Here is a 72,089-nt window from a genome sequence, read left to right on the forward strand (position 1 = left end):
ACAGTGTCACTCAGACCGCTGTGATGACTCTGCGTGCTTCTTTTGATAACTCTCAGTTGAATTTGTCCGGCTCTCGAGCTGGATTGATTCAATAACACGGTACCAAATAGTGTTTGAGCAGGTACTAAAGCTACATTTCATTCTGAGAGTGACCTTACCAGATTTGAGCCCAGCAGCTGCAGCCTGTCTGGCTTTTTTTCTCTCTCCTGCTCTGTACCACAGCAGCAGCTGAGGAGCCATTTTGGGGCCTTGATGCATTCAACAGCTGGTGGTGCCAAGCCCGGGGTGGGCGTAGAAGAGAGAAGGAGGAGGAGAGAGAAGAAGAGAGGGAGAGCGAGGTCACCTGCCCACCGAGCCGTGGAAGCACGGGCCTTGGAGCATGTCGGTCGGCAGGCGAGCCGCCAAATGGCAAAACAAGGTTTGCAGGAGGAACAGCGACACCACTTTACCCGCGTCGCTCCTCCTCGGATCCAGCGCCGACCTAAAATCACATTTGTAAGCGTCCCATCACTCAAACGTCTGTGTAATGCATTCCAGGAGAACACTGTGTAACTCGCCCATATGCCGCATGTTTTAGGAACCAAACCCCAGAGCTGGTCTCGGTTCATCGCTCTGTTCCTGGGCCAGGTGTGTGTGTGTGTGTGTGTGTGTGTGTGTGTGTGTGTGTGTGTGTGGACACAGTGAGACAATGCACTGCTTGTGGATTTTTTTTCTCTTTTTTTCCAGACTTGAGCTTCACTTAAGAGCAGTGTAAAGAAATCCAAAGTGGATGGTATCCCCCTCTTCCTACAGTCCCAGGATGTGCTTCCATAAATCAGCCCTGGTGGTGTCAAGTACTGGAAAAATCTCCACTGGGCTGAATGTTTACATGCACTGAGGAGAGATACTAGAGAGGTACGACCTCTGTTTTGAAATATCTCAAACCTCTTCACTAGACTGACAGTGTTTCTCCTTCTTCTTATTTCCTTCAACTATTTCGAGTGTGGTGGCGTGCAGAGAGCGCTGGTGCGGTTAGAATGAAGCAGACAGGATGCCGCGTGAAGGTCGAGTCTTACTGTTAAGTTGTTTTTTCCTCAAATAAAGATCATTCCTGTGTCCCTGCTGACACCCGAGCAAGATTTTCACTCTTTTTATGTTTTGTTCAATCACACGACCTGCTGTGTATCTTAGAGATTCTCTCCGTCCTCAGAAACAATGAGGCCTCCGCGTGTGTGTGTGTGTGTGTGTGTGTGTGTGTGTGTGTGGTGAAGCGACTGTGGAGATGAGAGGACAGCTGAACAAATGAAGGAAGAGATAAACATTTGGACAGGACACACCAGGTGGATGATGAGCAGAGTCCAGACGGCACTGTGACAAATCACGGTGCTACAGTTTGATGCATTTCTCAGCATTCAAATTCAGAAAAGCGCTCCAGAGTTTCTCGCATTTCATCGCAAACTCCAAAACGTCCTGTGTGATTGCTCGGATTCAGGCCTCCCAATCAAAACCTGCGATACGATTACTCGAGCTCACCCCATAAACAGGCGCACGCTCAGCCGTCGCTCATCATTTCTATCTGGTGGAATAACCGTGAAGATCAGGGCAACACTGTGACGAGTACCACGAGCTGTCGGGTGGACGGGTTTAAACAAGCTAGCAGTGTAATCATATATTCGATACCACTTTATAAGGGTCGTAAAATTAAAATGAGCACACCCACAAAGATGGAAATGAAAGGCTTGTTTTTTTGTTGTAGGACAAACACAGGTGCAGTGTTATTTATGGTTCTGTTCAAGCTGTGACTCCATAGTTTTTATTATGGTTGTTGTCATTTTCTTTTCTTTTGTTCTACGAGTTCGTCTTTAATCTGGTTTGGTTTCCACAGTGACTTTCACTCTAATTTTCACTAACTCCAAACGTTCAGTTTGAGCCTAGTTGTTATTATTATAATGATTCATGTGAGGTTTAACAACTTCAAGACAGCACAATAATATAATAGGAACACATTCACACGGGTGCTCCACTTTCATTAAAGCAGATGTGCCAGTGTTTCCTTGAGCTGTGGAAAACTGGACCAAACATTCATTCTTCCTCTCCTTCACCCCCCAGATGAGACCCCCTCCCTGAGCCTGGTTCTTTCTTCCTGTTAAAAGGGAGTTTTTCCTCCCCACTGTTGCCAAGCTCACAGGGTTTATTCTGTGTTGTTTGAGGGTCTTTACTTTACTATGTAAAATAAACTGAACTGAAAAAGACTGAAAGTAGAATAATGTGTTATTTATATTTAATATAATCTGTTTGTTTGCTTTACTAAAACATCCTTTGAAACGTTGTATCGTTTTATTTAAACAATAATCTTGTGTGACACTCGAAGGTGTTTTTGACCTTTAACTTCTGCCGGCAGAGGTGGAAACACTGGCGTGTGTGCAGAGCCAGACTATTTTTATAAGAGTTGTTACGATACATAAGTGACTTCATGGTGGCCTTTCTTTCTTATTCTTTTTTATTTTTGCAATGCAAATTGCTACAGTCGAAATATTACATTTTTATAGGTCACTTACTTTATTTCTGCATTTTTAGGAATGACTGCAGAAATACACCAAGAAGACACATGTGGTATATACTATATATACGTTTTTCAGATGAATCTTCTGTAATAGTAGCTAACAGATTATTATTTAATTGTTGATAAAGATATCTCTGTATGGGAAATGTAACCGTGATCTCCTAGAAAATCAGTTGTCAGAAAATGTAACTGTACTTCTGTGTGCTAAGCACACAATCGGGCTTCACCATCAGGTATGCCACAATTTAGTATCTGGCTCCACCCCTTTATTTATAAGTAAATATAAATTAAATCTAACAAAGTGCAGTCGAGACATGAATGCTGCTTCAACATCCACAAAAGCTTCTGCCTCACTGCTGGGATGAAGAATTTTGGCACACACGGAGATGTGGAGATGTGTGGAGCGATGAGAGGAGCACAACTTTCCTCAGATGAAACAAATCGAAATATTTTCGTCATTTTTTTTTCTCCATCCTTTGAGGTCTAGCTTTTTTTTTTATTGTGTCATCTAATTACGTCTTCTTCTCCTGCTGTGGTTTAATGGCACCAAACTGAAGCATTAGCACTGTTGTTTATCAGTCCAGTCTATTTGCATAGCAGTGAATGAAAAGGTAGATTCTCTGTAGATTGCATTTCAGTTTGCAGTACAGAGTTGGACGGAAACTTACCCTTTGCAATATGACTGGAGGACCTTTGGTCCGGTGTAACCCCGGTGTACGACCCCTTGACTTCTTCAGACTTTCTTCTTCTTTTAGTTCTCTGCCCTTGGGCAGCAATTAATTTGGTGAATATAGAGAAGAAGGATTGCAAACAATGCAAATCAGAGATTTTCCTTCAAACGATTCTCAGGTGATTAACTCATGGTTGGTACTTGAAAGCTAATATTAGCTACTTTAGTGAGTAAGGGTAAAATCCACTCTGGCTCTGTTGTACATCAGGCAGCCAAAAGATTAAAACCACTGCTATTAATCATTTTGTTACCTTGAAAAGCACTTTGGCTCCTGGCATGTGAAAGCTACACAGATACCTAAACACTGATGCAGACCTAATACAGCCACAATAGGATAAGACCCCTCGGACGCTAAGTCTCACCCCCAACCAGCCACTGCAGATGGCAGGAAGTTTCTTCCTGTTAAAAGGGAGTTTTTCCTTCCCACTGTCACCAAGTGCTTCGTGCCCTTTTCTCTGTATTATTGTAGGGTCTGACTGCTGCTGTGAGTTGGTGCTATATAATTTAAATCGGTTTGAATCTTTCCTGGCATCGATGTAATATTTGACAGGTGGTCTTAATGTTGTGGCTGATTGCTGTCTACTACTGTGACTAGTTTTTGTCACAGCTGCTTTTACATGGAGGAAAAAAGCCACTAAGTCAGAGTAAATAGTGGCTGTTGGCTTCTAGAAAATACATACCTGTTTCAGTTCCTGCCATAATGTATCCTGTATGAACCCTTTAAATTGCTCCTGAAAGCGGTGACTAAAAACATAAATGTGAAAGGTATTTTTCACAATATGCGTCAAACAGATTTCCCTCCATCCTGCTATCACATTCAAAGTCCAATTTTATGATGATTCACCGTGATTAGCCTGCATTTCCACAGGGTTAGATGAACACTGCTGCCATATCCTTATTTGACACACTATACACCTCCTCCGGTACACCCGAGGTGTGCCAATGAATATTTCAGCAAGTCAAAATGGATATTACTCCTGAGTCAGACCTGCTGGCACAGACTGCAGCGCTACAGGTGGGGCATTATGGTGCCAGGCACGCTCAGAGTGCAGGGCTAATGTATCAAGACATTATGGGCCTGGGTCACTGCAGTTTCTCTTTTATTCACCACACTTGGAGACTTGAGAAAGATTAGGAATTGCTGTCAGAAGCATATTCAGTTCTAATGGATGCAGCAACATACGTTTGGACTTCCATCACTTGGAACGCAAACATCCTGCTAATCTTCGCCTAACATAAGCACATGCTGCTCTGCATTTCCAAGCATGTGCGTGTCCCTCTCGATGACTTTACAAATCGTAGTTGCTTTGCTCAATGTTTATTTAATTGTGTTGTTTTACTCGTTCGACAAAACACTGAAAAGCACATCCATGCATCCACCTGCTTATGTGTGATTAAAATGCGATACAACGGGCATGTTAATGCTAGATTTCAGGTTACTCGGATTCTGGCTTTCAGCTTCATTTATGTGTCATCCAGATGGTTTTGGGCAATAGAGTTCTCACATGGCTCATCAAAAGATAAGCTCCTCTTACAATTGTTGCATTTCAGCTGAGAGCGCGCTTCCCACTGCACAGGAATTGCCTTAAACCAGTCACTGTACAAATACTTTGACGTAAACCATCCATGAAAGAGCCTCATTCGCCCAGCAGCGTTTAAAGAAAGAGAATGCACGAGGAGGAAACATGACACTTTGCTTTTATATAAAACCATATGAAATGTATGCAGGTTTAACAGGCGATAACATTGGACTTGGTGAAACGTGTAGTCAGATTCTTATAAGGAAAGCAAAGCACGGCAGCCATTATTTGGACACGAGAAGCACATTATCATCGGCTCTGAATTTGCAAGAGGCACTTTGACTGCAGCTACAAAGGGGCTACGAGCCCTATTCAGGGTTTTGCTCTCATTCATGACAATACATCTTATCGTCGAGTATCCATCTCCTTTCATGTCTCTCCTCGGGGACCAAACCGGCACCATAAGCGCTGTGCCATGATTCAAGTGTGCTTCTGCCAATTTATTTTTCCATAAGACTATGTCAGTCAGGCTCAAAAGTAATAAACCAGCGCCTCTGGTAAAGACATTTGCAAAGTAAATAGGGCCTCCTTTCTGACAGCAAATGTGTGCCTATAACTGCCGTCGCCATGGTACCGACTGTCAGCATCACTGTCGTCGTGGCGCTATGGGCTGATGTTAATCTTTTCTGCGGGTGTGACACTTTGCGTGGTCAGAGAGGGAGCTCCAGAAGCAGGGATGTGGTAAATGTGTCAGCTACTGTCCAGGCAAAGGACCAAGACAAAGCTGAGGGGGAAGCATGTTTACAAAAAACACTTTTAATGATGCTAAAATGTCAACAACACTGTACTCATGCTCCACAGAGGGTAAATCTTCCTTTAGCACCAGCCAGAGCTGATCCACACGTTCAGAAAGCCGTTCATGGTTGCCTGAGGATACGTCCAGACTCTTCCTGTATTGATTATGTCAACGCACAGAGTGTGCGCTCAACCCACCAATCAGCCAAAGCGTCAAAAGGTAACAAAAGCGGAGACGAACAGGTTCCCCTCACAGCCCAGCTGGCTGAGGCTGCTTCAGATTTCTTCCTGTTAAAAGGGAGTTTTTCCTTCCCACTATCACCAAGTGCTTGCTCATAAGGGCCATCTGATTGGTTGGATTTTTGCTCTATAGTTGTAGGGTCTTTACAAAATAAAGAGGCTGTGCTGTTGTTGTGATTTATTTAAAAATATATGTAATATATATATATAAAACCTGAACTAAACTCATTGTTACAGTCACACTGCTGTCACCGCAGCTTTTGTGCTTTATGGTCTTTCAGTTTTGTGGTAATACACTGTGTGTACAAAGGTACTGGGCCATCTACACCTTACACCTATGGGAGCTGCTGCCATGGAAACTCACGCCAAAAAGCATGAGACTGCAAACACCTGCATTCAAAGTTTAAGTTTGGCCCTGAGGTTTTGTCCATACGATGTACTTTAGCAGGCTATAAATAAACGCTCTTGTAAGTGTGCTTTTTAGAAAAGGGTGCAGACACAACGAGTTTATTGCTCTATTTTTACCCGGCAATCACACAGGCCATGATGGCATGTAACACAAAAGTAAAGAGTAGTGTATTACTTTGTTCAGGGAGTAGATAAAACTAACAACTCTAAAAATGGTGCCGAGCAGCCAAAGTTAGCATGCTCCAATGTTCACAGTAAGAGTATGTCAGACAGCTTGTAGCTGCAAACCACAGCAAACGCCCAAAGCCCCGAGCACGGTGTGGTTGTGGACTGCAGATAAAAGCATGGCTTGTGTAACGATGAAAGAGCCTTGAAATAATTCTGTTCATCTAAAGAGGTGACAAGGTTTATAAGACAAGAGTCCCTTGTAAAGCACCGAGTGTGGTCTGTTCTGGTCTGGAGGAGCGGCGGTGGAATATGAAAGACATTTTTCTTTTCTCCACCTCTCTGTTTGTTCAGTTTCGCTCTCGTGGGGGAAACAGATCAGAGCATGAAACACATCTGGGACTGGCCTGGTGCAGACTGTGTGTGTGTTGGATGGAGGTACCTACTGTAGACTGGGTGCTGGAGAGAATCACCACTGTTTTCTTTCTCAGTAGCGTGCCCCACGCAGATTTACACTGTAGCCCTGCCATACGCTCTACCCAGGAAATGGGCTTTATTAATACATTTAAAAGCACGTCAGGCTTTGGTGACTTATGGTCTATATAAGCCAATGTGAAGGTGCATTGTCGGCACCTTTTCACCAATAACGACAGCGTGAGAGACGGAAAGAAAAACATTCTCTGGGGGCCCGACCGGTTTGGGCCTTGCATGGGGGGAGGAGGCTGTTTTAGCTGAGTGTTCCAGGTGTTGCTTTTTAATTGGCAATTCCACAAGCAATAAAGCATTTCACTTACTTTCGCTTGTAAAGTGCTTTCATTCCATCTCCAAATGATGTAATTACCCAGCCGTCCCAGGCGAGAGGGAGGAAGGAGAGGAGAGGAAGGTCTGCTGGCCTCTGTGCCGCTCGCTCTCTCAGCGAGAACCCTGGCGAAGAGTTTCTGGGAGAATGTTTTCATTTAGGAATCCAAATACCGTAGAGCGAGGTAGTCATTTGCACAATAAACATACGGCGCTTTAATTTCATTTCAAGCTCAGTGTGGGTCTTCTATTAAAGAAAACACATCAAAACAAAAGCAAAAAAAGCCTGAGTATAGGTTTGCAGTTGTGTTTGATGTATGAAGGTCAGCGGGGGATGCTTGTTCTTTGTTCCTGGACACAGATGGCGAGTGATTTTTCTGTGTAGCCAACACTGATTTCTTTTTATTGCTGTTCATAAACCTACAGAAGCGTTTTTTCCCATCACAGTTACAGTTTGACTTCTTAAGTCGGTACGTGGGCACCGCCACGCTCGCCAAATTCAGTGCTGAGATGCAAATGAGTTTTAAACCTGTCCACTTCTTCACCCTTTTTCTTCTGCTTCTTCCTGAAAAGGCTTCAGATTACAAATATGCTAATGAAGTCAGCTAACCCATGCGGCGATGTTATCGTTTGAAATTTTATGTGATTTTAAAAAAAAACCCAAAACACATTTTCCTGTTCAGCTTGTGTGGAATTCCCTCCGAGACACAGAAAGGTCAGAAGCGAAGCCAAGTGTCTGTCGGCCAAGCGTGCAGAGACGTGTAACACTAACCTGAAGTCATTTGACTAAAACCGATCTCGCATCCACCTTGAGGGGGGGATTGTGAACCCTCAACAACAAGTTCAGTCTGTCAGCTTGTGGCGTGGAGCGAGCTCTGAAACACAAGCGCCGTTTGATCAACGATAGGTGGAAGGAAAAAAAACAAGGAAAAAAGTGGAATTCCACCGAAGCCGTGTGACCGAATAGCTCAGCGTGGCTTTAGAAACACAGAGGAGAAAGTCAAAGAGAAAACATTCTTTTCACATAAAGCCTACCTGGCAGAGATTTTGCATATCAGACCTCCCCAGCGCCTGTCAGTATTCCAGCAGTGGCAACACTGCCAAAAACCACAAAAACAAGCTGTTCGCTATCACTGCTGTTCCCATGGGAACAGGCCCGCAGAGGGTGTGCCCGCTCCGACACTCATCTGCACAAACAGTATATGAGCTCAGTCCTCAGCATGTTACACAGACCGGGAGGGGTGTGTGTGTGTCCCGTCAGCCTGTTTCTCTGAGACGCGGGGCCTCACACACAAACTTGCTATCAGTATAAGCGATTAGCTGGACCCCGCTTGTGAAAAGTGCCACAAGGGGGAAAAGGATCAAGACTCCTGAGATTTTGGGCCCGCGGTGCTCATTCGCACACTTCCTCTCCTTAATAAAGACCACACATTCCCGGCGACTGGAGCGGCTTCCAGGGCTGCAGTTCAAAGTTAGCAGGGCCGGCAGAAGAGGGGGGAAAGAGTAAACAGCAGGAAAAACACGCCAGGCTGCATCTGTGATTCACCGTCATTATGATTGTTTTTGTTTTACACAGGAATATAGTTTGATCCTCTCTGAGAGAATTACTTTGCTCTCTCTCTCTCTTTTTTTTTCTGGTGTGTTGTCCATTTAGCTATCAGTGCAACCCCTGCTCACACCTCTGCAGCATCACCGCAGGTGCAGCAAACTGCATGTAATTAGCACAAAGTGTAACGTGCCACCAAACAGGTGCCGGTGATCGTCAGCAGCTCTGCATTTGCATATGAAACTGCACCAATATGGCCAAAGCTTTCACCCTCAAGTTGGCCACAAGCTAAAAGTGGCCTTTTTGTTTTTTATGGCAGCCGAAGAATATGAAATCCTGACAACAGAAAAATCTATTCATTGGCATATTATTGGCATTTACTTACAATATGAGAGAGTTTAAACAGAACATTTCAATTCAGTTCTATTTATATAGCAGCAAATCACAACAACAGTTACCTCAAAGTGCTTTACAATATGATATCAGGGGGTCCTTTGTTTGTTAAGAAAGAATAAAAAAAGGTTAAAAATAGAGTTTTTATGATCATTATGCGAGAGGTGAAAATCAATTCAGGCTCTGTAATTACAAGACAGATTTTATCCACTTGCTAAATATTTCTCACTTTGATTACAGCTTTAATAATTTATTCCCCATTAATTTATTAATGTACCCGGGCACAATATCAGGGACCTCACAGGATGTCAGCTCAGAGGCTTTCACAGAGACGTACACGACTGCATGGCAGCAGCACAGCCAAGAAATCAGGATTATACGTGTGCTTCCTGTAGGAATGGGCAGGGCAGTGGTCCACCTCAGCTGCCTTGTGGATCACCTTAATGTGGCGAGATTCATACCTGCAGCCACGACAGTTCTATCAAAGCTGCAGGTGGATCGATACTCTGGACACATGTGGGTAAGATTTCTCAAACACACGACCGAGTGCACTCTGAACGTGTCAAGGGGGAATTTCAGCCTCCAGGGGTTTGTAAATTAGTTCCATTATGGAGTTTGAAAATAGGGTTTGACCTGATTTCTTACCACGCTCTTAAGTACTCATTCAAGACCCAGTGGTTGCATATTTTCAGAAACAAAGTGAATTACTGAGTCTGTAACAATCCCACACCTGACTGTTGTAAAGCCATGTGTGAAAAACAGCATTAACGGGGTTTAGTTCACATCTGGTTAAGAAAATCCAGGGCAGGGACAGAACTGCTTTCTATTTAACCGCACAACATCATTGTGAATTATGGTGGAGTCTTTACAAGCACTGATATGCATTTTGGGCTTATTGGCTAAGCCACGGTGATATTTTACCTGTTCTTCTTAATCTTCGGTGTAGCTGCCTGATCTAGGGGGCACTAGGCGCCATTAAACAAATCCCTGCTCCTCATAATCCTTGCTAAAGTTGCACTATGCAAATGACCGTATTATTCTCCTGATTGTGGTCACACTCGTGCCTCTGACCCAAATCAAAATATGAAAACAGCAGAAGAAACAAAGTGTTTGTCCCGGAGGAAAACACCCGACCCCCTAAGTGAGCAATAAATCTGGCACTTAGACATGAATATGTGTGTATGTGAGCGTGTAAATGTACTCGGTGTTCCTGAAGTCTGTAGCCTCCAGAGATGTCAAATGTTTCAACATCCGTAACCCGTGACCCCTGAGACTCCTGTTTTGTTCTCGGCTCTCCGGGGCCCCCCTCTCGAGATATCCATCCGCTGGAACTCCCCGGGATGACGGACTCCCCTGTCATCCCCATTCCTCCGCACTGCAGCCCGGTAGCCTTTGACCTCCCCGCCACCTCTCGCCTCTTCCAGACTGCCCTCGCATTCCAGCAAAAGGCGCTGAAACCTGAGCCCGCGGTGAGCTCATCGAAAATCAAGAGTTAAATGATACCAAAAAACCCTGAGAAATGTGAGAGGGAGAAAAGGGGAGAGGCACGCCGCCGGAGCAGGACAGGTCTGGAACTGGTTGTGTGTGTCTGCTCGCCGGAGCTCCTCGGGGGGGTTAAGTTACAGCAGAGAAAGCGAGGAAGAAGAAACTGCTGGCGTCTTTGAATTCTCTCCGCTTTGTGTCTGCCTCGTTTGCCTGCTCCTCGCCGGCCTGACTGACTTGTGCCTGCAGTTTCCTCTTGACACACTTCAGCGAGCTCTCAAGTTAACGAGCCCGTCGGTGTCTGTGAGCCGGGCTGACATGAGAGCGTAACGCCGTGAGGGCTCCTCGCCTCTGTTCTCCTTTGACCCCGCTACGACCACCGAGTGCTTAGAGACGGTAAGTGTGTGTGTGTGTGTGTGTGTGTGTGTGTGTGTGTGTGTGTGTGTGTGTGTGTGTGTGTGTTTTAAATTGCCCGCTGTGTTCGGATGTGTTTTAGTGTCTGTAAACAAAAAAGAAAAGAAGAAAAATAGCAGATTTCTTCGCAAAGCTTTATCGCAAATGTCACAGCTCTAAATCATTGTAAGTCATGTCTCATATTGGGATGAGTACCATTAAGATGCCTAATCACGGCACACATAATTAAACTAATCAGTGTCTATCTCAAGCTGAGCTCGGAGTACGACTGCATAGAAGTTGGCAAAAAGGCGCTTTTTTCCTTTCATGTGAGAGCATCTTCAGCTGAAAGCAAAATGAACTTTCAGAAGTTGTTGTTGTTTTTTCCACGCATGCATTATTCACGGCTGCCTGTTTCTCACTGGCCGTTGTTCACTGTGCTTCTTCCTGACCTGCTGCACTTGTCTTGTCAACCTTTGGGATGACGAATGGTTTCTGAAGCAAAGTTTTAAACAGGGCTGATGAATGTAATGGGTGGCCTACAGGAGACGCTAAATAAAAGGTTGAGTACACGTTATTGTTATTACTGTCTTTAAAGAGCGTGATGAAAAGAGTGCACCCACAGCCTCTGCAGGGGTGGCTGAAAAAGAAGAAAGCATTCAGAACAGGGTAAGGGCCGGTTTACGTTGTGTAACCTCACCAGCTCTTCTTCCTTTTCCAGCAGAAAGCGATTGAAAATAATTGTGAGCATACCAGCAATAACTTTTAAAATGTCTGAGGTGAAATAGAAACAATTATCTCTAACATCTTTCGCGATGGTCTCATTATTTAAATGGGTGTGAAGTCCTCCTCTGCCTCTCACAGGTAAACACTCCACGCTTCTTTGGAAATAATGACATCTCTATGATCAAAAGCTTTTCTCCTCTTCTTTACTGGGGAAAGCTGCCCTGATTACACTCCATTTACAAAGCTGTTTTATTCACCGGCTTTTACTTAACAAACCTCCAGAACGCCAAGTCCCAGACCACACCTGCCAATGAACGTGATTAATGAGGAAACATAAGGCTACAGCATACAGAGAGTAGTGACACACACCTCTCCAGCATCCACATATGACCTCTAATATTTCATTTTCCTAACATGTTCACAGTTGTTCCATATTGTGTAGCAGTAGCCTGGATATGTCTGCTGTTTTTGTCCCTGTAGATTTTATTTTCAGAATCATATTGTTCATACAGAGTCATCAAACAGCTCGCAGGAAACACTCCACATATATGCATTTTAACTCACTGCAAAGTAATGCTTTAAAGACAGTCACTGGGTCAAGTTTGCTGCTGAGAGGCTGCGTCTGATTTGGAGCTTTTATTCATCACGCTACTTTTTGCTGTTTTAACTTTTTATCTGTTGGGTTTAAGTGACTATTTTAGAAAGTGTCTGTTTAAAATGCAAATCCTCTCTTAACTGTTTGAACTTGGAGTCTTTACCGGCTCTGATCTGTTATTTTGGGTTAACCATTTAAAACGTCATGTATTACACCAAGTGTTTGAAACGTGAATGCTTTCTTAGCTTACCATTTCAATTATTGTATTTAGCCTATTTTTAGCTAATTATTTGAACTAAATGTGAGCTTTAGTGCTCTGTTTATTTTTACAGTTCTATTTAAATTTTTAACTACTTTTACATAAACAATTAAAATTCTTTGCTAATTATTTCAGCAGTTTTTATATATTACCTCTTGTTGTTACATTTAGCTAACGTTTTGTTTCTGGTTTACTAACAATCTTTGAGCCAAACAAAGACGGCACATCTGAAAATACATTTCAGAGAAATCTTATTTCTTTATGATTTATGACGTTTTAACAGTACATGGAGAAAAAAAATCCCTCGAAAAACAAAAATCAAGTAAATAGAATCAAACTTCAAGAAGACAGTTGAGTGTTATTGAGTATTTTATACAGAGAATCAGCTATAACAGAATTGTCTGTCCTTCTGTAGTTTATACAGATTATTATTGAGTTATTACAGATGGCTTCACATGTAACCATGAGTTTCATATTTTAGTGGTCAAGGTGGTGTTAGTTCAACATTTTTTCCTTTTTTTTTTTTTTTTTTTTACAAAACATCATTTTTGAGGCTCCATCATTTTTCCATATCATCTTTACACTGTAAAATAACTTGTAGGTGATGTCTTTGTTAAATGCAATGAAGCGCAAGTGTAAAGTGTCCGTCTAAAGCAGGGGTGTCAAACTCAAATACACAGTGGGCCAAAATTCAAAACTGGAACAAAGTCGCGGGCTAACGTTAATATTTATTGAAATATATTTATTCCTCCAGATATAAGAATGAATCTTTTCTTATGGACTCAAACACGTTTTGCTGAAAAACTGAATATGGAACAAGCAAAGCTTAATACTAAACAATATATATATTAGCTGTATAATACCAGTAGGCCAGCTCTAATAATAATTTGGCATGGCTTCGCGGGCCAAATGTAATTAGGCTGCGGGCCAAATTTGGCCCACGGGCCAGAGTTTGACACCTATGGTCTAAAGGCTCATTTCTGCATCAGTTCTTTAAAGTATGCATTGTGTAATGTGTCAGTTGACAGCTCAGCAGGCACCTTTCTGGAGCTCAGGTTAAAGTGAGAGCTTTCACCTCCACCTATCATTGCTTTGGGGCACAGGCAGAAGGGTTTTACACACCAGTATAGAAATGAACACATTCGACAGCTGCAGTGTGTTTTCTACAACATGGGGGATAAAAGACGCATAGATTCAACCTTTTTTATTTTATTTCTTTAAACATTTTGATACAATTAGTTGCAAAAACAATAATTTCACATGACTTTGGCATTAGGAATGTCTCACCGTGTCTGAGACTGTTAGAAATGACAGTGAAGAAAAACAGTTTGATCTTTTTTTTGTCTTGAATTACTTTATTTAGACTCTCGTTTATTAACATCCTGACAGAAGACTGAATCCTATACAAGCCCAAACCTGTAGCACTGAAGAGTCAGCTGACGGCAGCGGCCGACTGCTGGACGCAGCCTGAGGGCAGAGCTCAGATATGCAGTGATGGAGGAGCAGGAAAGGACGAAGACGAGAGCGAGAAAGAGAGGGAGGGAGAAGGAAGACCGTAGGCTGCTTCTATGGCCGACTGGGAGATCGGACACAAGGAGAAGCTTGTTCTCGCTCCGTCTCACTGTTCTGGGCATGTAGCAGGAGGACATGGCCTCTCCTGAACGAAAGGAAAATAGAGTCAAATACCAGAGGATAATGTGATTATAGGCAAATAGGAGAACGAAGGTTAATTAGAGTTAAGTGTCTATAAAAAACGTCTCTGTGTATACATCTGCATTTCAGCCTCCGTCCCATCGACGGGCTCGAATTCTTTCTGCCTCCATTAAAACAAACATAACTCGGTAGTTCAGAAAGAATGTTGTGAATGTATATTTTTGGAAGATAATACCTGCGCGCAGTCATTAGGTTATAGTCGACGGCTTAGACATTAACATACCATAAAGACCGATGTACCTGAAAAAAGCCCCAAAAACACAAAGCTGCAACAGTGACCTCACGCGCACGTCTGGAGGTCGAACTGAGTCAACATCAGCCATGATGAATCCCACCAATAGCTGTTTTCATCAAACACTCATAATCTCCCACTTGTGACCGCTGGCGCCCCATTAATGTGGGACCTGTCGTTCAGAGAGAGACGCGCTGCAGCCGTGACCTCTGAAAGATTCGACCAGAACTGAACCAATCAGGGAACAGCAGCTGATTTTCTTTTCTTTCTTTGGTGGTGGGGGGCGCTAACATTCGCCATGTTGCATCAAATGTATCTGACGATTAGAGGTGACCAACGCGGGTTGTTTTCTTCACAAAGTGAGCGACTCAACATTTAGCTGCACCTTTGATTGTTCTTTACGGAGCAGTTTAAAGGGAAAATCACAGCTTTGCTTGCTGCAGTAACGATGTCCTGAAAAACAACTCAAACCACTTACGGACAAAGAAACCCCGTAAACACCCAGAAGAGTCAGTTCAGTCTGGCCCTTCTTCCTTCTCTCTCTGTGGCTGAGACCCAGGAGCCGCCACGCTGTAAAAGGCATTTTGAATATTAGTTGTGGAAAATGTGACCATGGATTCTGGATTAAAGCTGATTGGTCACACGCTGTAGTTAGCAAGGAAAAGAAAGACTTGTTTTTGTAAGTCCTTCGTTCTATAACCGGCTTTGTTAGTTTTCTTCAAGAGCTGCGATTTTTGGTTGTTGGCTCGTTACCGCCCCTGATGTCTTAATGTGTCTGAGGATACATGTGCCATGCTTAGCGTAGCCCTGAGGGACTGTGGGCTTCCTCGTGCCTTCTTCTTGGACCTAAATCCATCCACCAGCTGACTGTTATTACTGCATAAATCTAATTCTGATGAGTCAGTTTTGGTGGTTTGAACTGAAAAATGTAATTACCATTATACATCCTCACAATGACTTTTTGCGTACATCGTGTAATGCATAACTAGAGTTCAGCCAGAATATGAAAACCTCCCGAGGACTCAGCAAATGCTGCTTTGTCTAAAGCTGGAACCTTCGAGCGTATAGACCAAAGCAGCTCGGACACATCAGGACATCAGGACGGGCCCTTTGGGGGTATCGTGTGGTGGCAATGATACACTGGCAGCAGATCCTGTGGGGCTACAGACCTCTGAGGTGAGACCTCCATTTATTCTGTGTTTTGTGCATCGTGCTGCCAATAGAAACCCAGCAATCTTTAAATGAACGGAGTAACAGAGTGAATGACAAGGCACGCATGTTGCAGCTGACGGCTGTAAGAAAAGCACAACATCTAACTGCAGTCATGGCGACCTTAAGCAAGATAAGCTAATGCTCCGTCTTTCTGAGTACAAACTAGTCTCATAGTTGTTGGAGCGACTCGTATATTTTGAGAGTGAAGTTGTTCACCACAAAATAAGTTTTGATCGGAAAAATTGGACGTTACATCAGTTTTTTCTTGTTCCTTTGCTTCCTTTGTAAAACACTTAACGATGGTTCTAAACTGCAGTATGAGTACAGAGAGTTGGCAGGAAGTCTTCAGACACTTGAAGCTATTATTTCAGCAAGTGATGGGACAACATGTGTGCCAGTGCATTCGGTACTTTTGTGGTGCTTACTGCTATATTGGCTTCTGAACAGGCAGTATAGCTATTATGGTATTATGCCACAGACATAAACAGCACAGATCGTATCCCCTGTCTTAACAACAATCTAGTATATTTGGTGCTACCATACCTGATGAATTTATTTTTAAATCACAGATAATGTATAATAATAATAATAATAATGATAATAATAATATATACAGCATTCGGAGTATTGCCTAAACCAGCATCATGATACCTCGTTATGGGCCAAAACAGATACTCCACATTTAAATGTAACTGATAGATTTTCAGCGTATTTGGAAGTTACTGAAGTACTTTGAACATTTTCTTACCCTGTGAGTACAGCGCTGCCTATAATTGAGGACAGGTTTTATGGCGCGTAAGCAGAGCCGTTCCTGTTTGCTTTGGAAACCTCTGAAAGTGGCCAAAAAAGCGCCGGCGAATGCCAGCCAGAAGGGCTGCCAGCAGGCGTACATAACGCAACTCGGAGCTGCACTCCTTGATTTTCTGCTCCAGTCACACTGAACTTTTAACAGGCTTCGTGCTGCTGGCGCATTCAGGACTCAGCCGCCCCCCCTCCACCCTCATGTCCCCCCCTTATCTTAGATTTTATGTTCACACCTCATAAAAACTCAATTTATTCCTCAAAGTTGAGCTTTAGTTGTGAAATCCTTGTTGTCATTTACAAGCGATGTTGCATTTGGTGTTCAGGCATCGCAGAGCTATCAGCATTATTTTTGTGGCAGCAGTGCTGCTACACACACACACACACACACACACACACACACACACACTGAACAAGTGTGAGAGTGACTGGTAGGGTATTTCTCTCAAATGTAACCAAAACAGAAGGCTGCAGATTAGATGAATACGGGCGATGAATCGTCTCACACCACAGTAGTCGTGGTGATGCGGGTCGTATCAGACACCAGGAATGTTTGTCTCCGTTTCTGCTTCTTTCAACGCCGAGTTCATTTCATTCCATGAAATCTTTTTCTTCAGCTTCATGCAATGGCGTTGGTTCTTTTTCACATTTACTGGGTTGTTTCAGCAGACCTCTTCCCAGAAGGCTTTAAAAATAACTGTTTACATTAGACTCCAAAAATGGACTCACATTTATGCGGCAAAACTTCCTTTTTTGATGACAAAAAATAAAAAATGTTTATATTTCCAAAGAATGTGGTTAAAATCGTCATTCTCCTTCATTCAAACCTCTCTCCTCTGATCTAACAGCAGTGATTCTGCTACAGCTCAAGGCTTTATATTTAAAGTTGTAATAACAAGTTTCAACTGAAACTCGCAAAATGTAGGTTCGTGCTTTGTGGAGAAACTGTTGTTGGCAAGTACAGCAGCAAGATGTTTCTTGTACCTGGTCGACAGTTTTGCACACATATTATGAAGGTTTGGTTCACTAATCTTTACAAACTCTCTAAAGTCTCCAGCTTAAACTCTCTACACAGGTTTTCTACAGCAGCGGTCTCCAACCTTTTTTGCACCTCGGACCGGTTTATGCCCGACAATATTTTCACGGATCGGCCTTTAAGGTATCATGGATAAATACAACAAAATAAAACTAGTACCGGTACTGAAAAAAAGAAGATTTATTCATAACACACGTGAAAAGACCCAGGAAAACAGAGTTAACGATAAAAACGATAACAAAATAATGCTGAAAACCGATAAAAACCCTGAAAACTATACATTTCACACCTGAGCCTCAACTCTCGCGGCCCGGTACCAAACGACTCACGGACCGGTACCGGTCCGAGGCCCGGGGGTTGGGGACCGCTGTTCTATAGGATTAAGGTCTGGAGACTTGTTGGGCCGCTCTATGAGCTCAATGTTCTTCTTCTTTAGCCACTTCATTTTTGCCTGGGCCTCATGATTCGGGTCTTGATGGAAGATCCATCCATGACCCATCTTCATTGCTCTGTCCAAGATTTTACGGTTCATGGCCTCCTTGTTGTGTTTAAGTTGTCCTGTGCCCTCAGTCCCGAAGCATAATAGTTCCACCTTCATGCTTGATTGTGTGGACGTTTGGGCGGGGCCAGTCTCTAACTGGTACTAATGCCATACCAGTTAGAGGCTGTTCATTTCTTTGTAAGTCAGCAAACTTACAAATTCACTCCCAAAATCTCATCGACATCCCATCAGCTCTGGTCGCCACATCGCCGTTTGGCGTTGACGCCTCTTTATCAAAGATAAAGTTGCCCCAAAGTCGATGCCATTGTAACTTTGAGGCTGTTTAGCATCAGCTGAAACCAATTGCATTTCTGGCAGCGTTTTCCAGGGTGTATCCTGTTGATAACCTCAAGACTATTTGCCACTTCACTGCATCATTTGTTTAAAGCTGTTCAAATTGGCTCCATTTCCACCAGTAACATGCTAACGGTAACACTGAGGCACCACTAATAACAATAACACAGGCCCCACTCTGCTTTTTCCTCGATCAAGGAGGCGATTTTACCTGAAGCTGCATGAGCGGGCGAGAACTATAGTGCGCCGTATATCTTAACATCTGGCCAAAACATCACCGCGTCCAAAAAGCTCAACATCTCAGCACAGCAGGGGTCTATTTTGTTGTGTGTATGGACACAGTACACCAAAGGCAGTAGGTGGTTTCCAAGACTTATAGAGATGTATTTTTACTTAAATAAAAGACTCACAGACCTCCTTGGTCTCCAGCAGTTGCAGCCAGGTGTGATGTTACCGTCATGTGTTCTGTGTTAGGCGCTGGCAGTGACGTAAAGGACAGTTGGAAATGTGATTTGAGTGGCTCTGGGCACGATGTCGTTTAAAATTTGATTTGAATCAGATTCCTAACCACCGACAGCGTGACTTTTACAATCTGCAATCTGATTCCAATTTGGATATGCCAAAAAACAAACATAACCAAATCCACGTCTTCACCCGTTTTCTTCACCTCCCACATTTTTATCACCTCTGCCCCCCCCCCCTCATTCTTCCTCCTTACCAGTCAACATGACATCATGTTGTTGTTGCAGCACCCAAACCCTCGACTGGGCGATGCGGGTGAGAACAAAGGTCCAGTTGACACAATACGCCGTCTATCTTTCCAAACTCAACAGCTCACAGGCGTCGCGTCACCACCTTTCTGTTATTACTCACCTTAAAGTTTTGTCTTTATTATTAAACTTTGTGACCTATGACGACGCTGCAACTTAACACGGCAAACTGAAGCAACCCTGTCGTGTGGGAAAAACACTGAATCATTTTCTTTATATGCAGGAATCACTCTCAATGAAACCAAACCTAGTCTGAGACGCCCCCACCTCCAGCCCTGCTTTCAGTCATGTTCACTTCTCTTTAGATGTGTCTCGATGTTTGCACGTGCGTCTACATAAATTGCTTTTTCCTGTTCGTGTGCAGCCTTCATGTCTGCCGTGTGTCTCTGCGTTGGACCGACGCTCTTCACTTCTGGCACTCTACGCCATTATTTTCCTATTTTGCATGTCGCTTGCTGAGTTAGCGCACGCTGTCAGCTGCCTGCTGAGCGATGCATTCCTCTCTATCTCAAAAGCTTCGCAGTAATTGCTAGGTAATTGTTTGTCCAGTTATGCAGCGTGCAAAAGCCCAGCCTCACATTATGTCAGTTAAACTCTGTCGAAACAATGCACTGCCAAATAAAAAAACCAAACAAAGCATAAAACACTGAGATCTTTGCCCCGTGGCGATGTAGCCTCGCATGCTTCAGAAACTCAATTATTCAAATAAACCTGGACAACAGTGAGGAATAATCTCTCCCAGGTGGCATACAGTTTTCACTTTGTTTTAAAAAAATAAGCTTTTCTGACTGAACGCAGCCTCTGGCGAGCAACCGACCCCGCCGCATTCCACTTTCACATGACCTTCTCGACAGACCTGGCCCGGAGCGAGAGCCGCGCAGCCCACCCCTCGCCACGCCTCCCGTTCGACTGGCCTAGATAGGACGAGGGCCTGCTCGTCTTTTCTCCTCCTTCTCTGTGTTTATTAGCTTGACTCAAGTCCAAGGAGGCAATTGGCTTGTAAATTTCATCTATGTATATTTACAGTTGTGTTTTACAAGGACAGATTCATATCCCTCTCAGAGGATGGGAGAGTGTAAAATTGGGCCTGGTGCAGGCGGTTTTCAGCCCGTTTGTGTACATGCATGTTTGGAGAGTATGAGTGCTGCAAAGTGGCCGAGCAGTTTAATTGATTAGATAATATTTAGGGAATGCAGTCGTGTCAGGGGTGATTTGTGACAGAAGGGTAACAGCGAGCGTGAAAGGGAAGGTTTACAAGAGGCTAGTGAGACCTGCTGTGATTTATGGTTTGGCTAAGATGGCAAGTCAGAGCTGAAGATGCTGACTGGGAGGGGACCAGAATGGACATGACTGGGAATGAATACATCAGAGGGACGGCTCAGGTCGAGTGGTTTGGAGACAAAGTTGGAGAGACAAGGCTAAGATGATTCGGACGTGGGAGAAAGGATATATTGGACAAAGGATGTTGAAGATGGAGCTGGCAGGCAGGAGGGAAAGAGGAAGACTACAGAGAAGAAGGACATGCAGATGTGAGAGAGGAGGGTGCTGGGATAGGATGAGATGGATGCAGACGATTCGCTGTGGTGACCCCTAAAGGCAGCAGCTGAAAGATCAAGATCGTTTTGTTTGCTTTTGTTCTTTAAGCTCGAAAAATACACGAAAACACTCGGCTAATGAAAAAAGGTAGAAAACCTAAAAGATGGAATAAAAATTCACCAAAGACTTTAAACTGATTTATTAAATCTCTAATTAATCAGTGCAGTTGTGCATGGCAGCGGGATTGTCTCTTTAGATGATTTAACATATCAGTGATAACCAGTGTTGGTCAAGTTACTTGAAAAAAGTAATCAGTAACTAATTACTGATTACTTACCCCAAAAAGTAATCCCGTTACTTTACTGATTACTTATTTTCAAAAGTAATTAATTACTTAGTTACTTAGTTACTTTTTAAAAACACGATTTGCAACCTGAATAGGTGATAAAGTGATAGATCTTTCAGCCAATTCTACTTTTTCTACATAATCCATCATACAAAATGTAATCAAATGGAAAAGTCTCTTTTTAAAACTTGTTTATTAGTTTTAATCTTTTAACTTTATGCATCAAGCAAAAATTTAATTATCTGCAACATTCTCTGACTGGAAGAAATTAGTTTAACATTTAAACCTATTTTCTGCACATTCCAGCTCATAAAATTAAATATTTTTTGTGTTTACACTCAGTCTTTCAAATAGATGCAAGTAAAACACAGCAGAAAATAAATAAAGTCAAAGACTCAGCGGTCCTGTTGCTCTATTTTCACCTGTAAAGCAGGAGTGGGGCAGGCGGAGGTTTACCCTGGTGCAGGTGTGCCGCGGTCAGTGGAAGAATCCGCGAGTTTCTCTGTGAGTTTCCCATTAAATTTTAGGGGTTTTTTCGCTGTAAAAAGAAGTTTTCTTCCCACGCACAGCGGACACTAATGTTTTTGTCACTTTTTATGGAATCAAACTCAAAGTAAGGTCAGTACTACCACGCTTTAAACGCTGCACGCTCATACTCTCTCTGCACTCGATATGTGATCTATTGTTGATCTGCACACAGCTGCTGTCAGGAATGTCGCACTCGCTTACGTCACTGTCATGAGACATTCTCGCAAAAAAAAATCACAGTTTTAGTAACGCAGTAACGCAGCGTTCCTACGGGAAAGTAACGGGAATCTAATTACCGTTTTTGCAACAGTAATCCCTTACTTTACTCGTTACTTGAAAAAAGTAATCGGATTACCCCATCCCTGGTGATAACCAGCGATTTTATCACCGTGAGGAATCAGTTTAAAGTCTTAACGCTAAGTTAGCTTTCATTTTAGTAAAAACCAGCTAGTTAACTCATCATGTGACATACAAACATCAGTTAAATTATTAGGGCCATGTTAATATCTAATCAGCCAATAAAGTGGCAGGAACACAGCGTCCGAACCGAGCGTCAGAATGTGGAAAAAGTGGGATTTAAGTGACTTTGAACGCCGCATGGTTGTTGGTGCCAGACAACTGAGTATTTCAGAAACTGCTGACCTGCTGGGATTTTCCCACACAACCATCAGTGAGCATTGTTTGAACACCATAGCCTTCCCGAGTGTTGCTGCTGACTCAGATGACCTACACAGTCACCTGATCTCAGTCCTGTACAGCACCTTCGGGATGTGGTGGACTGGGAGATTTGCATCATGGATGTGCAGCTGCTATCGTGTCAACATCGTCCACAGTCTTTGCTGCACTGAGAAGGTGTTCCTGCCTTTGGTTCTCTGGTTCCATATGTGATACCAAGGGATGGGCTAGATATGTTTTGGCACTTTTGAACCCTATTTTGAGGACACGTGTTAAGTATATAATTGTTATTTACTACTATACATGCAGCAGATGCAGCTCCTTGCATGATTGGCAGTTTGCTTTGGCTGTGTTGGTGGGGAGGCCACAGGGTTACAGCCCAGTGCAGAGCTGTTTCCTCACTTGTTACTGGATTGTCATCATTAGGCTGAAGTTATTTTTCACTTTGACTTTGTTCACCGCTGTTTCTTGGCTCGACTTTGTCTTCAGTAGAGGCCAAACTGGCCCACACTGTAAACATCCTGCATTGAGCCGCTGCTGTAAAGAAGGAAGTGCTTTCTCTCAGCTGACCCTCACATTTACTAACATGATATAACTTCAGAGGCACCAGTGAGCACCGCTCGCTGTTTCTGTCATTCAGTCAAATTTGTAAAACTAGCCCATGAAGCTGTTGGAGTATAATTAGCGAAGCTTTGGAGGTTCTCGGAGGCTGAAGTTGCTCGCTCTTTCTAATCTTCATGCTGTGGCCTTTCATCCAACTCGCTCCAAAGTCTGAAACTTTTCTCCTCAGGCATTCATTAAGAAAAAATAAATAAAAGTAAAACTTGCTAATTCAGCTTCTTAAATGAGAGGATGTTCAGCTTTCTGTAAATGTTACACCTCACGATCTTGGTTAGAAAACAAGAAGCCGTTCCTTTATTCCCTGAAAAAGCGACATGTTATTATTAGCAATAAAATCATCATTATCTGCAGGCCCGCAAACTGCGCTGCGAGTCTCTCACATAATCGAGAAGTTCCTGTCAAAAGTCCCAGTTTATATTTGTTCCCCCCCCCAAAAAAAAAACCAGGAGAAAGCTCCAAAGCCGGTTTCTAAAACAGGAAATGGAATTGGCTTTTTTTTTTTTTTTTGCAAACGACGGCTCGAGTGTTTGTGTTAAGGAGTCAGAGAGACAAAGAGAGAGAGGCAGCACTTTAATATCCTCAATAATGACGCACGGGGGTGGGGGGGGGCATCTGTTTGCGAATCCCACATCAAAGCAGGCGCCGTGTCAGCGGAGGGTTATGCATATATTTCCCTCGTTCTTCCCGTGCAGCAGGAGCGAGCGCAGAAGCTGATGACTGGAAGGAGACGCTGTTGTGATCGGGGCTGGAGCGCGAGGACAGGAGAAACCAAACAGAGTAAACACGCGGACGCAGAGTCAAAACAGCTACAAGAGAAAACTTGCAAATCCATTACATTATCAAGGTCTGGCTCTTGTTTTTGCTGCGTTGCGGGGCGGGGGGGCTGTTTCCCCCCCCGCGAGGGCATCTGGAGGAGATTACGCTCCAAACTGAAACTGCAGGCCCCGTGAAACATGACTCAGGGATGAATGGAGGCTTTTAGACCGGTGTCTGCCTTCCCACACGCCGCTCTGCTATTCTTTATTTGTCCGTCACCCAATAAAACACGCACGGCATTATCTGATACCCGCACGCTGCATGAGCAAGCAAGGGTCTTTTATTAAGCAAGCCTTTATTGATGCAAGTTGTTTTTGTGAGAGAGACGCAAAAAATATGATATAGCTTCCCCTCTGAAGAACAAGATGTTACTGACGGTGTTATTAATCTCGAATCAGCTCTCAGCTCAGACCGTGCCTTATTGTGACAGATTGTGATTTGTAAGGTCGCAAACGCCTGTTTTTGTCTCGTAAAAGCGGCGAACCAGAGCGTAAAAGAGAGCGCGTGGACGGGGAGCGTGAGGGAACGGACAACAACACGAGTTTGGGCCCATCGGAGGCCAAAGTATCTGCGAGAACAGACGGAGCTCCTGGTCAGGGCGCTACGTGGCAGCGGATTGGACGCTTATTATATTCGATCCACGTTTTTACTTGTAGCTCAGAACAAGCCTGAGGGGGGGGGGTTGCGCTCACATTTGCTCCTCCATTCTGGGGGCAGGGGGGAACTAATGCATGTCACCGATGCCACCTGCAGTTAGAGTAAACAGAGCTGACCACCACTCAGCCGGGCACTAATGCGCCACACAAAGAAGGCGAGGTTGGAACAGGAGCAAGTCCAATATTAGCTCCACATTACTACGTCAACTGACCCGGGCCACGTCGATGAAAGGGTACATGTATAGAAATGCGAGGCACGTGTGCACATTCATGCATGTTTCAAGTATCGCACGGATTTTATCCAGCAGCCTCCACCCGAAGCCGTTTTGTTGCCTCTATAATTGCCAGACTTGCTGCTGCCGCTGTCAGCTGTATTATTTATTTATTTATTTATTTTTTGCAAGAAAATATGCAAGCCGAGGTAGCGACTTGACACGTTAATCAGTCGGCGATCGTGCTCAGCCTAACAAACATTTTTTTTTCGTGGCCCGGAGAATACGCATATTCTCAAGAGGGAGAGATGCAGGGATTCAGGAATTGTTTCCATTTCTTCAACTAGTCAAAGCCAAGACTACATGGCTCTGCTCTCTTTGAGAGTGTGCTGCTGTCCCTGCATAGGTTTCAATTTCAACCCTCTCAGCACATCGGCGATGTGATTGCTTCCTACTGCAATTTATTGCAGGCAAATTGAAAGATTCCAAGGCGCGAGTGGGCTTGCGTTGCTCCGGGCGCGCTGGGCCGGTTGCTTACACCTTTACTCCGTCTCCTCACACACAGACAGAGCTCCCTCCCATCTGGGTTCGTCAGAGTTGGAGTTATTGTAACCAAGTCTTCAGGAAAGAAGGCGGGTTGGGGGAGGAGGGGGGAGGTTTTCCACAGCCTAGAGGCAGGATGGCAGTGGTCCCATTAGCTGACCCCCAGGCAGGCCCTCTGGAGGCAGATAGACTTACCAGCGTCAGAGCGTAATACGCGCTGGGCGGCATCAAAGTGCTGCACCGCGGCAGCTGATAGCTTGTGGTGACATCGTGCCGTGGGACAGAACACTCTCCGCCATCATTACCGTGGATCCCTCACATCAGCTATTTATAATCAATTTTCCATCCCGAGCATATGGTGTTGAGAAAAAAAAAAAAAAAGGTGGGGGGGGGGGGGGGGGGGCAACGAACAATAAAGGAGAGGGAACAACTGGAAAAATTACACAACAGGGACCGTTCGTATAAATGGACCCAGACATGTAAAAGTAATGAGCGGTTTAGGGAAGCTGTTTCTTTAAAAGCAGCTCTGACAGGAATAAAACCACTCGTTCCTAGTGGGTCGTGCTTCACAATAGTCTTTTTCAAATTAGCCTGTAAACTGTGGAAAGCCGCGTCGTTATTCGCAACAAAACGGCCTCATTTTCAGGCACACACATCAGCAGCCGCGAGAGAAGCATTGTTCTGCTGCTCCCATCCTGCCTGTATTTATTATCAGGGGACTTTTTACACTCACATTACTCCGGGTATCACTTTACACTTTTTTTTCCATGTGTACTGAAAACGCACTCATGAGTGGAATTTGTTTTGCTTTGGTTAAATGTCAGTGGAGCCAAACTGTCAAGGGATGAATGCTGTAGAGACATGTACATCTTAGTATGCCCAGATGACAAACTGAGATGTGTGTGTGTGTTCACTCCCTCCCTGAAAGGATGAGCTGCAGCATTCTTGATCGAGGTGATGAACCCACATCACAGTGACATTCTGTCTAAGTGTGTGTGTGTTTGTGCGTGCCTGCGGTGTGATGTTTTGACTCTGACATGTTGATGTAGTAAAGGAAGGAGTTCAGCTCGGGCTGTGACTGTGACGGGGAAATATGACTAAACCCAGAGACGACGGAGGGTCAAGTGCTGCTCTTCTTTCCCCTACCACTCGACACTTATTCATGCACACAAGCTGAGGTCTGTGGCCCCGTGTGTCACAATAATAAGCCTGGAAGTGTAACTAGGTTCACAACTGATGCAGGTTAGGAGAAACAAATGGTGGTGCTGACCTTTGTGTTAATCTCTCTCATTTTTCAGCTCCGTCAGGCCCATCAGCACCATCAGATACGTGGTCTACAGCCACATTGTTGGGCCTCCTTGTAGATTCCTCGTTGCTCACTGTCATTCATGGGAGCACTGTGCCCGCCCCATCTCATGCTGAGTTTTTCTGCTTGTTTAGTTTGTTTGCCCCACGTGTCATTGATCCAAGGGGTTTGGTTACGTAAAGTGCAGATTTTCACACAAATTTTGTTTTGTTTTTTTTGGTGAGGCTGCACATAGAGGGGTTCGACCTCCAGCTACTCCCGTCTATCTGTTGAGGTGTCCTTGTGAAAGGAGTGCTTAATAAAAGTATAAAAACACTGTGTAAGCACCATTTAATTCATACAGAGTGCCATGTATGAATTATAATGTATATATAATAAACGCCTTCTTTTTTTTAATTGAATTGTAAAAACTTTTCATTCGTTGCCTACATGTTAGAAACGTCACTGCACTGTAACATTATGGTATCAAATTGTATCCATGTGATGGCTTCTTCTTCTTTGTAAAGCAGTGCAAGGCTGAAGTTTCACTCAGTTACACGTGTTTGATACTGCGCTCTTTTTTTCAAAGTTACTAAGTATCAAATATGTGAAAACTGACTAAAAGTATTTCTGGGGAAAAGAACTGAGTTTCCCTTTGCTACATTCTACACACACACACACACACACACACACACACACACACACACACGTATATATTAGGGGTGCAACGATATTCGTATCGATATTGAACCGTTCGATACAGTGCTTTCGGTTCGGTACGCATATGTATGAACAATACAAAATTTGTAATTTATTTTATCAACTTTCCTTCTGACGATGCTGTCTGTGTTGAGCGCTCAGTGGATCTGCGCTCAACTACTCCGCCTAGGCTGCACTGTCGAGCACAGATCTGCTGAGCGCTCAACACAGACAGCATCGTCAGAAGGAAGAGCGTAGCAGGGCAAGCTAGCGAGACAGAAGTTAAGCTTTCCTTACAACATGGACCTCCCCACCCTCATTCAGATCTGGCGTTTGGAACTATTTTGGTTTTCATGTGACGTATGACCCTGAAGGTAAGCGAGTCATGGACTAAAGTAAAACAGTATGTTGGATGTGCCGCGCAATGCTCAATTACATGGTAGGAGCTAGTGTGTTAGCGCAGTTAGCTCGTTAACGTGTTGGCCGTCCAGCCCCATGCACGGGCGATCCGCGGTAGCTCGTTAACGGAGATTTGCCGTGTTGTGGCGTTAACGTCATTTCAGATTAACGCTGACAGCACTAGTGGGAACACAACGAATATGACTGCACATTTACTCCGACATCATCCTAGTGCAAAGACAAAAACAACAAGCATGCTACTAACTTTACCCGAGTCATTTACAGCCGTCAGCACATGATTCTCCTTATGGGGACCTGATATGTTTAATATGCTGCTGAGAATATAGCCCAGAAGAAGCGTATAGTATAGCTTTTATTTTGAAAGAGCCATTTCTCTGTAATAAACACTCTTTTCCAAAGATGAGCGATTCCTCAATCAGATTTATTTTTTTTATTACTTTGTTGTTTCAGCAACATTCAATTTAAAAACTGTACTTTTGAGTTAAAATATATATTTATAATTTTAATAAATACCAAACTAAAAAGGCATGAACATTTTTTTTTTGTATCGAAAAAATATCGAACCGAACCGTGAATTTTGTGTATCGTTGCACCCCTAATATATTCTGATTAATTTGTGATGAATTCATTTCACCTTATTTATATGGAATTAAACTATAATTATAAAATTTACATTTTATAAAAAAAAGCTTGTTTGAAAAACTAAGTTTGTGGTTTCCTGTGATCAGAGCAGCTGGTCGGTATGACAGGATGAGCTAACTGCATTATTATATGAAAACAATTTGAAGAGCAATTACTGGAAAAATGATCAGCGACTTTGTAAATGACTATTTTCACATTTATGAGTGTTAATCAGACGTAAGAGACACATTATTTTTTCCCACCTTCTATAATTCAGTAGCTGGGACGATCTGATTAACAGCAAAACTGACAGTAAATTTTCTGCATGGGAAAAATAAAAATAACCATTAATTTGATACAAAGGCAAAATCTGAACCTTTGACTCTGCTTCACGTTGTATCAGTGAAAGTTCAGGTTTTTGCTTAAACAGTGGAAAAATAGCTGTTTATGCACAAGTGCTAAAAACGAGTCTGTTGAACATTACGTCAGCGTGTGAGTGTGAATGAAGCTGGAAGTGTCGGGTGTTTGAATCCTAAATGAAATGATGTCAGTTTGAGGGCACAAACTGAAAGATGTCCGCTGATTTATAAACACAGCTGTAAAATGAGTGTGATCAGTGAAAAGCAGCTGAAGATGGTGAAAATGTTGGAAATGTAACTGACAGTGCAACAAAAATGATCCTTTAAAACGACAAATTGTTGGACAGTGGTGCAAATAATGATCATTACAATGCAAAAGAAAATAAAGTCGTAGAAACAAAGTCATCAGTGACAGGTGCAGCACAACAGCAGCTGACCTTCAATGACACGGCACCAAACACGCAAATGAGGAAATTAATAAAAAACCAAGAAAAACAAACTAATAAAAAATCTTTTAAGCTTCTTGCAGAAAGACAGAGATGTGAGTGGAACCGCAGCTAATCAATTAAAATCCTGATACTTCAGGTTTTTAGACCAAAACAAACTAAAATGAAATAAAAGTTTAAAAAGTGAACTTCACCAGGAATGCAGTGAAAGAAATCACACAAAAACAGCTCTGCTGACCTCTTTTGTATTTTAAAGAATCAAAACAACAGAGAAAAGATGAGAATCGTGAAATTAAACACCAACAAGGATTCCAGTTTACGGTGAATCTTTCCACGTCACGCAGGATTGTTTCAGGTGTTTTTACAAATACTGATTTTTTGTTTTTGCAAAACTCTGCAAAACTGAAATCTTGCAAAGTTTATAACTGAATCTGACAACCTTAAGCAAACAGAGAAAAAGCATCCACCCTCCTCTACCACTGTGGACAGCCATTGCAACCTCAGTGTTACTTAAAACGACAGGACAGTGTCAAAGTTAATATTTGGGACACAGTCCTCAGTATTCATGGATTACATTTGCAATAAGAAGTTAAGTCCCCGCTAAATTAAAAGAAAAGGTTTTTTGTCTTTTGAATAGGACATTATGGAATAAAAAGTTCCAAAAATATTCAGACATTTAAACAACGAGGTTTTTTTTTTAAAAAGCCATTGAGAGAGTTTTCTGAAGCAGCCTGGGATCATTATACGACCCCAACTCTCATCGAGGCTGAGCTTCCAGGACTCAGAGCCCTCCCTGTGCTCTGCCTACACTCTGGAGTTATGCGACCAGTTGATGAGTAGCTGTGTCAAGTTGGAAGGTCCTTGGCAAGAGGCCTTGGGCACCACTGGAAGACTATCAGAGTGCAGAGTCATTAGAAATCCCTCATTCTCGCCCCTGTGTGTAAACGGCCCCGCGGCCTCCATCTGAACGAGCCCCGAGGAAGGATCTCCTCCGTCGGGCTGAAATTGGATCGTGCAGAGAGGAGGGAGCTCTGGGAGCCGAGAGTTAGCGAGAGAGAGAAAGTAATATGCTCCTATTTATTGACTCGGCTGCAGAGATCACTGCACTAAACTGTTTCAAAGGAGGTGTAGTTTGGGGAGTTTGTCCCATAAGCACTGCAGGCATTAGAGGCATGACAAGTTGCCTTCATAAAAGCCTTAAGTGGCTTTTCAGAAGGAAAACTCAATTGGAAATGTACTTAAACAAATACCAGGTCAGCTATATGTTTTTGGTTTGTTTTTCCCGGAAATCGTATAACACGAGCAAAATGTGTCCCCAGGCAGAAACTGTGTGCACGCTGGGCTCTTGGAATAATGATTAAATATATATGTTTAATAAATATCACCTAAATGTCTAATACGAAACCGAAAGAATGAAATCCCAACAACTTCCTCATCGTATTTTATAGAGGTGGGAATCACCATACATCCCACGATACGATATTATCACAATACTTAACTCACGATACGATATTATTGCAATTTTTAAAAATATTTTGCGATATTCAGATTCTGTACATAAAGGTAAACTTTATCAATATTCATTTTATCTAATATCAAAGTCCACACTCAGTCTTTCTCTCATTTCAGTTTTATTGTTGACAAGCTGAACGGTTTGTATTAGTCGAGCTATTCTGAACTATGCAATTTATGAAAACTATGCAGCCCCTTCAGCAACTGAAGAATTTGAAAGTAAATTAAAACAAAATATAATTTTACATTAAATAAAAAAGTTTTAAACTTAATTAAAATAAAACATGTCTTAAATTAAAATAAGTAAACTGTCATGTTTATTGCTGCCAAAAAACAAGTTAAACACATTTGGACAGTGAAGGAATGTCAGGATTCTTGCTCAGAAAAAGGATCAACATGCTCTGAAGTCAGAGCACGAAAACCTTTTTGTAACAAAATATCGATTTCTGCTGTCCCTGCATCGATACAAAATATCACGATACTACACAGTATCGATTTTTTCCCCCACCCCTAGTATTTTATCTTGTAAAGGGGATACAACTTCAGAGAGAGAGAACCCCAGCCATCAGATGATCCCTGTGAGCAGGACTTGGTGACAATGGGAAGGGAATAGACCTCTCCCAGAACCAAGCTCAGGGAGGGGAAGCCATCAACCACAGCGGGGGACCAAAAGAAAAAAAAGAAACCACATCAAAGCCGGTGTTCTTATTTCCTCTGAAATATATAAAAATAACACTTTGTGGGTGAAAATGGATCTGAACATGTACTGTTTAAAATCATGCAGAACCAAGACCAATGCTGTCAAACGACTCTTATCGACATCGTGACATCAGACTGAGGGGTTATTTGTCCCCTGCAGATGCAGATATAAGCTAGCTTTGCAGTGGCTGCAGATGGCAGGATGTTCCCTGCAGCAACGCCACTGCTGCTAACATCACACTGACACTCGGAGACGTCCCCACGTTTTGTGCTTATGTTGCCAGTTGGCTGTAAGAACTCCGGCTTCAGGCATTACTGGGGCTGTGGGCATGGTTTGAATGAATGCAGAACCACGCTGGTCCTCCACCACACCAGTGCAGCTTCAGGAAATTCTGGAGGGCAAAAGCCATCAAGAGAGGCCTTTGGCAGAAGTGCCACTCTGTGTCCCTCTCCATTGTTCTCTGACCAGGGGAGGCACAAAGTAACCACCTCACAGATACATTTGAGGTAAATTAGTTTTAGCATTTTTCACTTTTTTCCAGTGAGTTGAGTTGAGTTGGCGCACAGTGCTGCCTTTACATGTTTCCATTAAATCTCAGCTGATTGAAACCAAAGGCCGTCCATCTCGTATAGTGTAAAACATGGACCTGTCTGCTGCAGCATCAGCCACTGATTTGTGTTATGAAACTGGATGTGAGGTGAGTCCGACTATGAAACAAGATACTGATTGGCTAAAGATGTTTAATAAGCAGCTAACAAAAAGTTAGCTTACATGTTTGGAAGCATATACTGAACAACAGATGCTCCTTTAGTTTAAAAAATGTGAAGGTACCCAAACCCTCCACTCTTTCTAATCGACATAATCCCTGAAGGACTCTTAATTAGTAGCTAAAGTTAGCATGTCACTTAAAAGCGTCCGGCGTTTTGTTGTTAGCAAGTCAGCTGAAATGCTCCAGTTGCCGACGCTGACTAAAAGGGAACATTGAAAATTTTGGTAAGGGAACTAACAGTCCAGACTTTAACAAAGGTGATTCATAAATTAAGTCTTCTTGGGGCTAATCAAAGTCCACAAGCATGTGCTCAATGCTGGCACGTGTTTCATTTAGAATTTTGTGGATTGGGCGAGCCTCATCATAGTCACTTCACTCTGACACAAAGCTAACCTGACCCAGACTCTCACTGAACTTTTCATTTTATATCACCTCTTAAAATCAGGATAATCTTGAAATTAAGGTGAAGTGAAGGAACATATTTGGACTAACGAGCGTAATGTCACCACTGGTCCTTAACACTTAAAAATGTTGTTAAGGACAGCAAGTATACCACACCATAATGAGGCGACCTATCTTTGTTGCCATGGCAGTAGTTATAATGTAGCTTACGCTTGACTGTCAAAAGAAATAACGATTTTTGCACAGAGACACGAAAGTGAAAATCTGATTCCCACTTGTGTTTTTATGTATTCTTTCATGAGTGAAGAAAGAGCGGCAGCCGTGTGTGTGTGTGTGTGTGTGTGTGTGATCAGTTCATTTAATTAATTGTTGCAGAGGGACAGGGATACATGTGGACATTGGCAGAATATCATCTAGACGGTCAAGGACCTGAACATTATGTCTAAGTGCTCAAACAGAAGCACATCAGTTAGAAAGTCTCGTGTGGGTCGTCGTACCTCCCAGAAAACAGGCTCCTGTTCAAAAACTGTTCTGGCCATAAATGTCTAATTTAATCCGTCATTTACAGCATCACATGTACTGTGTGCTGGTGTGGCTTCACAGCACCACAACTGCTGCGCTGAGTTTGCATATCAAACCCACGTCTGTGCTGCAACAATAGAAGTGGAACGAGACGATGCAGAGATTGTGTGCAATCGCCAAACGCTTTATGTTCACCAGACGAACTGAAAGTATGTGCGTCGTAAAAGTGCTCCGCAACGGAACGAGTGAAAACAGTCCGCATTAAATACGATAATGAGCCGTACGATTAAGTCACATAAAGAAAGGAAAATAGGATACACGTGTTGTTTAAAGAAACGATGGCGTGCGTGAGTGATGGCGGGCGGTTTCTAAACGCTTTCTGAAAACAAAAAGAAACGTGACATCCGGGGTGGAAGGCGCCGAGCGGAACAGATAAAAGACCAAAAGGTTTCTTACAGCAGAGCAGCACCTTTACACGTTTTCCAGCAAAAATAGAGCAGGAAAAGGTATTAGCACCTTTCCTCCACACACACCTGTACTCTTCATTAAGTGCCAGAGTGTGAGTAATGCAGCGTTTGGCCTTGGTGCTTGAGAGTGGTAGCTTTATTTTACACCAGTGTACTTGTGTTTGTGCTGCACGTGGGCAGCAGTCCGAGCTGTGGAAAAAGAAAAACATTTTTTATTGGCATGAATAAAGAAGGCTGATTGCAGAGGAAGAGGAAGTATGAGAGGTCGGCCGCCAAACAAGCGAGAGAGGAAGAAAAAACAGAGGTTTATAATTAAATTCTGAGAGGAAGCCTTGTCATTGAGGTAGGCCATGTCGAGACATTAGCAGGGCAGCGGATGGCTGCGCACTTTTTCACCTTAAAGGCAGCGGCAGCCAAGGAGGTGACAGAGATGTGCACTCTCCCTGCTTTTACTCCTATTACTCCCGGCAACGGCAGACAAATGTGCAAATGCCATTTGCTTTCCAAGGGTATTATCAATGTGCAAGGACCTTAATGCCTCTGGACACAGCTGGATAGACCAGCTCCGACCAGCCAAGAGCAACAAAGCACTGCGGCTACCTCCACACGCACACGGCTTTTTTTTTCTAAACCAGAATTTTATTTTTTCCGGTTGTTTTTGAAAACACAAAATGACGTCAAGAGCACCAAAATCAGTTTTTCCTTGTCAACATATAAATGCAAAATTTTATGAAAGTTTTCACTTTGGAAGGATTTTCTGAAAAGCTCCGTTTTCACTGGTGTAAAATGGCGTTGACGTTTACACAACAGAGCCACAACACGTAAAAACATAGTGGGGTGCATGTGGACAGCATCACGTCCATCACGTGTATGGTTAATATATAAGCGTGACCTGATCTGTTTCCTTTCTTTCACTTTCACATTAAATATCAACAGTCTCATGGAAAAATGTGAAATAGTCACAAAAAGCAATTATTTGTTTGTGTTGTCGAGAGTCAGCAAGACTTTGAACCTAATTTATTTCAACAGGAAGAATGATTCATGTCATGGCAATGATCATATTTCTTTATTTAACTGAGTCTCTTTCAGTCACAACTAATAACACACTTGAATTATAAAAATTTTATGGAACGGCTGTGTGCAGGCAGGAAAAGGACCCAAAGTGCAGACTCCGGAGACAGACGTGAACTCAAAAAACAGCTTTAATGTTGAACTCAAAGTAACAAACTTCCAAAGTACAAACATTAATGCAGGCAGGGAACCCCAAAACACACAGCATAAGGGAGGGTAGATAAGAGTAGATCACAACACTGACAAACTGAAACACAGGGCTTAAATACACAGAGGGAGCAATCAGGGAATGGGCAACAGGAGGGAGACACAGCTGGGGCAAATCAGGCCTGACGAGACAAAGGAAGCAAAACCAGACACATTAACGTGAGACATGGACTTTCAAAGTAAAACAGGAAACATAACACAGACTCACAGGCAAGCACTATAACAAAGGGACCAGAGACGTGGGACCAGGGCAGACACAGACACTGACTGGACGTGGGGATACAGCAGACAGGGGAGACAGCAACTATGGAACACAGACAGAAAAGCAGAACACTAAAACTCTAACCAAACCCCACCCAGAGAACCTAAACTAAGAATAATCCTAAAACCCGTAAAGCAAAGCTAGATTATAATGAAATAACAAAATCAAAGAACCAAAAACACAAAACACTGGGTCGACGACCCAGGGACCCTAACAAAAAATCTGTCTGTGGGATTCAAACTGAGGTAAACGGCCAACTTAATTCATACAAATCACAAAGCTCGCTCTCTTGTCTCAAACTGTGGATGTTTTTGCCATTTAAAAGTGAAAACCTTTATTTTGTGTGCATTGACACAATTGATTTCTACCAGACTGACAGATACAAACACAGAGGTCGAAGTCAGACGTAGCTCTGTCACAAAGAATCATCCGACTTCAAAAGGTTACATTTTTTTAAGTAAAAAATACTGCAAGCTTCTATGCAGTATTATATAAAGTTGAATATAAAGTTTTACATACAAAACAATATTCACATCTGGGTGCACAGTAAACATCCATGGCTGGAATCACTGAGGCCGTCGATGTTGTGATGCTAGCTCGTCTTTCTAACAGTACATGTTTTAATCTTTGCCGAATTACAACATATGAAAGACATCAATAACTTTTCAACCTTTTTCCCCTAAAAAGTCCTTTTTTTGCCCAAAGCATGAGGTTGTGTTTAGGGTTGGGCACTTTGGTCTCATGGGGTTAATTGTTTGTTCCATCAAGCCCGTCAAGGGTTGTTTTCCCAGGAGAGGAACAGCCAGCTTGTTCTTTGTTCCTCGTGTTATAGTCTTTGAAAAACAGCGGAGGATGGATCAACATTGAACGTTTCAAGATGACTAAAGTCTCGTTTTAGTATTGACACCATCATTAGGGTAAATAGCAGAAAATGGATCGATCTAAGGCTGTGTCCACCAACAGTACAGCGCATTAGCTACAAACAAAATAACATTATCGGTGGAATTATTTGGCGTTCTGGCTCTGCTATTGCACACTGACCCAAACACTACGACTCCGCTGGTGTAAACTGATGCAAATCTGCACTTTTTGTTACCATTTTATCTTTTTTGCATATTTTTTTCTAGTTGAAAGATTCAGTTTCACCTCACTGGGAACAACAACAAGCAGGCGGTGTGTGTGTGTGTGTGTGTGTGTGTGTGTGTGTGTGTGTGTGTGTGAGAGGTGCTGTGATAAAGGGCATTCCTGATGTCCCCACTGTTTCTGTACTGGCAGACTGTGTGTTTGTGTGTCCGTCTGTCCGTGTGTGTGTTTATCAGTCTGAGACCAGTTTATGTGCTCTACTGTCTGTTTGTCTGCGAGTGTATCAGTCAGCTGGGTGTATTTGTTGTGTGTGTGTGTCTTTATTGGAATGTTTGATGTTTGCATTTCTGTGTGTGTTGATCAGGGAGGACGCACATGTGTGTGTGTGTGTGTGTGTGTACAGCAGGAATAAAGCGCCCCATTGATAAGAACAAGTTCTTCTTGTTAATGTATCAGTAGAGCTGGACCCACGCCAGAGCTGAAGTCCCAGGGGAGTATTTCTGCACAGCCCCCGCTGTGACACGGCAGTTACTGTTCACACACACACACACACACACACACACACACACACACACACACACACACACACACACACACACACACACACACGGCTAGATAGCCCAGGAACCAAACATGTGTTAACACTCTTTCCAAGAGATACATTGAAGAGGACATTGAGCAATGTTTCGTCTTACATCTCTCCGGTGGACGCCTGCTCTGCAGCCGTCTAAAATGCTTCCATGTGCAGTCCCTGCATTCCGCCTACCTTTCTGGATCATTCCGAGACTATGCCTGAAGATACCCGATACCCGGGGGAAAGCAGATAGTCATGAGAAATACCTGCTAGCTCTTAACAGTTTTAAATAACACGGGGGGAATTTTTGCCTTCCTTGTTTTTTTGGTCAGGCACATGTGCCAGCTATTGTTTTTCCTCCCTTATACACCAGGGAGATGGAGCCAAGGCTGTTTTATGACAGTCATAATCACCACCCCTGGCAGCTGCATAGGGACATCAGCTCCAATCGGCTGTTGCGGGGCACACCTTGTTGTCAAATAAAAGTGTCTGGATGAAGGTCGGCGGGAGAACAAAGAAGTTCAGTGTGCAGAATAAGCACCTACAAACTCCCACCGGTGCACAGCGAGCATGCTCTGCCTCGCGGCCATTTGTTTAACCGTTCCAGGCCACTGTGGATGTTGTAGAGACGTCCGTGCACGCGGTCTGTGACAGCAGGGGCTATCAGTGTAAATCTGTGCAGAGACACACAATTAATCACATCGGCGTGTTGAACAAGTGGCTCGCCCTGACAAATGCATGCGGGCAGCGGCCGCTGGGAGCGAAACATAGTATTTAGTGTACAAATGACATTCCATCAAGGTGGCGTTTAATAAAAAACAGGCACGCTCTCATACAGGACACAGGGGAGCGTATTCAAAAGAGGCCTGTTGTTTGGTGCGCACACAAGGGTTTAGTGTACTGCAGCCCAAATTTAGCTCATTAGCATCATCCTCGTATCGTTTGAAATTGTAAATACATTTACACTTTTGTTAACTTGCCCGTTTATCACAAGATAAGTATTTACTGAGCACAAAACGCACTTTTAAAGGCAAGCGGGCAAGTTTTATTTTCCAGATGGCTTTGATATAGATCATAGCGGTGTCACCGCCGAAGCATGCTTTCCATTATTGGGAGCATTTAAAAGCTTTACCTCTTAAGGCTAATGCAAAGTGACAAATCCAAAGGGGTTCAAACAAAGAAAGGCAGCAGATCTTACAAATGGAATTGTCCCCATGGGCAAACCACATAATATTCATATCAAACCCGATACATCCACCATTTGAATTTCTAACCATGCAATCAGGGGCTTTGCCAAGTTAGTGAATACGCCGTGATGAGTGTGACGATAAGAGGGGACCAACGGGGCACTGTGGCTTTTGTGAAAGACTGCGCTCTCATTAGCCATCAAACATCTCGAGTCGGTATAAAATATTAGCTCACAGGCAGTAAACACTTCCTGTGCTGCAGAGCCTGGAAATCTAATTTGATAAGTGGGAATGGTGGTTTTTTTAAACTGTTCGCAAGAGCAGCTTTTCACTGGTGACAGGATGTACATCGCAGTCACACTGAGACCTTACAATTATAAAATATTATCTATCTCAAATAAATGCACTTTACAGTCGAGGCATTTGATGCATTCTGGAATTTTCTTTGGGCGTTCCCATATGGAAAAGATAAATAGAAATCTTATAAAGTTTGTATCTGTCTTGTGTGAAACTTGTATGAAAAGCATACAAGAGTGAAAACAGATATAAGATCCATTGAAAAATTATATAATGAAACTTGTATGTTTTGGATACTTAGTAAAACAATGTATGAAAGTAATGAGAAAGTGGCCACTTTCATGAGTAAATCATATACGTTTTTACTAGTTCTCTTCCATATGGGTTGACTGCCCGTTTTTGCTCTACATGTTGAGGCCTGGGCTCTGGGGAGGCCGATCCATGACTGAGTTGTTTTTACTCATGTTTTCTGATTATTATTTTTTTAGTTTTAAAGTCCTAAGATTCAGTTTTCAGTAAACATTTTATAAAAATGTGTTTTTCTGTTTTATGTAATTATCTTATTAAAACCACAGCCAATACAGCCTTCGTTCTCACAATATCATATAATTGATTGTCCCAAGAATCAGAACAGAATTGGGGGAAAAGGCTTTTTTCTGCCCCTTTAATGTTGCTCCTAATTTGATCTGTTATTGTTTACAACTCTCAGGATGTTTGTTACATATGAACAGATAGATAATAATACACGTTACAGTATTACTGCCGACAGCAACTTAAAAAACAAACTTACTCGTGTCTGCAGACAAATGAATCCTGTCACCTCGCCTCGATGACGCCTGACGTTTACGTGATCCACCGTGTCGACACGAGTCCGATGCAGCCAGCTGGCAGGACGCTGTGGCCGATGTCACTGTGGTCAACGCTTTCGTATTACTTAAAAAAGGCCGTTGGCGCCTGTTTGCTCCGTCCCTTTCCTTTAGCGCTGTTATTCTGGGCAGTGGGTCTTATAAATAACTAATAAAGACAAATCCGTGATGTATTCATCTTAATGCACAGTGGCAACAGGGGCAGGTGTGCTGGCTTATTTCTACCTTTTGTAGGACAGCGCAATTAATCTGCTTTGTGCCAGGTTAAGAGCAGCGAGAGGGATGTGGAAAGAGACAAATGAAAAACCAAAAGGGAAAGTCATGAATTTTACAGTGAACTCAACCCAACGAGCACCTGACCTCGGTTACCTTTACACTCACACCTCCATCGAGAATCACTTCCTTAGAAAATAAGAGGCACCGGTGAAGTCGCCTGTTCCCGAAATAGAAAAACAATGAAGATAGGTGACGCTAGGCGTGTGTGTGTCGGAGAGAGGGTAAAGTGGGGAGATATTAGCCATGTGTGATTCATTTACAACAGCATGCTTCAATTAATCTGGGCAGGGTGGCAGCACCGGGGTTGGGCCCCGTGCCACCTGAGCGAGAAAGGAGGAGTGATCTGTTGCTCAGCGAGGGATGAGCGATGAAAACAGATCCCTTCGAATCGATCGCTCTGCTCTTCCTCTCTCGCTGAGCCTCTTTGTTCTCCCTCTTCACGGGACGCGAGGCCAGAAGAGGCTCGATGAGACGCTCTGAATCACCGGGCGTCCCTGAAGCACCCTGAGAGGAGTGCTAATTCTCGTGTAGGCGTTCACCTCTAGAGACGCCCTCGGGATGTTTCATGAGAGTGAGGTGGGCACGCTGCGGCAGTTAGTGGAAGCAGAGCAGGGAGGCAGGGAGAGGAGGCAACCAGACCAAGGGGCAAAAACCACAGCGACCAGATGGAAGTGCAGATTGTTTTAAGGGGCTACTGCCTCAGCAAAACCACGTTTACTGAAATCTCATGTTTGTGTTTTAGGACATAGTGAGCAGCACTTTGGGATCCTGCAAAGAAGAAGATTTAAAAAAGCGGTCATGTGCATATCTCATGTTGTTTAATTTCAACTCCAAAATAAGAGCAAAAGAACACTCGCCAGGCTTTTTAATACCATAACGCATGAGGTTACACTGAAGCTCGCCAAGTCCAATAGTGTGATTGTTGCAAGAATAAATAAAGTGGAACAAAAAAAAATGTGATGATGATGAATTAACCAGAGGAAAGAAACGTATATTAAGACACAGGATAAGGATATTAAATTACGGCACTTGATGGGAAAAGACAAGCAAACGGCATCGGCGTGGCAGAGGATTACCGGCTGTAGCTTAGTGGTGTCTGACAGCGTAATTATATTTTTAGCTGACTGTTTTGTGAGCCGTTTCACCTGCCTTCTGATGTAATCTGGATTTATCCAAAGTCCTGCCTCACGCATCGGGGGATTTTTCACACCCAAAGGGCGAGAGGAGGGCTAAAACGGATAATAGGAGCCTTTCGCACATCCACCGCAATGCCTACTTTTTGGACGTACCGCAGGCTGAAGTGTCTCCTCGCTTCCCAGGCAATTAAACATTTCCACGAGGAATAGAGATTGGCAGAGTGTTTAATCTGAAAGTGAAGACGTGGGAGCACATAAGCAAAGAGGAAGTGAAGAACAGCCTTCGCGTGTGCGTCTGTGCCTGGCGTGCGCGACTGTTTGGATAATTTAAGCTGCTGAATTTTAAAAAAAGGAAGCAATGATCGTAATAAGGACGACAACAACAATTATCTCTTCATTTTACTCAGGGTTATTTAAATAAAGAAGGTTTACAATGAAACCCCCATTATATGCTTAGGTAGTGTAATTATCTTTAATTAAAATATAGCAATTAATAAGTGTCTCAGGTCGTGCGAGCATAAATTGTCTCGAGACGTCCTCCACTTGGCTCTAATTTGAAATGGTGCATTAATAAATCAGCTGTCAGAAGAGGAAAAGGTTCAGGGGACTGTGGTGTTTTGGTGTTCCGGGGATTTAGTTAATTAGTTGGAGGGGAAAGCCAAAGATAAACACAGATTGTCATTCGAGCACAGGCAGAGCCTTTAAGCAGCTGCTGAGACCTGATCAAATCAAGTTGGTGGTCAGAGCAGTGCAGCGCTGCAGCGCATACTCATCTTCTTAGGTTGTTACCGATCCAGTTTGGCAAAACAGTGTTTTATTGCCGAGTTCCTCGTTTTCAGACACTGAAAGTTTCATTTTATTCACGTGCAACATGAAAAAGAGAAATATGTGCGGGGCTCATTGGATGCGTAGCAGTCCTTGTGTTTCACGACATAAAGTATTTGTCATCTTTACTGTAAACCAAGCTTGTAATTGTGTTTTGGTAGCTCGATGAACTTGTTCATTGGCTTTGCACTCATTTGCCGTTGCTGATATCAAAGTCTAGATTCTCTAACTTTTATGAGTCAGCCAAAAAAATTCCTACATTTCCCATAATGCAACCCAATAATATCATTGGTATGTCCACTTCTTTAAAAAACAAAGAGTATGTTTTGGGCGAAGGCCGAGGCGACCCTGAAAGACACCACCCAAGTGTTTTCTCTTATAAAATCAGTGGAGTGGCCTTAACTGTTTTTAATTTTATTGCACTTCTACAAAGTTATTTCTCCGCTCACGTGGGCATGTGTCTGGCTGAAACTGAATCACTAGCAGGCTTTCAGTCCTTAGTATGAAATGAACCTACATTTCCCATAATGCAGTTAAATATTACCTCACAGAGAAGCAGCTCAAACTGTTTCATCACTGTTGCAACCCTTTGTGTACAGAATAATGTGCACGTGACTTCCTCCTCGCAGGCAGTAAGGCCGTCATGACCCGTGTGATGAAATAAGTCACGAGTTGTACCTTGTCTCTGGTGTGGTAACTGTTGTGATCTTTTGAACCTGTTGAACTGATTGCATCTGTCTTCAGTCAAAACAGGCGTTTGCTAACGTGTCACATGAGTGACCAGCCTGCATCAGTCATCATGGAGTGATGAGCACTGATTCAGGGTCTGGCTATGGGATTGTGCAGTGCCTGGTTCAGTGACTCATAGATGTACGGTACTTAGAAGTGTTTAGCCTGGGAGGCAGGAGCGGCCCTGAGACCCTTTTCCACCCACCCAGAAGACTTCCTCTATGCTCCGTGCAGAAGGGGAAATTTAGCCCAGATGTGACTTCAAACAAAAGAAAAGCTGCAGGGATTGGAGGTGGGATCAGGCCCATCTTTCGCGTGACCCCGAGACCTGCTCCTTCCTGGCATCTGTCTATTTTTCTCCTCTACTGTTCTTTCTCTGCTGATCTCTTGTAAGTTTCTCTCTCGCGGGTCTTTTTACTTTTACTCCTAAACATCCTGGCTGTTTTTAACAAGCCTGCGCTGTGTCAAGGAAATCCTGCGAGGAAGCACATTTTTCACCAAATAAAGTGAAATTCCAGGATTTGTAAAGTTGAACACACTTCAAGCCTTTTAGCTAAAAACAGCTACATGAAGTTGGCCTGCTTTACGCTTTTCAGCCGGGTATTTTATTTCTTCTCAGAAATATCAAACGAGCTGTGGGGGTGTTTAAGAAAAGGTTCAAACGTGAAGATAAAACATATGTAGTCATGAAATATCAGAATAAAAATTCTGCAGTCGTTCTTCTTTATTTCCCTTGTGAAGAAAAAAGAAACTTTTTTTTTTTACATTAAAATGACAGTTTTTGGCTTTAAATGTGTTTTGAACGCTCTGGTATGACAGTGCACTGTTCTCCTGCCAGTTTCAATTCTTAGTAACTTCCTTACTCCATGAGAGCCTGACGTCATCTTTAAAAATGCAAATACTAGCAGCTCCGTGAGGCTCCGCCTAAACACGAAATGCTAATAAGGCAAAGTTCACATGCGTCACAGTGACAAAGCTAACGTACTCGTGATTACTGTTCTGTTGTTCACACCGTGGATCTGTAGTTTCACAGGGATCGTTCAGAATACATGGAAATGTGACGCATTTTTTTATAAACAGGGTTGAGATGATAAAGTTTAATTTTAATTTTTTTTTATTTCATATTTTTAACAGGTTGTGAAAAAAAAACTAATGATCGGAGCATCAGAATTTCAGGCAGCAGCAACCTGACAGCAATCACCTTTGACCACTGCAGTCATCTTCTTATACAAAGTTTCTCTGGCTGAACTTCCAACAACTAGTTCTGATTTACAAACGAGTGCCATTAAGGGAGCCGTGTCATAAATCCTTAACTGACCTGTTAGCATAGATTAGCAGAACACTCGCCTTTCAGGCACGTTTTGCCCTGCAAAAAAATGATTGAATATAATTTAGTATTGTTTCAGTTTTTAAGGAATTACTGGAATAGCTCTCCTAGTTTGGCTTTTAATATGTTCATGGCAATTACAAATGTTTACCTGGAAGTTGAGTGTCCGACACACTCCACCCCTGGCAACTCTGGCTGATTGGGACCCACACCCAGTTTCACACCTTGGCTCAGGCGATTAGAGGATCATCAGGGGGTCCTTTTGTCCCTCTGTGGGGGGAAACTCCCACTGGGTTTAAATCTGGGACTCTCCACCATTTGACCTTAGAACTGAAGAAGCTTCTCAGATGAGAGGTGAAACGTCTTCAAGCAACTTAAAGGAGTCCAGACGCTTTTCTTTGCAAGCTCCTTTGACTCCACCCGTAGGGCGACTTTTGATCTCGAGCTGATTGAAAAGGTCAACCGGTCTCCAAACAATCACGGTCTGACTTGGATTCAATGCTGACACTCTTAGACAGTTTCGTAATAGTTTGCAAATAACTGCAGACATATTGCCAGCCCGTTGCAGTCAATTGGAGTGAGTCTGTGCCGATGAGCCCGAGTCAGCTATATGAATATGATTAATCTTCTAAGGACCATTAAAGTTTGATTGTTTGCTCCAGACAAAAATATGTCAGCAGCTATCAAAGTGCTGGAGCAACAAGGCCATAGCAAGGCCAAAAAAGCAGCAATGATTGGAAAACTACTTATGTCTTTATTGCTCAACAGAATATTTTTAATCGGGATGGTCTTGAAGGCTTTGGAGGATTGAAGAAATAAAGAAAAGTATTTTCACTCTGTGAGCAGATTGCACTGCTGTAGTGCTTTGAGACGCACTGACTGCAACATACTGGCAGAGATAAATATCACAGACCTGTTGTGTAAACTAAAGTAAAGATTTCCCAGGGTGGACGGCACCTTTTAAGATATTTTTCACAGCAGCGAGCAGCACACGTCAGCAAAAAGGCCGCCACTCATCTTCACAATTAGACACTGCACGGCACTCGTCAGTGGTATTAAATCGTAGAAGGGCAGCGATGACATGGCAGCCACATATCAAGAACCAGTCCTCTTTTGACCTCCTTTGATTTCAAACCACTCTGCCCCTTTTCTCCCCCTACACCCCCTCCGCTCCCCCTTCCTCTGCTGCTCTCTCCCCCATCCCTCCCTCAGCAGAACTACAGGGGCTTGCTTGTTGTCAAGTCAGTGTTTTTACAGCCTGGCATTAGCACAGGGCAGCATTCAGTCAGGACCCTGCATTCACTCTGGCTCCCCTATAATTCACATGCTCACGTTGGAGCGCGCTGCCTTCGGTGCTACTCGTGAAACGACCCTGATTGAGCCGCGACAGTTCCGCTGACCATTTTGCTCATTTTATTAAAGCAACTTTTATTCCTCGCCGATAAATCTTTTTACATTTTAAATGCCAACACGAAACAGCCCCCATGACATTATAGAGGCAGATGGAGTGGAGCTGGATTCGTACAGGACGCTGTGCGCTTGACTTTTTCCTCCGCTTTTAAAGAGGGCCTGTTATTATGCTCGTTTCCAGCTCCATAGTTTCATTCTTGGACTGCACCAGAGTAGCTTTGCATGATTCATAGTTAAAAATAATCCTCTTTTTTTCACCTTTTGTTTTTATGATGGGTGCCTGTGGCTAATCGGAAGGTTGGCGGTTCAATTGCTGATCCGGTCTGCATGCCAAAGTATCCTTAGCCAAGATGCTGAGCCCTGATGAGTTCATCCTAGTATGAATGAGTGCGAATGTCATTGATACAAAAAAATACTTGTATGAGTGTGTGTGTGAATTATTGACTGAATAAAGTAGAAACGCTTTATATGAGAAGAAGTCCCATTACCTTATACGAGACCTTGGTGCGCCCCAACATCTGCTATTTAAAAAACAAGCTTTTTTGGTTTCCTAATCTTTCCTTTAATCTTCCAACCTTTGTTCTGATTGGCTGCTCCTGGCAAAGAGAAACCCATGTTTCAGATGTCAGGATGCTCTAAATGACATAATCCAAGGCACAAATTTAACTAAAAAATGTTGGAAATGGAGTATTTAGAGTAGAAGATACACGAGCTTGTGGTTATAGTTATGTGTGTGTGTGTGTGTTATTTTTTGTGTTTGTGCCTGTTAAAAAATCGAAAGATCAAAAAGTTAAAAGTGGTAAAAAAAAGCAATAAATCTGGAGGGGTTAAAGAGTTTGTTCACAGCCCCCTGCCTCCTCTCAGCTCACTCCTTGGCGATATAATATACATCGTGTTGTCGGCCAAGTTATTTCCCTTGGCTGTGAAAAAGCGGCCCTTCTAGGAGTCGCGCCGTGCTGTTAGATGCATGTGGATTGATAATCGACGAGGGCAAACATAATTACATTGCCTGAGAAATTAATGAACGCATTGATCTCCCACTCTAAACCTAATCAGCATATTTTTCTTTAAGCCACTGGAATCTGGAGCGGCGGGCCCCCGATTGCATCACAGCTCGCAATATTACTGTGGTTTCCCACAGTTAGTGCTTTTCAGAGATCCTGCCAATACGTGCACGGAGGTTTTTAAACACTGATGTTGTTGCCACCTTTGAAGTGCCTTTCGGTGTCCAGATGTAAATTCATGCAGGGAGAAACGTGATAAGCTAATGATGTCTCTCGGGGACTGCAGCTAACATAACCGTGGGATAAACATATCTGCATATCTAAGTGGACTTTCCCCCCACGCTTCTCCTTCCTCTGCCCTCCTTTAACACTGTTTGGGGCCCTGAACAGGAGCAGATGGACAGAGCAGGCTTTGATGTGCGCTCGGGTCATGTGTGTATCTGCAGTTTTATCAAGGTACACAAGCGTGCAGAGTAAATACACCACACCAAAAAAACTAAAATCCCTGGGAAGGTCTCTGGGCAAGTGAAGGGGAATTTCCACTTCCAGTATGTTCCTGCATTTGTCCGATATAGTTTCAAACACATGCAGAAGGAATCCTGATGAATTTGATCTGCTGCGACTCTTATTTATTTATTTTGCAGGTAATTTTACATCTGACCTCTGCTCTGTTATTTTGCTTGACAACAATGAGCAAAACCAAATTAACAAGCCAGATAATGGCTTCAGCGTATTTGCCCATAGCCCCCCCCCCCCCCCCCCACCTTCCTTTGCTCATCTAAATGTCTGTCATTTCATCCCCATTTGTGTGCTCGAGAGAGAACGAACGAGACATACCGCCGCGCTGCAGCGACCGTGAACGTAGCACACTGCTGCAAAACACGTCCATCAAGGAGAAAATAAAAATAGGCTGTTTCCTCTAAATTCACTTTATCAATAATTCATGGCGTGCGGAGACGCTTGATTTATGAAGGAATTAAATGTTGTGGACTGGGCCTCGCAACGGCCGCCCATCTGTCTCGGGGACGCGGCGGACAAAATTAAACGTGAAAGGCAAACGCGAGAACAACCGAATCATCTCGTGGAAGGACTGTAGCTTTTAGAAGACTTGAGCGACACGTGCTCACCGGACAGGCCTGACTGGACGATATGACGGGGGTGATTAAGCGGGAGCTGCCCGATTTGTTGGAAAGGTTGTTCATGACTTATGTGCGTTGTTGAAATGGGTCACCGCAAGTCCATCATTAATGCTCTCTGGCAAATGGAGGCAAAGATCAAAGGCAGGCGCACCTGCTGACCTGAACGGCTTCCTGACCCCGGCTCCGCCTCACGCAGCACACAGATCATGACAGCTTTTAGTATTTCTAAGGCAAAAGCTGACATTTAAATGCCTCCTCTTTTGTTAGTAATTTATATTTCTTTCCTGTGAAAGCTAATATAAATTAGAATGACATCCTAGCAGGATCAGACCGGTTTTGCCTCTGACATGTTTGCTAGCCCTCCGAGGCGACGCACTGCAAACCTCTGCCGTTCATGAAAGACACACATCATAGCCTACAAATGCTGTTTGCATGTTTCCCTACCATCTCAGGCACAAATCAGCTGTCAAACCTTTTACGACTTTCAGCGCTCTGCTGTTTAGACTGCAGTTCACTGAGGACGGGGAAACTAGCAAACTACTGCTAGTCAGCCTGCCTTTGCACGGTTGGAGAACACAGAGTTGACACTACAGGATAAATTCCAGTAGATAAATAATTGGAATGTAACATATTATGGTTTTGTATATGTGGCTCAATACTTACATGGGCAAAAGGAGAGTTATAAGCAGGTGTTCCCATCTTACCATCACATGGTAACATAGTAACAATTGTAACAATGTCAGACTGCTGGTTTACTTAGAATATTTCATTCAGAACGGGAGGCCGAGCCCTTGGCTTTCAGGTCCTTCTTCTTTTAATAATAGACTTCAAACTTTCCTTTTTGATAAAGCGCATAGTTATGGCTGGATCAGGTGACCCTGAGTCCTCCCGTAGTTACGATGCAATAGCTGTAGGCTGCTGGGAGCTTCCCATGAAGTACTGACTGCTTCTTCTTCACTCACCTCGTTTCACTCTCTCTGTGTTTAGACACCACTCTGCAGGTAATCATTAGTTATTATAAATCTCTGGCTCCCTTCCTCGGTGTGTCTTTTGTCCTGTCTCGTTGCCCTCATCCCCAACCGTCGATGGCTGCGCCTCATTTTCTTCTTTTTAAAAAGGTGTTTTTCCTTCCTACAGTCTAGAAAGTGTTACCTCACAGGGGGTCGTCTGATTGTTAGAGTCTTTATCTTACCTTGGGATAACTGTTGTTGGGATTTATGTATAAAACTGAATGGAATTCAACTAAAAATTATACCACATATATGCATGTAGTTATATTTTTGTTTAGCTGCAGCCATGTTGGCAGTTGTGAATGCCTAGCATTGTGGCGTTTGCTAACAGTAGCGCAGAGTCATAAAGTCAGCAAATTATTTGGGAGGTTATACAAAGAGGATTGGAGTTGTCTGCGCTTCCTAAGATCAAAACCATTATTGGAGCCTGTCTACGATTATGTTGTCTATGTTTTACGACGCCGTGGAACTCGAGTACATCACAGTTGCCTGTATGCTGCTGCTGAGTGACCGTCTTTGTAAAGTTTCCCATTGGTTGGTTTTTATCTGTACATCTTTGCTGGGGCTGGTTCGTCCTTATCTCTGCATATATGTGTACAAAAACATAAACGGTATAGCCTGCACTCTCCCAGTATTACACAAACATTTGTCCCCAGAGTCAGAATTAGGGAAGAAAAAAAGCTTTTAAATGTGCTGCTGCTGTTTCCTGGAAGGATTTACAGAATGAGCTGAAAGGTCGGATTCCATGACAAAATTCGTATCTTGTACTTACATAAACTACTGTTTAAATATTATTGTTGCTGCTTTTCTTGTCTTCTGTTGACTTAAAGTTACTCCCAACACGTCTGTGAGTTGCCTAACCCGTCCTGTCAAAGCTGACTTGAAGCGAGAGTTGACATGATTCATTTAGTGGCTTCTCCTCGTTTCTGCCGTCCATTATCGTCTTCTGACTTTATCTTTTGGCATCTAACCACAAACCCGAACCATTTAAAGAGCGTTTTGCAGCTTTGCATGTTTTCCTAGCTTCAGGTGCACAACTGAAAAATATATTTGAAACACAGGTAAATCAGGCCTTCCTACGACAATAACACGTGGAGTGATACAAGCTGACTGACACATTTAAATCGTTGCTATTTGTGATACCTTTATTAGTTATCATTAATAATAATAATGATTGACATGGTAGTTGGCTTATTTTCATGTCAATCACTTCACACTGAGTTAGCTTTAAACATATTATGCTAAGTCACATGTCACACATTTGAAGCAGAAAAACATGGAATCGTTTCATGTCTGTGGAAGGTTATTCCCTCTGGTAGCTTTGACATTTCTTTCATCCGAACATAAAAACAGTACAAAAGTTGGCCTTTCACAGGAGAATGAGTCACAACCCTGAATCAGACCTCTTCAGCAAAATGGCGTCAGAAGCTCATCTCACAACAGGACCTGAGTGTGGCAACAGCAGGCCAGCTGTTTGCTAACATTAGCCACTTTAAGCTGTTAGTCATTAACAGCTAGCCAGGCTGCAACACACTCACTGTACTTATGAGTGTGACGTATGAATTTCATATACTTTAAACGTCCTCACTCATGCACACTTTACGTGGGCATGAGTGGGAGAAGCGTCACGTGAGCAATTAGGCAAAGTTTGGCGCACTGATACACGAGGAGCGTTAGCGCACGCCGGGGACGTGCGCGGGCACGGCAGCAGTGCGCCGGTGAGCCGGTATTAACGCCAGGGTGCAATGTAGTCTGATGAAATTACCGTGGCTGTCAGCGCCTGTCTGGAAGCTTTGAGGCAGTACAAGAGAGTGGCTGCGGGCAAAGATGAAGCCGTACTTTTGGGCTTAATTATCCAGCTTTAAGCTAATTAGAGGAACACTTCACAAAAAGAACAGGGGTTAAAGAGGCCTAAGACATTACAGCGGGCCAACAGAACAGCACAGAAGCACCGTAGCTAAAGAGAAAGCCCCATTTGCCTGACACTGGAAATTAAAATCCAGGATGATATAGAAGGAAAGGCAGATTTTTTTCCTTTTGCTTTTATTTAGCGGGAATGTGACTCCAGGACTAATTTCGGAATTTTGTGATTAAAATGAAAGTGTGTGTGTGTGTGTGTGTGTGTGTGTGTGGGGGGGGGGGGGGGTTGGGGAGCTCGGATCTGACATCAGTGGCGAGGGTTAAGGTAGGCCGGGCAAAATAGCGTGTGTGGGGATAGAGTGTGTTTGAGAGACAAACTATTTTCTGCAGTGTGAGGGCAGCGGGGAGGATCTGTGGCTTAAAGCCATCACGGAGCCGCTCTGGAGGAGATGCATTCTTTATTCTGAGGAGGGGAGGAGGGACAGGAGAGAGAGAGGGGGAGAGAGAGAGAGAGGTGAGCGGAGAAGGCACGTCGCACTATCAGCTGAATCCATCTAAGAAAACAACTCGCAGGGAGTCCGGGTCTGAGCTGCGCCAGGCACTGAAAGGCAAGTCTGACCTCCCCACCAAAAACAGCGCACAGGACGGACGCAGCTGGCCGTCATGGCCCGTGGCGGATCAGGCGGCGGACAGTTCGGCGAGTGCGTCCTCACCGTTCGGCCAGAGTGTGGAAGGCGAGAGAAGTGCCCCCTGCCGCTGTCTCCGGTGCTTTTGCGCCGCTCACGGTGTTGAGTCGAAGCGGAGGGAGCTCTCCTTTTAGAAGCTGGGAAAACGCAGGAGAGAAAAAAAAGTACCGACGGCAGTGCGGACGGACTCGCAGCCACATCCGAGAGACACACACGGGGAGGCAGAAGGGGACATAACCCATGCGGGCAAATATGCTCCTCCGTAGAGTCGCCGGGTTCGAGCTGCTCGTAGGAACCGACTCGCACAAACGTCGCCGAACAGAGCTTTACGCACGGGTTTGCAGCAGGACCGCATGAAGGACGGAGGCGTAAAGACGGGGGAAAAGTTGACTGCGGTTGCGGGGTTTGCGATGGATAAAGGCTCAGCAAAGGTACGATGGATGCTTTTCGGTCAATAATGAAAGTGTGTGTTAAAATGCAGCTTTACATCGGGCCCGGGCTGCGTTTAAACGAACCACTTTTCACTCGAAATTCATTATTCCAGCGCAGAAAGCGTAACCGAACCCACATCCAGCAGAACTACGTATGGTAAGGAAAGGCGTTCGGGTTCCCAGACACTTTTAGAGAGAAAAAGCAAAGGAAAAACGGTTGTTCAGTTTATATTTGTGCGGTTCATGAGACATTTCATCGAGTTTTTGGCGCTAACAAAACACGCAGCTCCACATTTTTCCCACTCGAGTGAAAACCTGAGTTTTTTTTTCTTCTTTTCCTCTTTCTTTTTGTAGAGGGGCTTTCACCCTCTGTGCACTGCACGGTTTTCGACCCCCCCCGTTCCCCGCTTTGAAATAATTCATTCAAATGAACACCGCTCACTGGGCAGCCTTTGAAGTGTACCTGATCCGCCTCTTATCGCCTCTTAAATACCTTATCCATTTTTAAACTTTTAATTGCGTTTCTGGGGCTAAATCCAGTTCTAATCGGATTGTCCTGGCCACATATCACAGCGTTCATCTGGTGGTGAGAAACTGTGCTCCCTGGGCTGAAAATTAAATTAAAAAGAAAATCAAGACGGAAAAAAAGCAGAGTGTTGGTGGGGTAGTTTTTTCTCTCCTTTTTTATCAAGCCACTGCAGCTCATTGATCTGTGTTTCTTTGGTGGTGTTAAGTAAACTCGACACTGTGCTTCTTTGAATCTGGATTCTTGGTGACATTTTATTTATGCACCTATCGTAATCTTGATGCTGCTGCCTTCTGCTGTTGATTCTGTCGCTGTGGCAGCACATTTTATCACCTCATGTGGTTGCTTATCCCCACCACCACAAGCTTATTTGATTAAATTTAGCTCTTTCAATTTAGAAAAGTAGATCACAGATGTGTGTCAGAGGATTGTTTCTCCATCCCTGCCACAAAGAGCCCATGCGGGCTTCCATCTAGTCAACAAACAAATGGAGGAATTTAAGGAAGCGGAGCCATGAAGGCGTATAGATTTCTTCTTCTTTCTTTCCCCCCTCCTTCTACTAAATATAGCTGCTTGTCTGATATACCAAGTCTGGATTTAGTTGTTTAACACGGCCCCTAAACTGAACAGATTCCTCTGAGCTCGCTGAATGATGAGGGGCCCCATAACCCTGCAAGGCTCCTTAATCCACAGTCACGGCCGTTGCAGTGCTTAACATTCAACCAGTCGTTCCCACTGTCGTGTGTCATCCAATGCTGACTTCGGGTGGAGCTGCAGTTAAGCTGAAAGCTACCTATGGTAAGGAAAGGGGGGGGGGGGGGGGGGCAGGGAAATATTTGATGGCTCATAAAAGTTGGAATAATGGATTTTAGGGAGGGGTGGTCTACTGTAATCCAGTGGCCTTGTGCTTCACTGCAAACCTCTCCGAGGTGGAAAAACAGCCTGTATCGATCATTTGTTGCAGGTGGAGGGGCTAAATTATTTTTCAATCCCATTTCTTTTGACAGCTTGTGCTTGTCACTCCATCCGGGGCGCGAGGGGAGCTGATATGCAGCGTCTCTGTTCCTCGATTGCCTCGTCTTTGTTTTCCAAACATCCACAGCCTCAAAATCTCCAGTTTGGCCACGTTAGGTTCAGGCCTTGCACGTAATAACGAGCTCTTCCTCGGGCCACCGGCAAAAACAATTGGCTGTGTTTACTGTAAGCACTTGTGTGTTTACCCGTGTACCTCTGCTCGAGAATCTGCTCAGGCAGCTGGGAAGCAGAAAAGAGGCTGTTGCAGCTTGTTTTCTGTTCGGCATTGTTTTCTTTTCCCAGGAAATATCCTCCGTGTCCATGTTGGCACACAGACAGCTCATATCTTTATTAACCTCGCCTCTTTTTAGCATGTTTTCCATTAAGCAGCGGTGATGTTGCTGAGAAACCCTGTGAATCCACGAGTGTGTGTCCTTGCAGTGCTCTATTACTGCCTTTGATAGAGCGCACGGGATAAAAGCCTTCTTTATGTCTGTGAAACCGGATGTGCAGGAGCTGTTCAGAATATTTATCAGACTCTTTTTTTTTTTACATAGTCAGTGCATAATTCCACAGTGCAATGTTTTGTGCCTCTGTCTGTCTTGGGAAAGAAGGGAAGAGTGGGAGCAAAATGGAAGTCAGTTGGTATGTGTTTGTATTTTAAATAAAGAGACAGAGGGAAAAGGGAGGCCCCCTATTTTTCTTTTCTTTTTTTCCGAGAACAGGCCACCTCTGAAAATACTCATCTAGCTTCTCTTTGTTTTCCCGCAGGTCTCTGGATCCAAATGTCACCCCCCTTGGACTCTGCCCTGGTCTGGGACCAGCAGTGTGTGACGGACAGGCGAGCGGAGCCTGCGGTGGCACTCAAATTGGCCCTGGCTGAGCTCTGCATGGAGCAGCGAGAGAAGAGTCCTGCTATGGTCTGATGTCTCAGCATGGATGGAGTCAGTCGGAGGCCTGGCCACCACTAATGAGACCATCGCTCTTCGGCTGAGGACTAGCATTTACAGGATTACTCCCACAGTTTCCTGCTCTTTTCCCAGCTAACTGCATCATTACTTAACAATCTTAGTTGGACTTTTTTATATATTTTCATGGGTCTGGTTTTTGGTGGATATATACGTCATTTGCCTCTCTGATTTTCATTTTTTTATTCCCTCCCGCCAGTTTTTTTTTTTTTTTAATTGTTGGTTTGCCTTTTTTCCCCCCTGTTTGTTTTTCCACTATGGAGTTTCTGGCTGGACCCTGGAATAAAGATTGGGCTTCGTTCTTGCAATTTTGGTTGACTGTCATCCTAAGCCTCCAAATGCAATTCAGCCCAGGTGCCTCTTGTCCGCAAGAGTGTCGTTGTGACAAAGGGTTTGTGTACTGCAACGAACGCAGCCTGACATCAGTGCCTCTGGGGATACAGGAGGGCTACAAGGTCCTCTACCTCCACAACAACCAGATCAACAATGCTGGTTTCCCTGTGGAACTTCACAATCTGGTCTCCGTAGAAACTGTGTACCTGTACGGCAACCAGCTGGACGAATTCCCTGTGAATCTGCCCAAAAACACCAAGGTCCTGCACCTCCAGGAGAACAATATCCAAACAATCTCCAAGGCAGCTCTTGCCCAATTGACTAAACTAGAGGAGCTACACCTTGACGATAACTCCATCTCCACAGTAGGGGTGGAAGAAGGGGCCTTCAGGGAGGCGGTAAGCCTCAAACTCCTCTTCCTCACCAAGAACCACTTAAGCAGCGTTCCCATTGGTCTTCCCGAAGACCTGAAGGAGCTGCGGTTAGATGAGAACCGCATTGCTGTCATTGCAGAGGAGGCCTTCCAGAATGTGACACGTCTACAGCGCCTCCTGCTGGACGGAAACCTGCTGACAGATGAGGGCATCGCACCAGGGACCTTCCAGGACCTGGCCACCCTCCGTGAGTTGGCTCTGGCCCGCAATTCACTAACTTTCCCCCCTCCTCTCTTGCCCAGCCAGTCGCTGGTCAAACTTAGCCTACAGGAGAACCAGATCGACCAGATCCCCGTGGCGGCGTTTGCGGGTCTAAACAGGCTGGAAAGACTGGATATCTCCAGCAACCAGCTTCAAACTCTAACACAAGGTGTGTTCGATGGCCTGTCCAGCCTGAGGCACCTCATAGTGCGAAACAACCCGTGGCGCTGTGACTGCAGCGTAAAATGGGTGGTGGTGTGGCTCAAATCGCTGCCTTCCTCTGTCAACGCCCGCGGGTTTACGTGCTCGAGTCCGGAGAAGGTGCGTGGCATGACAATCAGAGAGCTCACGCTGGATATTATTGAGTGCCCCATTCAACCCGACCAGCCGCCCTGGCCCACCCTCCGCTCCACACCCCCTCCCCCACCCACCACCACCCCTGTCACCACCATGATTTCCACCCTCATCACTTCATCCATCCCTTACTACTTTGACTCCCCCTCCCCCACGCTGCCCCCCTTACTTAACAACCCTGCCGGACCCCTGCCTCCTTACGAGGACCCTCTTCAGATCTCCTTCCACGTGGTCAACTCCACCAACATCGACGTGAGCTGGGCTTCCTACTTTACTGTCACCGCCTACAAGGTCACTTGGGTCAAAAGGGGCCAAAGCCAAATCAACGAAGGAATGCAGGAGAGGACGGTGAGCGGGGACCTGCGGCGCATCAGCCTCACCAACCTGGATCCCCGGTCTGTGTATCGGATCTGCGTGCACGTCCTGGACACCCTTAATTCCTATAGGCCTGGGGAGGATACTATATGCTCCGAGGCCAGGACCAAGCCGCCAGTGACCACCAAGCCTCCGGGCAGAGAGCAGGCTCCTCAGGACAGCATCAGCTCCACGCTGCTAATGGCTGGGATCATAGGAGGGGCTGTTCTTATCGTCCTGGTTACGCTGCTCAGCTTGTTCTGCTGGCACATGCACAGGAAGAACCGGTCGTCTTCGACCAAGTGGAAATACAACCGCGGCAGGAGAAAAGACGACTACTGCGAGGCTGGAACCAAGAAGGATAACTCCATTCTGGAGATGACTGAGACCAGTTTCCAGATAGTGGCGCTGAACAATGAGCAGCTGCTCAAGGGAGATTTCCGCATCCAGCCCATCTACACTCCCAACGGGGGCATTGGATTTAGAGACTGTCACCTCAGTAACAACAGCATAGCCTACTGCAAGAGCAGCAACGTGCCCAGTACAGAGTTCTGCCACACGTGATGCTGCAGACACTCAGTACAGCAGCATACACACACACACACACACACACACACACACACACACACAAAGCAAAAAGACTTGCATAAACACACACACACTGTTTGTCTAGACATTGAAAAATATAAAAAATTATAGTGAAATATAACTGTATTATATATATTTCCAAGTTCTGTCTACGATGTAATTTATACTGTGGATAATAATGTGGGATTCTCTGCTATCTTTTTTATTCCTAGAAAAACAGATACAAGTGTTTCTTTTTTTTTATAACCAGAAGGGTTTTGGAAGTTGTTTTAACGGTCAGTACTGTACATGAACATGGATTTGTACAATCACGGCACCCTGGGTGTAGCTTCTGACAAAAAAAAATTTGCTGTCAGCCTTGGAAATGTTTTTTGGGGGAGGGGGCGCTTTAGCAGGGCTGGGATCCTTTGCTAACCACAGAAGCAAAAATAGGACCTTTTCACACTTTGAAACCCTGCAAAAAAATCAAAAGAATAATAAAAACACCCTCCCCAGAACAACACAGCAGACGGGGAAATCCAAACACTGCTGATTAGAGGAAATATGGCGCTGGTTCAGTGACGGTGTGTTTAAAAAGGAAAAAAAGAAAACGTGAGAATTGAAGTGCACGTTCTTATTAATGGCAGCAAGGCAGGAAATGAGCAGAGGTAGGCGGTGGTGGCGTGTGACGGGGGTTGTGCACGGCCATGCAGGTTGGGAATATCATCGGTGTTGTTGAAAAGCCTGGGCTGAAAGTTCCTTGACACTAAAAGCATCTTTGTTCTGTTTGTTTCCAGGTAGAATTGGTGGGTTTTGGACAGCTCTGGAAAAATTATTGTTTCTAAAATCATGCTTGAATGTGCTGATTCTTGCTGATCCTTTCCTTTCGAAGAAACATTCGTTCGCTCAGCTTCTTTCCCCCCCAAATGTTTTGGCCAGTGAGGCCACAAGGGGGCAGTTTTCCTCAGCGTTTTGTGTGTGTGTGTGTGTGTGTGTGTGTGGTACATAGACAGGCCAGAGAGATCACTTTACCTCCACCATTTCCCCCGAGCCCATTACCCAGACAACATTACTCATGCTTGAACAGCATTGTGTCGAGTATTTTTGCTCATTGGGCTACTTAATGATGTGGAATCATTTAAAACTAACAGTGTTTCTGTGTTTGCTGGCTAAATGATATGGATTTTCACCACTCCGGTCCATTATGAGATGATTTGTGTGTGTGTGTGTGTGTGTGGAGAGCATGATGAATTTTGATATGGCTCACACATAACACTAATTATACAGCCACTTATCTCAACCTTGTCCCATCGTCCATTAGACTTTGTGATAAATTAGGAAATTACAACAATGGACTCGCACCCCGCCCATGATCGCACACTGCGCTGCGACCGAGCGCTTCATCTACCTTCTCATTATTTATCCTTTTGTCCGCACTTATAGTGTGGCCTTTTTCATTCACGCTTTGCTCAGCCAAAACAATGCAGCTGCTCACTTCACAACAGCATCTCTGAGAGGATGATTGCCACTCTGTCTGCCTTCCCGTGTCAGCGTCCAACTCTTCGCTCCGATCTGTGCACGGCTCAGTTAAAACGCTTTCCCTGCCCTTCAGCTTGTAAGCGTTGGTGGCTTCTCTTTGCATCGAATGTGAGGGTGCCAGTGTGAGGTCTTCATTATGCACCTCTTAAGGAAGCTTTATTTGATTTGACAAGATTTTATTTTGAGGGGCCAGGCTTAAAGAGCTGCTTCCCTTTTCTTTCCCCCCTTCCCATAATCCTCAACCAAAAAAGGGAGAGAAATATGTAGGCCTTATTTTCACATGGCTACCCGAAGCTCATGCTGAGAGGTAGTTTTTAACTCTTTGCGAGGCACACAGATTCAGCTGTTCAAATGCACTGTACCCGACAGAGTCGGCACAACCTAAGATCACTTTTTACAATTCAGAGATTTTTTTAAGGGCTCGTGCGAAGCGTTGAGATTAAAAGTAAGCGCTCTTCCTATGACTCCAGCAATAGCTCAGTTTGTGATAAATTGGCCTGTTTGCAATTCCAGTGCTTAAAATCTGTTCAACCTTTAATTGAATACTTTAATGAATTAAATCATCCATCTTAAAATGTAATTTAAGGTCACCCTAAAATTATTTTTACGTATTGAAAATTCATTTGTTTTTTAGATGGAAGTGGTCATTTCTTTTTCAAAGATAAAATCTCTGTCATTAATTTTTTTTTTAATGACAGAGATTTTAATGACATTTTTTTTCTGAGTGTTTAGCTGAAAAAAAATCTACTAGAGTTTCATCATAAAAACTTTTTGTAACATTTCAGAATATTGTATATTATCATGTAGCCTAATTGTTCTTTGCTGTACAGTTGTTGTGTGTTTAGGTCACAGATTTACTCTTTGCAGCTCTTTGTTCATTTGCACAAAAAAAAGAAACAAAAACCGAAGATATATAATTTGTTTTCTCAGAAAAGCGTTTTAGCTAGCATAGCAATATTTGAACAAGGACCAATAGCAGATATGTTATAGCTATCACAACATTATTTTTGTCAGATCTGTTTTTTTGGTCATGATAGTTGTGCAGTAAAATCTATTAAAAACATCTAATTAACACCACTTTACTGTTAGCATGCTAAAAAAAGGTGCTAGCACCAGCAGCCAGCTAGCCTAACCTAGCTTGGAAAGTAAAAACATGAAAACAGCTTGTAAACAGCTTGTTTGCACTCGCAAACAAGTCTATGAAGTCTTCTACGCTGTAAAACCACAAGGTCATTTTTAGACTTCTAATTTTTGTATAGATTGAACAAATGTGATCTAATGTAGATATTGGACATAGCGAGATTAGCCATAGCCCTGTCTGTTTCAAGCTAAGCTCATCTGCTCTTGACTACGACTTCGTGTCTATGGCATCAATCTTCTCCTTACTTTAGTAAGAAACCACCTATTATTCCCCAACTTCTCAATTAATATGCAGGTGGTTTAGATAATTTATTTAAAGCTAAGGATGATTGATAGCGATGATTGATTTGTCGGGTTTTTTAATTTCTTTTTTGCCATCATATCCAAATGTATTTTTTTTTTGTGAATATTTTTAACCAAAATAATCACAATATCAATCATGTGAAAAAGGAACAATCATACTACTCTGCTCACTATAAGGGACACTGTCACTGGCTGCCTATTATCCTAGTTGAGCTTCAAGTCTGAAAACTGGAAAATAGCTAGTGTGCTCAGGCTAATGCTAAAAAACTTTACTATAAAATGTTGTTTTTAGACTTCATATTTTTGCACAGATTAAAAACAAATGTGAACTAATGTGCTCATTAGTGGTGTTGGCATTGGTGCTGGTAAATGGTGAGTTGAACATAACAGTTTTAGCTTATCACTGAATTAAGCTATACAGACATGAAAGTGATGTGAGTCTTCTCATTAATCTCAGCAAAAAAAAAGTGAACTTTGTAAAACGGCAAACCCCATCTTTCACTCCTCAGCTACTATTCAAGTATGTAAATCATTTTTAAAAATTATTTCAAGTTGTTCTACATCTTCTGTGGTTATCAAAGTATCTCTACTTTTTGTTTAATTCTTTTTCTACTAATACACATATCAGCCAACCCAATACATGCTGTCCATCGAGACACACCAGGCTGCCCTGACCTGTGCTCGGCTTTCCCCTGCTGGGTACCTAACCGACAGTTCACCATGTACTGTTCGCTACATGCTTTAACAGCTGACCATAATCCCACGCAGCACTTGAACATGCTACCACTGGGATTTTTTTTTCTTTCATTTTAGATATAAAGCCCTATTTTAGTCCCACGATCAAGCAAGCCAGGTGAATCCATTGCAACATTTAGCATCTCCCCCTGTCTGTGAATGTGTAACGGAGACAGATATTTGCCTTACCTTTTATGCAGGAATGAATAATTAACGAGAGGGAGAGAGAGCGAGGGAGTTAAGTGGGAGGAAGAAAGGGGAGTAGAAAACATGAGACATAAAGAGACGGCAGCAAGAACAGAAAGCACATTTCTCCGATCGACTGCAGTAACAATAACGGCGTTAACAGGAAGCGTGACACACACACTAGCTAACGAAGAGACTGTTCATCCATAGTGCCAGAAATTAAGCGGTGCACTGCTAATGATTCAGCCAGACTGGGAAGAGGCTTTGGTGGTTGTTTTGCAGCATACATTACTCTTAATTTCGATCAAGAGACTGCAGTGCCATAGCCAATGGAATTTACACACGGCTGCGAATGTCGTCTTATTACAGTTTCAGGGTGCCGAGAAGCTCATTGATTCACGTTGGAATAATTATGTTTAATCATTGAGAGGTCACCTCAGACAGAACACGTGAAATTGAAAAGGTGGAAAGTCGCCCGTTTCTTCCTGCAGGCAGAACCTTTGCTGCAAATATCTATTAGCCAGTGATGTTCATTCAAGAATTTTTTGCATGTACTGTATTTAGCTTCATAGCCTTTCATTTGTTATCACACCGAGGTTTGGACTTTCAAATATTTCTTCTTCCCAGTCGATCGCCACACGCGGTTGAGATGCAGCACGCAGAGATTTTCTTTGGTGTAGAGGAAGTAGGCTGGAAACTTACAGTGCATGTAAAATGGCTATGTTGGGATACGTCGCCATCCTGGCTTCTGGCTTCTCATCCAAGACACAGTGTTACGTTAGCCATCCACACCGAGACGTTTTCTTAGGAACCAAAGTTAAATTTCTGTTCTCATGATGAAATATTGATGTTGTTCCATGTATGTGCCTTGAGGTTGAACTTACAATGTAAAGTCCTTGAAACCTTTAAATGTTTTTGCACAAACTGTAAATACTTAAGTGAAGCTTTTTGAAAATAAAAGAGCCATTGGATTTGAGCGATCACTCGTTTCCTTGTATCCAGCAAAGAAGTGAATGTGTTCTTTGGAGTGATCCTGCATTCTTGTTGCTCTACATGTTCCCCAAAAACACACTCGGAGCGAAATCTATTTTGGGTCAGACACTGGCAATACTGTGTCAAAGATTTGTGCTGTGCGCAACATGCCAAGTTATCCTCTTATTTCTATATGGGAAGCTTGTGCCGTCTTAGCGTAGCCACTGCAGCTTAGCATTCAGCTGGGGAGAATCCAGGAGACTCTCTTATTCTGCTTGTATGGCACAACTAAACCCCAGGATGGGCTCGATCTCGAAGTCCAACTTTTTTCCCTCCACGTGACCGCATCCCAGTGTGGCCTCTGTAACCTCCAGCCTGCTAAGAAGCCCACGTTAGCAGAGTCTTAATTCACTATGACAATTAACCACAGCTGAAACAAAAGGGTGTGCCACTCTGGTATTTTGAGCTGGAAATGGGTATATTTCTTAAAATCCCCAAATGTCAAAATGTGATTTGTTATTGCGGAATTGTCGGCTTTACGTGGAGGCCAAGTGGTTAAAAGAATCGAGGCTTTGGCGCTCGGATCATCCGCTGTCTGTTCCTCCCTCTTTCTGTGTTGTGCAACTCTTGCTTTGAAAGATTTAGTGTATAATCTCCCCCCTGTGCATTTTCCAGGACTGGCTTCTTCACTGAGGTGAAGCTAGTCATAAAGAAATTATTCACGCAGCTTGGATTAATCATTAAAATCTTTAGTGATGTGTACAAATGTTTGCAAGAAAATCAGAACTGCCATCAAGAAATGTAGCAAACTGTAGCAAATGTTGAAAAGTACAATTTCAGGAGGGAAAATTATATGTTAACAGAAACGTCCAAACCATGTAAAGTATTCAAAGTTAAGAAACAGCTTTTCAGAATAAATAAAAATGGAACCGAGAACTGTCAAATTTTGCTAAGCTAATTAATTTTGGCTAATTTTATTGTTATATATCTTAAAACGGTTTACAGTTGTTACAGTGGTCTGGTTATGACATTAAATGTCAGGTTCCAGACGCATCAACCACATGACCTTAAATTTGAACCTGGTCAAATTAGCTAACGATACTTTAGCTAGTTCGTTGTGTTAGTTACACGTTACTCGGTGCTTCATCCGTTGTCAGTGTTGGAGCTTAAAACCTACATTTAATCGAGCAGGTATATTTGAAGTATTGACTTTATTGTTTTCTTGCTGCTTTATATTTTACATTGAAGTATAAAATAGACGCTGCTAAAATTAGCAACACACATAATTAAGTGTAGAAATTAATCTGATTTTTAACCACACGATTATCACGTTAGGCTATGCAAATGAGAACAACAATATCCTGAATCTGTTAAATTCGCTAACTTAATTATATGATCTCTTATTTCCCTTAGCTGTCAGCTAATTTCAGTATTGCTCTGCATTATAGAGGGACGTTTATATGCATAAACCTATAACATGTATTATTATGATAAAGTGCTGCTTAACCATTAGTTATAATAATTAGTTTATAGGGTTGTAACACTTAAATTTTTTAATATTAGTGCTGCTTAAGAAGCATTTCACTGTTATATATTTCTTTTATGCTCCTATGTATTGTAAGTAAAGGACAGACTATTCTGCGTACAGTCTGGTGAAAACTAATCTCTTGTTAAAAACTCTTATTTGTGCTACAACCCATCTTATCTATTGATTTGGTAAGCTCTGCTGAGTAGTCACCTACCCAGTGAGTACTTATCTGAAAACTCAGAGATAAGTCCTCACTAAGAACAGAGTTGGTACGCTCAGTTTTCTAGAACATGTTTTTTGTGAATGCTGTAAATCATTTCAAAGAAAGTGGTTTGTCATATTCCATATGGCTGCAACTAATCAAATGTGAATTTCCGCCTTTGAATCGTTCCGTGAACAGGTGTTAGCGCCGAGTAGCTTTATTTTTTTCGCTCCCCTAAAGGAATTTTCAATTTTGTGCCTTGTAAAAGCTCCATAACAGCCTTACTTTGTGATCCACATTTAAGCATCTTCTAATCAGCCTCAATATGGTGGAAAAGTCATTAAAGCAATCTTATTCCAGGTATTACAAACGTCGACATCTGGCAGAATTAACATTGAACTGATTGGTTTAAAGCTGCGTTCCAGCGTTATCCCGTCTTTCATTGCCCTCAGTAGTGTTTAATTAAAGCCTGAATGCAGGTGAAGCCTTTGCCTCTTTCACAATATGTCGGGCTAATTGTGTGTCACAATGGGTCACTGGACTCCGCCTATTGGTTGCCAAGAGTGGACACAATGAACATTAAGTAAAAACCACCCAAATCAATTTAGGATCACCTTGCTGTGTGATGAAATTATATGGAAAGTAAATGAATGGAAAATTGGTCTGAACAGGCAGCACTGTGTGTGATTATTCCTGCGTGAAGGTGAAGGAGGAAAAAAGGCCCGGCGACTTTTCCCTTTCACGAAGCGACACTGTTTGCTGAAGGTGCTCGCCCTTTTTGATGCCGGCCATTAAAATGTGATGTTCTGAGTTTAAAGCAAACACAGCACTGACACTGCAGGAATTCCTCTGGCAGTGTTTAAGGGTTGAACGCGGGGTGGTCTTTTCAGCGGTTGTCGATCAGTGGACCGTTTTGAAATGTAAATTCAATTTGTCCTTCTGAATTTAGATTTTTCGGCGACAGATTGCCATGTGAGCTGCGAACAGCCTTTTTTTTCTTTCTCTGTATCCCAGCACAGAAAATGTGCTCGGCACCATTAAAATAAGAAAGACATTTTCAGCACTGAAATGAGTGCATTAAATCAGGCCTGACAAGCTGTTTAGTGTCTGTGAGGAGACTTGCCTTTAAAAACTGCAGCACTCTCCATAATATGAACTGTTTTCTTCCCTTTTACAACTTATGAAAAGTTGCCCACCGGCTATACTGAGCACTGTAATTGGTGACAAGATAAGGGGTTACACTGAAAACTGCTGTGTGGCTGCCTGACCTGGGTGGTGTTTACAGGTGCAGACACACTAAAAAGCAGCCCCCGCTGTTTACAGTGTGATGCAACCCACAACCAGACAACAATTGCAACAAATGGTGCAATTGTGAAGCTTATAATGGTCAGCTTGTGTTGCGGCAGTTTCCTGGAGGCAATAATAGAGCTGACCGGCCAATGGTAGCAGATTGCAGTGAACTGTATCTAAGGTATGAATCAAGATGGTTAGTAATCATTTTAATAGGTTTTGCCATCTACTAATATTATTTGTCTTATTTTGGCCTCGTGTTAAATCTACTGTTGCCATAATCTGGACACTTTGTGCATCAATAGAAAGTATAATGTTGCACATTTTACAAACGTAGGCCCACTTTATCCAACCCCGTCTTTTAAAGTGGAAGTATTAATGATGCATATTGTGTGCTGAGAGGTTTGAATGCACTTTTAACTCACAGTCTCAACTTTCTATAGCCAACTCACTTGCACCCCCCTCAGGATGTGTGCCTCACATGAAAGAAAAACATGTATATTTATTGAGATCTATGAAGTGTAGCATGTTGGTTTTAATGTTTCATAGAAAGATAAGTAACCTGCCATGCTAGCTCAATGAGTTTACAGAGATTATTACAAACTGCAGCATCCACAGTATTTGAAACGCTGCCTAAACTGCTTTTGATTGGACGCCTGTAACAGCACAGCTCTGTGTCGTACTGCCAGGTAAAAACTCTCACGTTGACCTGCTAATTTAGCTTGTTTTTCAAGCTCACAATATATGTACATGTCCTCACTGTCTTTTTTCCATGAAGCTGTGCAGAGTGGAACTTGTGCGCATTTGTATGCTAATTGGTGATTTCTCTGTCTAGCTTACATTGCGGTGTTGGCTTCCTCGGGGAGCCTGTTATCATAAGAAAGGTGATGTCTTCTAACACAAGTATAGAGGAATAATTGGCTTGGACCTGAACAGCACTTCGTCTCTGTCTGGTTTGCTTGATTGAAAGGAATTGTGCGTCTGGCACGCTTGAAATTAAAAAAAAAAAAAATACAATATTAATGATGTTGAGCTGGATGAGTTTTTTTTAATAGAGAAGATGTTTATGCATGCGCAGCAATCACAACAAGGAGGAAGGGCGAAATGGAATAAATTGGTCGTTCTGGCTTCGAGTTGTTGTTCTTCAGAAGTCATTTGTGGCAAGACTAAATGTGAACATTTTAAATAATTAAAACGCCACCTGCCAAGGAAACTTTGAGCAAATTCCCCAGTAGCCAGCCAGATTAAAGTTTAACTTTCTCTCCTGGAGCACACGGAGCAAGATAGCACTTCCATATGCCGGGCCAGTGGGTCAGAGGAGTAGCCGTTGCAGGTGGGACTGAGCAGCTGTGACCTTGAGCGCTACTCGCCGTCTGGTAGTGCCCATAATGAATGGAGACTGTGATGAATAGTGAAAGCAAAGTTCTCCCAGCTTTCTGGAGGTGACCAGGAGGAAATGGTCTCTCTCTCTTTGTTTTCATGTTAGATCTAAGTTCAGCATGTGCAAGGTCTCAGCCCAGAGAGGTTCACCGACATCACTGAAGCTCTGCTGAGACGATTGGGTGAAGTTTTGCTTTAGAGAAAGCAAAAGAAAATGTGTTATAATTATTCTTTTGCTTACATTTAGAAACATCTAAAAAGAAGCAGAAAATCTAACCTCTGTAGGGTTGAAGCGTCTATGAGGGTGAATATCACCAATGGAAGGAAATCCTGAGACTAAACTGGCTGTTCTTTGAGTTTCACCTCAGCTGTGTTTATCTGACCAATCAAAAGACAAAGAAATAATATTAGCCAGTTTGCGCCTTTCTGGAGCTATAATAGGTTCCTCAGAACAAGATTTAAAATATGATAATTATCCATCGTCCCCAGCCGAGTGTGACGTGGGTCAAACCTCACCACTGCTTTGAAATGGTCCAATAGTGATATATAAAACGTCAGCAACCAAACTGATTTAACTGGCAGTTAAGCTTGGTGAATGACTAGCAACCTGTGCTGGTTGTGTTTCATTTCATCTTGTCAGCTTTCTACTTTTCTACGTACTTTATCGAATAAGCAAATGTAGGTTTGCATACAAAGCTGCCTCCAAGTTTCACCACAGCGACATGAGAAAGTGCTCAACTGCGATGCGAGACCGCAGCGAGGATCGTTGCGAGTCACGTAATCTCCCCGAGTCATGAACTCCTTGTTCACAGCTGCATTCTTCAGGCCGAAGTCATAAATACCCTCCTTGGAGAAAGTAAAACCCGTGGTGCTGCAGTACTGCTGGCCCAGAAACACGGCTTTGATGAGCAAAACATTCCCCCATTTGTGATGGAAAGAGTGCTGAGTGGTTGTCGCCAGGCAAACATCTGCAGTCGATGTAACGCAGGAAAGTTGCTTTTGATGTGCGCTCATTTACAGTCTGTTAGAAATCCCGAGTTGCTGTGCACGTCCTTAATCGACTTCACTGAATTGATCCAAAACTGCATCCAAAGAAGGGATTCTTAAATAAATACAGTTCACTTGATTTACCTTTGAGAAGTTCTATTTATGTTTAGCTGCGAGAGTGCCGTCATCGCTGACGCTCTCTGTGGGATGACAGCTTGGTTCTGACTGGCAGGGTTTGTTTTCAGTATATAAAAAAATGATGAATCATTAAGGAGAACATGTGGAATATGTTGTGCAGGAGTCTATAGGTCTTGACCTCTCTATGCACTGTCTTGTGGAGGTTATGGGCTCAGTCTCTCATTTTGGGTTCTACTGAATAAAAAAAGTAAATCTCTTTTGTAAATCTTGATCATGCCGTGTTTCAGATTGGAGGATTATCTGTGGTATAAAGACGAACATTATTGGCTAACAGTTTGTAACACCTGTCCGCATCACGTCCACTCTCGACGCTCTACTCCTATCGGCAGCAGTAGCAGTTAATGATGCAAGCTCGCGCTCTCTGACTCCTTCATGACACCCTTGCTGTTTGTGAATCAAATTGTGGATATGAACAAAAGGTCATGGTTACACTTCTTAGCCTTTCCTGTCAGCTTGGACAATGCAGTCACTGAGCTTACAGTAAACATTACATCACACCCAGGATATTTATGCTAACACCTTGCAAGTGGGCGCTAGGTAGCCAAAAGCGCACAAGCTTATAAATACATTCATCTTGTTGAAATACACCTGTAGGTTACGTACAGGAAAACGCACTACAGCTAGCTTTCTTAATGTAGACAGTAAAAACTATGGACGGCGCCACCATGATCTCACGCACTGGTTACTGACGACCCAGTTTGAAGCGTGTTCTCCATTCCCATTGGGCGCTGATCTGATCTAAAATCAAAGTGTACACTGGATAGCCCTCCTTTCTGATTCTAAAATGACGCTAATTTAAAAAAATGACACTCAGGTTTTATTCAGGATTACCTGGAAACTAGGTGTTGAGCCCATAAAGCTGTAAAGGAAGTCACAGAGCAGGGGGCGGAGTTCCGTTTGTCCATATACTTCTAAACAATCAGAAGTCTTTTTTAATGCCCCCTGCTGACCATTTCAAAGAATGCAGGCTTAGACACCTATACTTTTATGTCTCTTAACATTCATAGCATGAACAATACAAATATATGAGTCTCTCCAATATTCAACATTATCATGTAAATCTCTATAAGACACATCTCCAACTTTAGGCAGTTTTTTGGGGGAGGGTCTTAGGGTAATCCAGCAATCCTGGCATGTAACACTGTTGCCACAAATACTCTGTATCCCTAATTTGACCTCATACTCTTTTGAATACCAGAGTTTATATTTTCTTCCCAAAGCAGAGGGAAAAAGGGAAAAATCCAGACACTTGTTTCCAAATATTTATCTCTTCGTGATCATGTTGATTCTAAATCATGTGGAAAATTTTGGTTTCCACATAATTGAAGAATATTATTTTTGTTCATTTCCTGTCATGCAATAGTTGTTTTCTTTTTCCCCGGAGCTTGCAGTACCTAATGAGCTCTAAGCTCTTCACATGATTTTTAACAAAGTATGTGTGTCGCTGTGTGCGTGTTAGCTACAGTGCATGTTTTTATTGATGATTCCTGTAGCATTCGCTTTACTTTGAGGAATACAGTAAATGTCCTGCTGAGGTTTCCACCACTCTTTAACTACCTGCACACACAAAATATCTAAACCTGTTGGGAATTAAAGTGCCTGTTTTATTCTCTTAAACGCCTTTTTATTTATTTTTTGGTCTTTTCCCTGAACCTGCCTACTTCCTCTCAAATTTTTCCAGCCCCAAACAAACATTTCAGTCTAAATTGGGAGCTCATTAGGGTCTCACACATCCACTCAAAGCACAGAACAGCGAGATATTATGAATTGATTTTCTCTATATCTGGACTATAAAAGCTGAGTGCATTAGCATTAGAGAAGACAAACGCTGCATTTGAGGCCGGCCGAGGGGTGAGAGTGGTGTTGAATTAAACAGACATGTTTAACAAGCTGTTAACAATTCTGGCTGTTCCCCATCCTCTCTCTTTCCTCTCCCTTTTTTGCTGTAAATAGCAGAGACAAAAAACAGCCGTGGCCCGAACGGGAGCGCGATCCCACGAGAAAACGCAGTGAAAGGAGGCTTTCGCTGGGGGAGAGGTGGTGACAGTTCACACGGCGATACTGGCGAGGAGACTGCACGACAAAAAGCAGAAGCTCTTTGTCTCACAGCTGGGGGAAGTGCGCCTCAAAACTGTTTAAATGTTATGGCGACTAGGAATGGTTCTTACGAGCCCCGGGTCCGGAGTGCACATTACATGTTAATGACTTGGAACACACAGCAGAGCAGAGGCTCAAACTGCCAATTAAGCATATGCTACAGACGCCACTGGTGTTCACACACAAGCATCTGATAGCATTCAAGCTTGGCCTGCAGATCTGAATCTCTCCATGGGACGTGGAGGCACTCCAATGGTGAGTCATTAGCCACAGACAACCCCTGAAAACCACAGAGGAATAAAAGCAGCTGCTGATTGGATACCGCTCAATCAGCGCCGTCCTTTTATGACGGGCTCACTGTTCGTCACTCATCTGCTTAGTCAAACACTTGGTGGTGATGATGATGGTGTTTGCCTGTAAACATGTAAGCAAACAACACTCCAGCGCGTTACCTCTTCAATTGCTCTGCAAAGTGCTGAGTGGCTTGTGATTAAAGAGGTGTTAATACTGATGTGGAGGGAAAATACTGCACTCTAATATGGATTACCTTCAGAAACATTGATACTCTTTCAGAGTTTTCTTGTGTGTTTTTGCAGCTCATGTATACAATCAGAGTAGATTTAGAAACTTTTGAATTGAGGTTTCAGCCTGAGGCACCGTTTTAACGAAGAGCTGTCGATTTATAAACTGCATACGAGATAAGCTGCGGTTATAGCTAAATGCTGTATTATTAATAAATACATTGCATATAAAATGAAATATACAGCTTCAGTTATTCTACTGTCACAGTTTAGGCAATACAGAAAAACATAAACCTGTTTTGGTCCTCAGCTCTGGTATGACAGTTATTAGATTAAATGATGTGCTATTAATACAAATATCTCACAGCCACGAACAGATTATCCAATTAGGTGCTCCAGGCCACAGGCTTCCAAAGGGTCCTCGCCCGTCTTAGGATCAATGTGAGGCTGTATACCCCCTCCAAGCACCAAACTTCCACTAGCACAATGCATGAATTGAGTGCCTGGATCCAGACAGATATCTAAATTTGGAGCAGTTTTTGGTATTTTTCTTAAGAAGATGAAAACAGTGGGGCTCATTCACTAATACCGTGTTTGCCCCCGCTTCATTTCCTATTTGTTTGGTATGTTTTTCACACTTAAATGTTTTAGATCATCAAAAAAATCACATCTTCACACAGGACATTGTAGGTTTGGATCTTTGTCACATCAGTGTATATGTATAGATATGCTCATATCTTGTGCAGAAAATAAGGACATAAAACAGCTTAGTTCTTATCTTTGTGTAGCTGTTAGTGAATCACAATCATTCTAAATGGATTGTGGACAGCAAGTATCAATCAAAAGCCGGAACATTTTATGAGTGAAGAAACTGAAACGACAGCGTCTGAGGTGAAATCCTAAAAAGGCAAATAGAGCAAATACTCCATTTGATCAGTTAAAACAAGGAAGTGTTGACGTCTAATAATGTTAAAACGTAATACCAGTCAAGTCACGTGGCTTTGTTGTCATTCGAACCATGTGCAGTGGCACAGTACACAGTAAAATGAGACCATGGTGCTACATATGAAATATAACAGACAATCAACACAGGACTACTGAAGTGCAAGTGTGCAAAAAGTGCAAAACAAACAAAGACAGTGCAACAGCAGACAGAACAGAACGATACAGACACAACAGTGCAATAGAAATGTGCAAAACACTGAGCGTTGTGCACCATTTTGGTCCAGAGCACCGCCGCCGTGCCGCCTGAGACATACGCCTACTAGTAATAATAATAATAATAACGAAGTTTCATTATTTCTGGTCACATTTTCTACGACAGGACTTCATCATCTGTAGGGACACATAGTAGTATTTGTTGGTATTTGATCAGGGAGCCATTGTGGTTGCTTAGATCTCCTTTTGATGTTATTTAGAGCATCTTTGTGGCTTTTTAGTTTTCTTTGTAGTTATTTAGTGCCTCTTTGTGGTCATTTAGAGTTTTCTTATTGCTATTTAGTGCATTTTCTGTGTTTGTTTAGCAAGTCGTACCAAGGCACGTGGTTGTTTGATCTCTTCTGGTATTTATTGTATCTTTTAGTTGTTTAATGCATTTTCTGGTGTTTAGTTTGTCTCTGTGGCTGTTTTGAGCTCTTTGTAGCTATTTAGTGTGTCTTTTGGGGTTGTTTAGAGTATCCTCGTTGCTGTTTACTGGATCTTTGTGTCTATTTACAAAGTCTGGAGTTTTGATCCCTTTGTAGTTCCTTTGTAGTTTAGTATCTTTGTTGTTTAGTGTCTCTTTGTGGTTGTTTTGATTTGTTTGTGGTTGTTTAGTGTCTCTTTGTTTTTGTTTAGTGTCTCTTTGTGGTTGTTTTGATTTGTTTGTGGTTGTTTTGATTTGTTTGTGGTTGTTTAGTGTCTCTTTGTTTTTGTTTAGTGTCTCTTTGTGGTTGTTTTGATTTGTTTGTGGTTGTTTTGATTTGTTTGTGGTTGTTTAGTGTCTCTTTGTGGTTGTTTAGTGCATCTTTGTGGTTGTTTAGTGTCTCTTTTTTTGTTTAGTGCATCTTTGTGGTTGTTTAGTGTCTCTTTGTGGTTGTTTAGTGCATCTTTTTGGTTGTTTAGTGTCTCTTTTTTTTGTTTAGTGCATCTTTGTGGTTGTTTAGTACATCTTTGTGTATGTGTGTGCGCATGTGCGCATCCACGAAATTGTTACACTGTCTTGCATGGCAGGAGAGATAGGACCGGTGGTGTGCCACTGAGCAGTGTTTACTACATTGACTCAGAGTATGTTTAATTAAGCTTTATTCTAAAAAATTGAAAAAATCTCAAAGTGAAAAGAAATCTCTACAAATTGATCTAAATTAAGCCCAAGGAAAAAACACAAAACAATTGATTGCATAATTCACCCACTTTATATCAATACTCAGTCGAGGCGTCTTTGGCAGCAGTTGTAGGCCTGCCTCTGTGCGTATCAGTCTGTCTCAGGTTTTAGCCAAGACGCTGCAGAATTTCCACATTTTTCTTTGCCAAACTGTTCCAGCTCTGTGAAGCTGCGTGAGGCAGTCCATCTGCATTCTTGTGTGCCTGTGTCATGACAGTCGGTGTGATAATGTTTTGCTGTTACTTGACCTTAATTTTTTTTATCTTTTTAGAGACCGATTTGCACACTTTATTATTATTTGTTTTTTAGATGACCTTTTCTTTCACAAGTTGTTCAGAACAAGCTGCAGAGACGCTTCCCCTGCAGCATAATGACTGCCACCAGACTTTGGGGATAGTGTTTTTGCTTATGTAGCAGTCAGTGTGCTATTATCACACAATTCTATTGCTACAATATCTCAACATGGCCTCTTTTAATCGTGCCTTTCTCATATAGACTTTTAACCATGAAAACTTAATCTTAAAATGTGATGACTACTGAAATGTACAGAAAAGAAAAAAACAGACTTTAATTAACTTAAATAAATATAATATATTTAAATACATTAATAAATTTGTTTTTGGTTAGACATTTAGAATTGTGTTCTGTGATCTTGTTACACAGTTTTTTAACAGGGACCGAATGAAGCAACAGTCTCTCAAATGATGTTCGCTCATGTGGTGTTTTGATGTTGAAGAGCGTATTCCTCTGAATTCTCATGTAGGAGTTTAATTGGATTCTGGGAGATTGGGTGACTTTGAAGGCTATAGCATACAGCATGTTTCAGATCTTTTAGCACTCATTAAACCACTCAGTGACACTGTGTACCCTGCATGGAAGCATCTGTGTTCACCACACAAGATAAATAATGCAATATGCTGTACACTAAACTGGTGTATAGGTATAAGAACATATGGGCTATAGAACGAGTTCATTTCTGAACCTTCAGGTGGAATCGTCACTAGAGTGAGGAAGGTGAGACAGTCTGTGGTGCCCCCCTCGCTGAAAAGGAAGAAATCCATATGAATGTCAATTTTACATTTAGATATTCTTCATCTAAATTAAATGAAAAGCAGTGAATACTTTGAGACTTGTTTTCTTCTGTATATGTTTACATGTCATCAGCGTGATGATGAAGAGGTTCATCATCAGA

The 72,089-nt window shown here is 43.0% G+C and overlaps 1 protein-coding gene across 2 annotated transcripts; it reads left to right on the plus strand.

Moving 5' to 3' along the window:
- Positions 1 to 10,671: 10,671 nt before the first annotated feature.
- On the plus strand, positions 10,672 to 55,516 carry flrt2 (fibronectin leucine rich transmembrane protein 2). 2 transcript variants are annotated; one of them, XM_026142287.1, is made up of 2 exons: positions 10,672 to 11,015; positions 53,018 to 55,516. In XM_026142287.1, the coding sequence occupies exon 2, from the start codon at positions 53,472 to 53,474 to the stop codon at positions 55,452 to 55,454; it is 1,983 nt and encodes a 660-aa protein (XP_025998072.1). In that variant the 5' UTR covers positions 10,672 to 11,015; positions 53,018 to 53,471; the 3' UTR covers positions 55,455 to 55,516. The 2 variants fall into 2 exon arrangements, with proteins under 2 accessions (XP_025998072.1, XP_025998071.1); XM_026142286.1 differs by lacking the exon at positions 10,672 to 11,015 and adding an exon at positions 49,936 to 50,706.
- Positions 55,517 to 72,089: the final 16,573 nt, after the last annotated feature.

The sequence above is a fragment of the Astatotilapia calliptera genome, chromosome 15 (genome assembly GCF_900246225.1).
Source record: "Astatotilapia calliptera chromosome 15, fAstCal1.2, whole genome shotgun sequence".
Classification (NCBI taxonomy): Eukaryota; Metazoa; Chordata; class Actinopteri; order Cichliformes; family Cichlidae; genus Astatotilapia; species Astatotilapia calliptera.

Excerpts from the sequence above, each read along its gene's own strand:
- flrt2 (XM_026142287.1), top strand. The coding sequence starts at position 53,472 with ATGGAGTTTCTGGCTGGACCCTGGAATAAAGATTGGGCTTCGTTCTTG.